The following is a 72,089-nucleotide window of genomic DNA, read 5'->3' as shown; positions in this document are numbered from 1 at the left end:
GGGTGGTGGTCCACCATGGAGAAGAGCTGTGTGCTGCATCAGAGCGTGACCATGCAGAGAAATCAGGGGACTCTGCCGATCCAGGGACTTCGAGAAGAAGCTAAAGGCTTCTGTTGTCTTCTGTGGTCTGTTCTATGGATAAGTGCAGCCCCCTGCCAAGGAATAAAAAGACACTGAAGAAATCTGTCCCTAAAACGAAAGCTTCTCTTGCGGATAGTTCCAAGGAGCTACTTGGTGGTATAAAATCCAGCGAGCTAATGGACTGTGATACAACCATTCTTTTGCTAAAGCTTAAGGAAACGATTGAGGGTATCTTGACACCTGTGATGGCAAAACTATCAGTGATAGAAAAAGCAGTTGCTCGGCTAGGTGATTTTAGAAGCCAAGGGAGCCGTTTTATGGGGGGGTTTAAGGCCCTGTGTTGTGTGTCTCATTCTAGCGTGGATGAAAATAAACAGGAGGAAAATGCTGGGCCCCTGGGAAGTTTGCCTCAACATCCAGTTAACTTGTTGAGTGCTGGGGGTCAAGGTGCATGCATTCAGTCTGTGTTGGCCCCAACTACCGCCCCACCAATGGGCAGCAGGGCCTTGAATGGTCTTAGCCTCGGAAGTCAGTCTGACCGTAGTTCTGCGGTGGTTGGGGGGGCCTGTCCACAGCTGGTTGGGAAGCCCAATCAGAATCCGTTGAGTAAAAAGTCGTCATTGGCCCATCTGGATCTCCCCCCGGCATGTGCCCCATATGTGGTAGTACTGACAAATGTTCCTGCTCTGGTCCGTGGGGTAACAGAATCTATGGCCCAATTAAAAAATAAAACTGGCCATTGGCTGAGCAAAAACTGCTATTTTTTGTGTAAGGATCTTGAGGATGTCTTGTTTGTTCAAAGAATTGACTGGATTGTGCCAAGGGAAAAAGAAGGGGGTGATGATTGTGTAATTATAAATGTCAGATACCCGGGCCTGGCCCAACGGCTTCTCTCCTCATATAATCAGGCCTATCTAAGGGCAGATTCAATTGGTATGGCCCTTCTGGGATAATTATACAATCATATGCGACTGGGCGCTGATCTCTCTCCTGACCCTGGTGGTATCACCGCTTTAGGCCAGAATGCCCCGTGGAAAATTTGTAGGAGAACAGATTACAATACAACCTCGGACTTGGCAGGGGTGGATTGACAATGCACTAAGACTGTGATTGCGTTGGAGGGGGTGGGTTCGAAGTGCAACCTTATTTCTTGGAATATTGCGGGGTATGATGCCAAGATATTTGACCAGGACTGGGTTAGGCGTGTGGATGACTATGATATCATTATGTTGCAGGAAACATGGTCTGAGGGGCTGGCTGCTTGGGATGGGTATGATAGATTCACCATCCCAGCAGCTCTGTCCCTCAGAAGTTGTTCGAAAGGGGGCCTGGTTACCTTAATACGTTTTGCCAAGATAGTGGCTGCCTTCCAAATTAATTGTAACCACCAGGGTATACTGCTTGTTTGGGTAATTGTTTCTAATAATTTTAATATTTTGTTGGTTAATATTTATAAAGCTGTATGGGACAGGGGTGTCAAATTGGGATTCTTTTCTCCATTCTCCAGGTGCTGAAATATAGATTGGAGGAGGTGGGGCTGGAATTCTGTGCCATTGTATCGGGAGATTTTAATGCTAAGTTGGGCCGTCTCAGTACAATGGTAAATCCCTTCGATTACGACTGTGGGGATTACTTGGTGGATGACACTCAGGATATGAGAGGTAGGGTTCTGACCAAGGAACTTAGGAAGTTGGGCCTTTTGAACTTCCGGGATGGTGAAGCAGTGGATTTTCACCAGCTCCCAACATTTGTGGGTAGAGGGTCTGGGAAGACAATTGATTACATCTTCGTGTCTCCGTCATTGAAAAATCTGATTACTAGTGGAGAGGTGCTTGGTGAATGTATGAGTGATCATAACACCCTCACAGTGTGTTTCAAACTTCCAGGGGCTCTAAGTAAACTAGGACAGGATGGTCCTGTAACAGTAAAGATAAGAGACCAGGGTAGGCGGCTTGGCTGGAAACAGGTAGATGCCCAACAAGTTATTGAGAGGGTGGTGGGGGGGAACTTACCCCTGTTTATGGACATACTTTTGAGAGAGACTCCGAGCCCCAAGGAAGTGATGGATGCAATAGCTGAAGTAAATATAGTAGCTAGAGACTGTCTATTTTTGATAGACAGCCGTCCTAACAAGCCCAGAGGTGACTGGTTCGATAAGGTTTGTTACGATGCCAGGGCAAACATGAAAACGGCCCTTAAAAGAAATCCCAGAGTTAGGCCCGCGGTGAAAGCAGCAAGAATTGAGTACAAAAGGGCCCTGAGGGAAAGTAAGGATAGATTTAAAGCAAAGGCCTGAGAAGAATTGGAGCGCCCCTCAGTCCTGAAGGATCATGGCTTGTTCTGGAAGGTGGTAAACAGAGGTTCCTTTGCCACAGAGACATCCGAGGGCTTGGGTTGCAATATTGCCCCGGAGGTTTGGGTAGATTATTTCTGTAGAATTTTTGAGGGAACCCCTATAAGAAATAATTGGGAAAAAGAGTCTATGGTGGTTCCCAATTTAGCGATTAGATTTTCGCTCCAGGAAGTTATGGATGCACTCCAGGGCAGTGCTAGTAATAAAGCCCCGGGGCCCGGATTCCATACCTATTGATTTGTACAAATCTTGCCCTCAGTTATGGGCACCTGTTCTTTTAAATGTTCTTAGCGCTGCAGTTATGTGGGAATCCCTGCCTCTTGGAGGAGGGCCTGTATCATTCCAGTTTTTAAAAAGGGGGATCGGAATGACCCGAAGTCCAATCGCCCTATTTCAATACTTGAATCCTCTGGGAAGATTTTGGGGCGGATCATCTTAAGGCGTATTGAGGCTTGGATTGTAGAAAAGGATATTTTGAGCCGGGATCAGTATGGATTTAGGGAAGGTCTTGGCACACGTGAGCAGTGCCTCAATCTTCTGATGATGATTGGGAAATATACGCAAGCTAGGAAGGGCACCCTCTATCTTGCCTTTATGGTCCTCAGCTGTGCCTTCGATAAGGTAAATCGGTCCTTATTGTGGGAAAGGTTAAGTCAGTTAGGGATGGATCCTGATATTGTGGAGCTGCTTCAGTACCTCCACTCAGGATCGGTTGCCAACGTGAGGGTGGGGGCTAATGGGGAATGATCAGAGACTTTTGGGCTCACCAAGGGTGTTCGCCAGGGGTGTGTGTTGGCCCCTACTTTTTTTCTCTTATATACTAATGGACTGTCTGATTTCTTGATGGAGCACTGTAGGGATGTCCCAAAGGTGAATGGCACTAGTGTCCCGGTACTGACATATGCGGATGATGTAGTCCTTATGGCCCGCACTATGAACAGTCTTCGAAAAGATGTTAGAGCCTATGCATCTTATATGTCAGGCTTGGGCCTAGAGACAAATTATAAGAAATCACATTTTATGGTATGTGGTAAATCTCTGAGCAGGATTGGGGAGCTAAAGGTTGATGATCAAACTATCAGCAGGGTCAATTAATTCCCATATTTAGGGGTAATCTTTGATGATAAAGGCTCATGGAAACCTTCTATTGCTAGAAGGAGTATGCTCTTCCATGCCTCAATTGGTGCTACTTTTGATTTTGGTGTAAGAGTAGGAAGAAAACCCATTAAGCCCCTGCTTGAAATCTATAGGCAAAAATGTCTCCCTTTTCTGCTGTATGGTGCAGCACTCTGGGGGTATATGGACACCCGAGTGCCCATTTGAAGAAAATCGTTTTTGCAGAAGACTACTGGGCGTTGGTCAAAATACCTCTGGTTTCTGCCTACATCTAGAACTAGATCTTGAGTGTGTGCAAGATACTATTCAGTTGGCTCCCCTTTTGTTATGGATTTCGATTTGGAGAAATGATTTTGCTATTTTTAATAGAGAGATTTTAAGGGATTGTTTGGCCTGTGATAATGTAAAAATGCATTCCCTGGCTGATGTACATAAGAAAAGTAACACAGGAGTTGGGGCGGCTGGATTTGTTTTACTCTCCTGAGGGTCTAACCAGCCAGGATAAGAATTGGGTGAAGGAGAATTGTTTAAGAATGCGGAGGGCTGAAAGAGAGGGAAAGGAACTAGGGAAACAATCGGTCAGGGATTTTATTATGTTAAAGATGGGGGTGGATCCTGAGCCCTATCTCCTAGCAATAAATGACCTGAGGGAAAGGACTCTTATTACTCAATTCCATTTGGGGGTCATTAGGAATAATCTCCGCTTCCCGTTAGGTCAGTATGGTGTAAAGTCTATCAGACCATGTCCCTGTGACGGGGTGTCCCTGCAGACCTTGTCCCATTTTACATTATTCTGTGTTTTTTTTGCACCTTTTAGAAGACGTTTTTTATTACCCCTGCTGAGGCCAAAGGGATTTGTGCAATTTCGCCCTGCTTTTATGTGGCTGCAAATGGCCTCAGATGCATTGGTATGGAGGGGTTTGGGATTGTTTTGAGGGGAGTCATTACCTGGCGTAATAACCTAGAGTTTTTTTAAGGGATGTTTTAGATTATTATTCTTGAAAATGACGTCTGATCCGCTTGTAAATTATGATTATGCAGATTTTTCTGTTTTATTGATATTACGGTTATTTACTGCTGTCTATGTAATTTAAGGGTTGAATTATTTCATACCGAATAAAGTTCTTCTAATGCCATGCCAGACATTGCAGCGTGATCCAGCTCAAGGGTAATGGTTGAAAGGGAAAACAAGGTAACCTAGCTAGATTGCATTCTATGTTAGACAGGACTTAGTGGGTCCCTGGAGGGGTGCAGTTGGCAGTGGTTGGCCCTCATCTTGCTGTGGCATATAGCGAATTGTTTGTCAGTGCAATGCATAGTGCTCAATCCTGATCCCTGAGTGTGACGTATGCCTTCTGTGGTGTTGGTGCAGTATTTGACCTAGTGCTCCCTTTCTCTCTCTCCCCCATTTTTCTTCTGTCATCCTGTCCTTGTGTGCATTGGCATCATCTGGCGGAGAAGCAGGGGCACAGGCGACAGAGGGAGCTGCATCCCACAGGACCCAGGAGGCAGAGTCCACTGACACCGAGGGAACCAGTGGGACGGAGGGCGAGGGGAGTACCACGGCGGAGACAGGAAGTGACAACACAGACTCAGGTACCTCCTCCGATGGAAGCTCCCTGGTGATGGTGGACACCATTGTCACCACCCCAGCTGCAGGTACAGCCGCTACATCTGTACCAGCACTGCCCTCCCAGTAGCCATTTAGTGAGTTGCCCGGGACCGCTCACCCATGAGGGTGGGCATCTCTTTTGCCCCAGGCACCTCAGGCCCTGCCCCAGTGAGCCCTTGTGTCCTGAGTGAGGAGGTGATTGCCCTCCTGAGATCCATCTCTGGAGGGCAGTCAACCATTGTGAATGCCATTCCAGGGGCCGGCATCCCTTATGCATCAATGCAATGCATTCCTGGAGGGCATCCACAGTGGATTAACGGCCCAAAAGAAATTGATTCAGGCTCTGGCCTCCTCTCTAATGGGAGCCATTGTACTTGTTCCTACCTTCCCCCCTCCAACTAGCACTTCCCAGTCCCAGTCTCCTCAACCCCAACCCATCCCAAGTAAGTAGAGATGAGCATGTACACAAGACCTCACACAAGAGTGGCACAGTCAAACACAGGCAGCACACTTCAGCCCACAAGCACTCATGCAAACACCAGACAGATGTACACACAACCACATCCACTGCCTCCACTGTCTCCCTGTCTCACCCTCCTCCTCCACCTCCCTCATAGTCACGTCCTCACTCACACCTGCATGCACTGCAGCAACATCCAGTACCAGCATCACCACTTCAAGCAGAACACACACCCCACTAGCAGACACCTACACAACATCCGTGCATGCGTCACCTGTTTCCTCTCCCACCCTGTCTGTCTGTCCCCTCCTAAAGGACACAAACACAAGCACTCAGACACCCAGCAGACATCCACCTCATACACCCACAATGCCCATGCACCTGCACCCAAGTCCAGCAGACATGCACCTCCAACAACCACTCCCTCAACCTCCACTCCCATCCCTCCTCCCTCTTCCTGCCCCACCGTCCCTAAGAAGCTTTTCCTTGCCCAACTTGACCTCTTCCCTCCCCCTACCCCCTGCCCATAAGAGCAGGGTCCCAATGACCCAGCCCAGCACCTCAGCCAAACAGTCCACACGGACAGTGGAGGCACCTCCTGGTCGTGGAGGCAAGACAGTGAAGGATCCCACTCCACCAGCCAGGAAGGGTAAGGATCCCACACCCCCTGCCATGAAGGTGAAGAAGCCCTCAACTCCTGCCATGAAGGGGAAGGAGCCCTTCACTCCTGCCATGAAGGGGAAGAAGCCCTCAACTTCTGCCATGAAGGGGATGAAGCCCTCAACTCCTGCCATGAAGGGGAAGGAGCCCTTGACTCCTGCCATGAAGGGAAAGAATTCCTTGACTCCTGTCATGAAGGGGAAGGAGCCCTCGACTCCTGCAATGAAGGGGAAGAAGCCCTCAAATCCTGCCATGAAAGGGAAGGAGCCCATGACTCCAGCAGAGGCTAGCAGGGTGATACCACCACCACCACCACAGTGGTCATGGAGCCCTCACCTCCAGCTGAGGCAGTGCAGCCCACTCCTCCGGCAGAGGCTGCCGAGGAGGCACCATCACCTGCTGACACAATATAGCACTCACCTCCAGCAGAGGCTGGCAGAGTGACACCACCACCACACTACCAGTGATCAAGGAACCCTTACCTCCAGCTGAGGAAGTGCAGCCCACTCCTCCTGCAGTGGCTACACCTTCACCTACTGGGACAGTGCAGCCCTCACCTCCAGCAGAGGCTGCCCAGGAAGAACCTTCACCTGCTGACATAGTGCAGCCCTCACCTACAGATGAGTCAGTGCAGCCCTTACCTCCAGCAGAGGGCATACAAGCCAGCCTCCTGGGACTGATGTACAAGGAGCCCCCTCCAGAACCAGTGGGCATGTCACCCACGTGACAGACTGTGACCTTGCACTCCCCAGAATAGAGAAATGGACATGGAGCCCCCTCCAGAACCAGTGGGAAAGTCACCCACCTGAGAGACTGTGACATTGCACTACCCAGAAAAGGATAATGGGCATGGAGCCCCCTCCAGAACCAGTGGGCAAGTCACCCACCTGAGAGACTGTGACCTTCTACTCCACAGCACAGCACAGAGACTTGGGCATGGAGCCCCCTCCAGAACCAGTGTGCAAGTCACCAACCTGATAGACTGTGACATTGCACTCCACAGCACAGAGAAATGGGCATGGAACCCCCTCCAGAACCAGTGGGCATGTTCCAGACTTCGGCTTAGGTGCCCCTGCCCCCTCATCCTCCTGAGGTGCCTGCCCACTTGCAAACGGATGCCCCACAGAGTTCTGTGCGGATGGTGTCAGGAAACAAGTTGGGCCTTGGACTGTGCCCTTTGGCCATGTGGGCCCTTAGTACTTTGGACTGGGCATTGGCCTTTTGTGGACATTTGTACATATCTCTTTTTTATCCAATTGGTTCATTTGGCAGCTGTTTCCCTTTCAACACATTCTCATTACTGCCTTCTTGTTCTTGCATTATTATGATGTGTGTCGTGTGCCATTGTTTTTCATCTGCAGCTGGTTGTGTGTATGGTGTGTGCGTGCATGGTGTGGGATGCATGTGTGTGTTTCACTCTCCTTTTCCTCCCTCCCTTGTGTGCTAGGCAGCTGTACTCACCATCGTCGTCTTCGACCGCTGGCAAACTTGGTGCTAATGCCCCGGTGGATGGTGTGATACATTGGCTGTCTATGGGAATTCTCCCTCCCATGGTCATAATTTGGTGGTAATTACCGCCGGCCTCTTGGAGGTATTTCCATCACTTTATCACTCACCACCAATGTCACAATGACAACCTATGTCACTCCATACATCACAAAATCAGAGAAAACAGAGATGAAGGAAACCTGAGAGAAGATTTCTGCAGAACAATTTCTATCCAAGAAATTGTACAATTTCAGCTTGAAAATACTTTCACATAGGAAGATAAGTTCATTTGAGTGTTGTGGCAGGTTGAATTCAGTTAGCTTGAACTCTAGGGGGATTGTTTGGGTTAGTCTAGGCCTTGCCAACACCTGAAACAGAGTCTTGAGGTTTTTCCCAGAAATTCAATACCTAGCAGAGTTTGTCCAGATAATACAGATATTGTAAAAACAAATGTGTTGGATACCTACTATCCAAGAAGAAGTCCATATCTCGAACATGTGTGTCTTTATGAAATTCTGCAACACTATAGGTACAGAAGCAATGTGACAGAAAACATTGATGAAGGCAAATGTGCTGTAGTTGGTTGAGATGGTTATTCTGGCCGGCATGCTAAAGGTAACTTAACAAACCATAAAAAAACATACTTGTCAAACTGCTCAGAAAATAGATTTGTTTCTATTGAGCACTTCTCCAGCTATTCAAACCTTGGTGTTCTGAAACAGATTTACTTGGGCAATATGACTGCAACAAAGACTCTTTTAATGCTGTAAAAGATAGCAATTAATGTCCATATTTCCCAACTACCTACAAAGTTTAAATGAAAAAAATTGAATGAGAGCAAACAATTGTTACTGAGATAGCAAAGGGTATTTCACAAAGCAGCCAGAGTTCCTGACCTCTCAGTCAAGATCTTCTCAGACAGCCAATAATTGAAAATGAAGTAGCCATAGCGATGAATGATGTGGAGACAGCAATGCAACAGGCAAGAGAAGAAAATGTGGACTTGGGACAGGTAGTGGAACAACTGAATGATGAGCAGAAAGAAATATATATGGAATTCAAACCAAAAATAGAGCATGGATTCCTCCAGAAAAACAATCAATGTAATTGTTCAAATTGTAAGCCAATTCTTTTGTATGTCAGTGGACAAGCTAGCACTGGGAAAATAAAAGCAGATATTGAAGACAGAGTGTGATGTACTTCTGAGAGGAAAGCATGTCATTGTTTTTGGTGATTTATTGTAACTTACCCAGGTGAAAGTGTTTGAGGCACTTTTACATGGAGAAACTCAAATATCTTCAGGAAGGATTGGAAATGTAAACTTTTGGTTAAATTTCGAATACAAAACTAATTAGAAACATGCGTCAAACATCTGATATGCATCATGGAAATATTCTGAAGCATATTAGAGTAGGAATACTATCAAAGGAAGGACAATCTTACTTACAATCTCAACTCTTAAAGAACCTATTTCCTTCCAAACAAACTGCAGCACAGCTCATGTTTGAATTTATTCAACACAAAAAATACATTGTGGGGGCCATTACGAGTTTGGCACTTTCAAGGGAAGACTGCGGCAGTTGTGGCAGCCAAAAGACCGTCATGTTGTCGGTCATCGGACTGCCGTATTAAGAGGAACACTTGGAAATCTGCCAAATATCTGAAACCACCAGGACACTGGAAGACTGAAAATAGGTAGTTACACCACCAGTACCGACAGCCTGAAACAAATCCTCCATCACATTACAATCCTCAAATCACAACAGCGGTTCTTCCATGGCGGAAAACCTTTAGCGGTGCGAACAGTGGTCGTATCAACTCACATCATACTGAACACAACACCACATTCAATGATTTGAATACCCCACACATGACACACAATCACACACTTGACACACCTACACACTCCACTATATAGCACACCCCTACACAACCCACAATCCTTTGCAACCAGAATGCCACCTACAGCCACAGAGGAGAAATAGCCATCACATATTTACTGTTGCTACCCACACACATTTCTATCACTTACCTGCACAGCATACACAACACACAATTTACTATCACACACAACACATAACAAATGTCACCCACACATATCACAGCACCTGCACCTCATCACTTATCTCTGGTACAATTTTCCACTTTTTTAATACTACCTCACCGTCTTTCCCACCACTATCATGTGCCCACAAAACACCCATGTTTCATTGATAATGAGTTGAAGGTCATGGTGGATGGAATTGTCAGGGTAGAGCCGCACCTGTTCGAAGCACAGGTCCAACAAACATCAACAGTCAGGAAAATGGAGTTGTGGCAAAGAACAGTGGATAGGGTCAATGTTTTAGGGACCTATCTCCACACAAGGGAAGACATCAGGAAGAGGTGGAATGACCTAAGAGGGAAGGTCTTTTCCATGACATTCAGGCACCAGCTGGTGGTGCTGAAGACTGGTGGTGGGCCCACACCTCCTTCCCTACAGTTCACATCTTGGGAGGAGAAGGTCTTGAACATTCTGCATCCTGAGGGCCTGGCAGGAATACCTGGGGGAGTGGAGTCTGGTAAGTCCCTGCAAAATAAATTCATGTCACCCAATTGTTTTATCTTGTTTTATCTTATATTAACAAACCACCCCTCTGTCCAAATGTCCTAATACCCCTCTCTGGCATGCTACATGTCCACAAAAATCATCTGGTACCACAGCCCTTGGAAATGGCATGTGAAGCTCTGGGAACTGATAGCACCACAACTCCCAGTAGGCAAAATCCCATCATTAAGAAAACCTGAACAGTGCACAAAAAACTGAGATGTCATGCATGTGAAACTAACTACCTATATAACCCATCATGAATGTCCAACTCTGAATCAGTTTATTGCAATGACACTAATGCAAAGGCCTACTCCCACTATCATTACAAGCCAAACACAGCTAGAGCTGAGTGCCTAATCAAACTGTCCTCAGAAAAAAAGATTCCTAATATTGAAATTTACTCACCTGAGGTAGAAATCTATATGCTAAGGTGGATGCACATGCAGTACATACAGATAGAGGTCACTCTCAATTGCTTGTTCCCATACTGTCTCCCTACTCTGACACTGTTGTGTATTGTCCAGATTATGTTGTGTCATGTATCATGCCACTCACTTCAATAGGCAACAAAGGTGAATACCATGTCAATAGTCAGAAAACAAACAATGGTATCAGTAGTCTAAAATACTACCAACATAGTTTAGCATCTTTAAGCATGGTGTATGGTATTGAAATTACAGATTCACAGGTTGTAATAAGTAAGATTTTGCAGCAGCTGACATTGTCATTTACGGAGATCATGTTAAGGCAATGTGTGCATCTCACACAACATCACTAATACTCTAAATGAAACATCACTTGTTGTATCAGTTTCAGCAACTTTATGTTCCACTTCTCTCACAGGTAACCCTGCAATTGGCACCATGGAGAGGATACCAGTGACTGCCACTACCCCTCTGGATGATGGCCCCAGTCAGGACAACACCCCTAGATGTCTGGACACTGAGGATGAAGCTGGCCCATCAGGGACACCTGGTCAGTCAACAACTGTCAGCCTCACTCTGCCCACAGCGACTCCTCCCAGCCCTGTTGAATCAACATCACAGGCAACCATTCACCCCCAAACCTGTGTCCCTAGGACTGTTCCTTCCATTGTGTGACTCCCTGACAATGATGGTCCTGCCACCAGCAGGAGTGGGTATACTGTGCTGGGGCACAGGCACACAGGGTAGTATGCGTGGGAAGGAATGGCATGTGCCAGAGGATAGGGCCTCCAAGGGACAATACTGACCAGGAAACCATCTCTCAAGTCTTGGGAGCCTACCAAAATTCCCAAGGCATGATGGACCAGGTAGTCAACATGATGGGGGAAATCCAACAGCTACATAGGGACAACCACCAGGAAGTCAATTAGCAGTGGCAGCCACTAAATGCCATCCAGGGAAGACCTGGCCTCGCAGTTTGGGCTGGACTGTTCCCATGGGGAACAGGGTCAAGACTGATTTGCATATGGCTGGGTCCAAACTGGAATGGCATGGGCAGCAAAATAACGATGGATTTAGGCCCAGATCTCTGTTGTACTGGGGGTGAATGTTTGACATTGGTCAGCATTCCGTCCATCACTTGTTGTTTTTACAAAATGCCATCCTGGCTGACATTGCTGGGGTGCTAAGGGACATCAACACTACCCTAAGTAGGTCTGCCACACAACATCAGGCCTCTTCCACTAGTAATGACTCATCTGGCCCTTCTACATCTGCAGCTGCTAGTGGAATTGAGGCCCTGGCAGGAGAAGGACATGCCCCAGTCACCCTACCCTCTGTAGCAGAGGAAGCCCCCACAAATGTGGACATCCATCCAGACATCCAGGAAGAGCAGATGCCAAGACCATACCCACTGCCAGGAAGTGAACCTCTCCTGATTGTTGCCCCTGTGTGCCAAAGACACACCCTGTTGACTGTTCTGAAATTGAACTCCATTTTACTATGTTGCAAGGATGCTGGACTTGTGTTTCCAATTGGTGTAGCAGCTACCCTGAGGATTTCAGCAACCATGACTGAACCATTCACTGTTTGCGTTCTGTTAGTTTTGTCTAAATTCACAGATATTCTTTTGCACTACCCAAAAAATACAACTTAAACACAGGTTCTGTGCGTCATTTATCAACCATGTACTATTGTCATGTATGACAAAAACATTATCAATGCGTCTCTCTGTATTGTACAAACTTTACTATGGACATCACATGTGTACTGTATCACCAGGAGACGCATTACATTGGGATTGTAACATTTATATAAGCAAAAGCAGCTGAATTGGACATCTCAACACAAATATTTCTAGATTTGCTAACAACTGATAGAGTAGTACTGCTATTGACACAAGATTTCCAGCTTTGTTACCATACACTACCAACCCACAGGGTAGCGATCTTAGGGACATGTCAGTATTCCTACAGCTAGACAGATTGGTCCTTTGTATCACCAGGTAAAGCCATATCACATACCCATACCTCAGCTCACAAATAGTCATTCCCCATCATACAGACAGAGATCAGTACTGATGTCCCCTGTCCTTGGATCTTTCACTTACCATGGTCCAGTGCCTGTAGGCTTGCCACTCACCAATGTCACTCCACAGATACATGCACATTGGTCTGTAATGTAGGATCACGCTGACATCTATGTTTAAGGTGTGTCACATACAACAGAAACCATTATAGTGGCAGAGGCAATGGTGCAATATTTTCACATGTGTCAGACACATATGGACACACACATGACACCATTTGACCACCTCCAGTAACATGTCTCCTTGGTGGAAAAAAAACACTTCCACCCCAGCCTCCTGACAGTCTGACCATATCAATTACACTCCACAAATGAATGCCAATATGTACCTTTATTCATCCATGTTCACTTCTCATGTCTGCCTGCAATTCCCATCTGTCTCTAGCACTGTGTGTGACTTGCCAATGATGAAGAACCAAATCTGTGATTGACAGAGATAAAGGATAGGACATAGCAGTAAACATTCATCAATGCTGACACCTCATGTGGACAAGTGTGACTTTGCATGTACAGTAACATCTGAGGACAATGTATACCACAATGTACTGTACACAATACTAACTCACAATCTGCATACATACCTGGCTCATTGGCAATGGAGCCAACTAAGACCTCACAGATGATGGTAAATAGGAGGTGATATGCCAGCCATCAATTGTAGTTAAAATCATGAACTCTCGATATTAAGGAGACATCCCAAACCTATAGTCAGTTGAAGCGCTGATTGATTAGATCTGCCTTAAAGTCTCCTGCCTCATCTTCATCAGGCTCATAATCACGTGGCACATCTGCATTTCCACCCACAGGTTCTGCTGGCTCCCCCTCATCTGGTATGTATGGAATCTAACGTCTCAGGGCTAGTTTGTGGAACTTGCAGCAGGCAACAATCATCTGACATACCTTGTTGGGTGAGTAAAGGAGGGCTCCTCCGAATATGTCCAGGCAGTGAAATCTTGCCTTCAGGAGCCCAAAAGTCTGCTCCACGACATGCTGTGTCCTTCCATGGGCCTCATTGTAGCGGATTTCCGCTGGCGTGGTTGGGTACCTCCCTGGTGTCAACAACCAAGGTCAGTTTGGGTAGCCATAGTCCCATGTAAGGAATAGTTACAAAAACAAAAAAATATGTCTTGGACATGCACTTTTCTCATAGCACAAGAGAAACTTAGCAAACACACACAAAAGTTGACTCACTAACCAGCCAGGCCCTCTCTGTGTAGATAATGGCAATGGGATATTGATGAAGGATTCAGGGACTGATCCTGGACATTTTTACACACTTGTGAAATATACTGGTCTGCCAAACACACCACTTGGATGTTGATAGCGTAGCGGTTTTTCCTGTTCCTGTATACCTTTTCATTGGCACTGGGGGGAACCCAGGCTATATGGGTGTCATCTGTGGCTCCAACGACATGTGGAATGTGTAAAACTCTGCCTTCACATAGTCCAAATCCGCACGTTGGGGAAACCTGATGTAGCTGTCCAGGTGTTTCAACAATGCACATAGTACATCCTTCAAAACCAGACTGAACATGGGCTGAGCATCCCTGCAGTTACGGCCACTGTATTTTGAAAGGACCCAGTGGCCAGGAAGTGTAGCACTGACATGACTTGAATTATGGGAGGTATGCTATTGGGACTGAGAATGGCAGGCACCAGATCTTGCTCCAACTGATCACAGAGATCCATGACTGTAGGCCTATTCAGGCGCTAGATCTGTATTATGTGTCTTTCCTCCATGGTATCCAGGTCTACTAGTAGGCGGTACCCTAGAGGTTGTCTTCCTCTCCTCATGCCAGGGTACCTATGTGGAATAAAATTAGATTGTAGTTGACTTTGACAATGTACACATTATGGATATGTTCAAATATAAGTCACATATATGTACTTATAATGTCACATACAACATATTACATTACAAGTCTCTTGATCTGCATTTTATGACAGTCCCCTTGGTTCAGATACCATGTATTGTCTGATGTACTAGACATGCATATTTATCTTCGACTATCAGTGTTTAATAGTACAACCTAGTGTATATGTGACATATACTCCATTGACGTAGCACGTAGGATGGTGACAAAAGGCTTTCATTTTCATTACCAACTATTCTGCTGTTACCCAGCTATTACTACACACTTGCACAATTAACTACTAAACATGAAGGCAGCACTTAGTTTGCACAATATAGTGAATCATCAATGATGAAGATGCCATAAATTTTCCATACATAAAATTGCCTCAAAATGGCAGCGACCTGACCTACTGTACTGGACATGAGGAAGTGACCTAACTCCGCCGACGGATGTTGTCATGGGAGTAAGTGGTTACAAACGCTATGCACATTGACATTGGAACACATTGGTGCCTTTGGCAGACCCGGGCCAATGGCGATGTCCGCCAGCTGTGATGGTGATGTACGTGGCGCACATGACTGCCATTTTCTGCTGCAACGGTCACTTGACTCCTGATACTGCTGCCATGAAGACCTCCCCCACCCGAGCTGCTGTGTACTGTTTCTGGAAGCTATCTTGCCACGTTCTGCAGGTGATAGGGCCCCAGATTTCACTCCAAAAGAACTGTAGAAGCTCATGGAGGAGTTCCTAACCCTGTATGAACAGTTATATAGTGTACCAGAGGAGCAGGTTAGTACAATGGTATACCAATGTGTGAGAGGTGGAGTGTATGATGGTGTACATGAAATGTGAGTTAGTGAGGGATTGGGCAGTAATGCCTGGGTGTATGTGAATATGTACATGTGCAGAAGCAGACATCCAGCACTGATACATGAAGGCTAGTGCTTAATCAAACTTACTGAACACACAACATAGATTGCACAATGTACAATTAAGATGTCAGAAATTTTCATAGAGACATACCATGTTATGGATGATAATGTGGCCTGGTCATATGTGTCTAGTCATTACCAGGTACTGCTCATGCATGTCGTATGGGAGAGTCCACTTCACATATGGGCTGGCTGCAGATGGTAAGTTTTGACTGAGAGGAAGGATATGTTTGACTACTTACTGTGACTGAAGAGTTCTGACTACTTATGTTTGGATGGTGCATGTGGATAAAACGTTTTCCTTTTGTCTGTGTGATCCATGCAGGTCAACACCCATCAAAAGAAGGGTCTCTGGCATGCCATCACCAAGCAAGTGCAGACCTTGGGGGTCCACAATTGGTGGAGCACCCACTACAGGAAGCAGTGGGAGAACCTGAGACTCTGGGCCCGGAAGACTGCAGAAGCTCAGCTGGGGATCTCCTCCCAACGAGGGAAGGATGCCCGTCAGACACTGACCCCCCCCAAATGAACTGCATTTTTCTGGTGGCCTACACTGAGTTGGAGGGCAGCTCAACAGCCACAGGGAGTTAAGTACTGACTACACACATGTACATCCCTCTGCCAGTTCAGTGTATGCTGTGTGAGTATTTAAGCAGTGACTGTGGTAAGTGTTAAAGGTAAATGGCCCCCTAGGTGAACTTAGGTGTAAAATTTGTAACATTGACATACAGGGGTGGGGATTCTAGTGTGTATAGCAACATCCAACTCACCAGAGTTGACCATATTGTATTGAAGAATATGATGAACCACGTGTGACAGTGTGATATGTGTATCACTATGCTGTTCTGTATATAACATGGTGGTTAATCCTTACCACCACCTACTCCAGGTATCCTGTTGGTAGGTTGTTCAGGTCGTTGGCCTCTGTCCATTCCTATTACATGGATCTAGATCAATGTGCAACATAGGGTCTGACAGGTGAGAAACTGACAAATTAATCATGAGTTATGTCCTAGATGTAAAGTTTATATGATGGTGTGATCTCAATCAGGAAAGTCAAATGCTACACTGGCTACACTTACTCCCATAGTTAAATGAGGACTGTACATAGAAAAACTGATGTATAATCAGGGTGGACATCTTACATGATGAATATCATGGCGGTATTTCTACATTCCCAGTGATAGACATGTCATAGAAATGTTAGATCAGACTTTTTGTCCCAGGTATATGGCAATGTGAAGGCAAGTGGTCAGCCTGCTAGTGCCTTAGCCAATATATTGTGGACATGCTACAAGAGGTAGGACACCTCCTAAATGGTACAATATACACTTTTTTAGCCAGCATCATGTGTTCATTAGTAATGCCTGCTTTTCTCCAGATTTCTGATCGAAGTATTGCATACTTATTGTAGCTATTCTGAATCTGTTCAGTTGGATGTTAGTATGGCTAAGCTCATTTTGCACGGACTTCATTGTGTTGCTGGTTTTGTTGTTAACATTCACATGTTGGTGGCCTAGTATATGTTATCTGTCAATTTGCTGCACTCTAGGTGTATGTCTCAATCATGGTTACAAACAAGCTTGTTTCTCTGAGTGCAACCTTACTCCATAGAGGGTAGGTTTGTCATGTCTGAAGTGCTGATAGTCATGTTGTGATTTGGATGATGTTGATGTGAGGTTGATGATCATCAGTACTTTTAGTATGGTTTGTGGCTTTCATGCACATGACAGGTGTCAATTGTTCTGATGGTGTTGGTATGGTTCCTCGTCTTGTCTGTGGTTAAATCCTGTATGATGGGTAGGCCGCTGTGGCTGTAACTGACTTAGTTTACTATGTCATAATAGCTAAGACAAGTAGGTCCACAAAGTGTGTATCAACCTTACTTAAAACACAATTGGTACATGTGTTGTTGAAATGCTATTGAAATCTTTATAATCCAACTTTGGAAATGCCACTGACACACCCAGGTAGACACTGATGCATGCACTAATACACCCATATACATGCTGATACATAGACTGAGACATCCAGGCACACACTGCTACATACACTGCCACACCCAGGCACACACTCGTGCATTCACTACCACATCCAGACACACACTACGTTGACACATCCAGGTACACACTGATGCATACACTGACACACTTTGGCAGACACTGATGCATACTCTGACACACCCAGACACACTGCTGCAAAAACTGACACACCCAGGTACACAGTCATGCATACACTAAGACAGCGAGGCACACACTCATGAAAACACTAACATAACCAGACACACATTCATGCATAAACTAACATGCCCTGGCACACATTGATTCTTACACTGACACGATCAGGCTACACTGATGCATACACCTACACACCCAGACATACACTGATGCATCCACTGACACATCCAGGCACACACTTATGCATAGACTGACACATGCAAGCACATACTGATGCATACACTGACACACCCAGGCACATAATGATGTATACACTGACTCACCCAGGCACACACTGATGCATCCACTGACACAGCCAGGCACACACTGATGTATACACTGACACACCCAGGCACACACTGATGCATATACTGACACACCGAAGCATACACTCATACATAGACTGACACATGCAAGCACACACTGATGCATACACTGACACACCCAGGCACACACTGATGCATCCACTGACAAAGCCAGGCAGACACTGATATATACACTGACACACCCAGGCACACAACAATACATACTCTAACATAGCCAGGCAGCCAGGGACACACCCTGGCACACACTGAAGCATAAACTGACACAGCCAGGCACACGCTGATGCATACAACTACACACCCAGAAACACACTGATGCATAGACTAACACACCCAAGCACACACTGATGCATACACTCACACATACATACATAGACTCAGACAGTCCAGGACACACTCATACATATACTGACACAGCCAAACAAATAAACTGATGCATTCACTGAGTCACTTAGACACTCACTCCAACGTATGCTAAAACACCCCAGGAGACACTCATACATATACTGGGACACTCAAGCACACACTGATGCAGTCACGATCTCACTCAGACACTTACTCATACATATACTCAGACACTCAGACACCCTGGCACACACTAATACATACTCCAACACACCAATGCACACACCAATCTATTGACAGATACACTTACTCATACACACACTGAGACACTCTGGGACTCACTGGTGTATACACTGACACACTATGGACACACTAATGCATTACCTGCAATACTTACACACTCAATCATATACACACTGAGTCACCCTGGGACTCACTGATACATATACTGACACAACCATGCACTCACTATTCCTTTCACTGACATACTCACACACTTACTCATACAAATACTGAGGCACTGTGCAACTCACTGATACATACCCTGACACACCCATAAACACACTGTTACATTCATAGTCACACTTACACATTCACTCATATATACACTGAGTCACCCTGAGACTCACTGATACATACACTAACACACCCATAGGCATAGTTATTCATACACCTATCAACATGCAGACAAAAATACACAAGAATATTGAAGAGTCAGACCCAGCCCTTTGTTTGATTAAATGGTAGTTCTGAAAATAACTTTTTAAAATTATGTTTTTGTATATATTTTTTCCTTCAAAAAGTTTGATACAAGCTTTAGTGAAAAATTAAATGCAGAAACTGCATTTCCAAGGCACAACAGTGCTATAGAACAGTTATGAAAATAAAATTAACAAAAAAAATCTAACAGTGGTGCTTTTTCACCTGTATGAAAACATCGGTGAGATCCTTCACTTTTGCTAACGCATGCTTGTGACAGGTGGCACAATAGGTAACCATGCCTCCCAATTCAGCGCAGGGAGCTTGTACTGTTATCTCTGCCGGAATGGCAGGGCATTTGATGATAATACAGCTGTGTCAACTGAGCTTCTTCCTTCTTGATTATCCACACATATGTCTGCTCATGAATTGTGTACTCATTTCCACACTCTTGATGTTCCATGACTATATTTTTTTGCATTGCCATGAGACAATTCCTTTCTGCAGAGCTTAAATTCAGGGAGTATGGTAAAAAACTGCCAGACTTCACTCTCCTCTCTCGATGTTGAAGGCAGTTCTTCATCTTCTTCTTGTTCTGGAATTAGCACAGGTTCTGCAGGTGAAGGTGCAGCACTCCCTTCAGCCATTGTCAAAACTACTGTGTCTGGAAGATATCCAAATAGATGTTTCTCCCACAACAGCTAGAAGAAGAATAGCTGTTTTAGGAAGTGGAGGAAAAAGCACTCTGCTTTTACGATTTACATAGACTCGTGAATCTTCAGTTCCTGATCCGTACTTCAGCTCATTGTGAAAAGTAGATTCTGCCATTTTATAAATTAATATTGAACCACACCTAAATTTGAGTATGCATGAGTGAGTGTGTCAGTGAATGTAGTGGCAGTCAACAGTAGGTAGTAACAGTTAGAACTTGCCTATATCTTTGCCACTGGCTGACAAATCTTCACAAAATTTTCCAAAAAGATACAACATTCAGGTCAGCTGGTATATATATATATATATGTAAATGCGTATGTGTGTGTAAATATATATATATATATTTCTGCCCTGGGGACCACCACCTCCTGAGGGAATTATCAAAATTCAAGGTGGGGGTGCGTGCCCCCCCCAAAATCCCCGGAGACTGCCACCTCCCAGGGTATTATCAACCTTCAATGCGGGGGCTCTCTTGCCCCCCCACGGCTCCAAAGAATGCCACCTCCTTGGGGCACTAGTAAATCAGAAGGCAGGGGGGGCATCCACTTCCTCCGCAGCCCTGGGGCCACCACCTGCCTGGGGCATTAGTAAATCAGAATGCATGGAGGCTGCCCAGCGCCACCCCCACAGCCATATAGACCATCATCTCCCCGGGGGATTATCAACATTCAATCCGAAGGGGCTGCCTGGCCCCCCACAACCTCGGGCCCACCATCTCCCCTGGGATTTATTAAAAGAAGGAAGAGGGTCTGTTTCAGACCCCTTGCCCTGAGGACCACGACCTCCCGAGGGCTATTTGCTTGTCGGAGGGGGGCCGTGTGACCCCCCCTCACAGAGCCACTGCTATGCCCCAGGGTGCCCTCCTCGGGGGCATTGCTGTTTGCTGTGAATGGGTGGAAGCTGACAGCTCCCACCCATTCAGAGCAAACACTCTGAGTTCTTCCTCACTGCAAATGTAGGTTTCCTCTGTTTTCTTGCCCGCAGATATGCAGGCCGGCACATAGAAGAAACATTGCTCCCACTGAGAGGGAGCTGCGCTAGCAGCTCCCTCTCTATGACAGCAATGCTGGCTCCCACAGGAAGTGTTGAAGTTGTCTCCAGATATTGCTTGCTGCTTTAAAATAAGTCTGCATGCATGCATGTGTGACACACATGGTACCTGAACACAAGCTGTGCTTGATGCTGCAAATCATGTAAGGTCTTGACAACTGGAAAAACATTCAAGGTTGGCTCAGGAATCAGGTGAGTCAATGGAAGTCTTTGCTTTCAAGAGTCTTGCAGGGCCCAGACAGAGGGCTCTTGAGATGCGCTTCTTCCACATCAGTGCTGCAGAGTCCAGAACAAATGGCTCTTGAGATGCACCTCTTCTGCATCGATGACTGACTGCAAAGCCAGTTTGGGTGCACAGGAATGGTTCAAATAGACTGCTATGCCCACAACTGGACCCTTGCCGCTGGGAGGTCATGGTCTCACCTGAGCTCGGCATTAAGCACACATACTACAAAACACTTGGGGCCATATTCTGGTGAGTGTAACATATTAAACAGTGCTCAGGGGCATTCATGGTTATTTAATTACAATGATTATACAATCATGTATGTACAGTAAATATGTGAAGCAGTATCACATTGGAATTAGCTTTCGGCATACTGGACAACCACACCTGGATACATGTATCTGACAGCCAACTCTGCATAAATATATAGTTAATGATACATACGTCATACACAGAGCCACCAAGAACACTATCAAACCCTCCCAAGATGAGTCTCATAGGCTAGAGAGACCCTATGAGACTCTCTAGCCAACTACTTCCACAGCAAGATCACCCCCATTTACAGTAAGTTCCATCCACAACCCAACAGCATGGAACACTTACTAGCTAACAGAAGACTCTCCCAGCCATTTGATCACTGGCTGGAAGGCCCTATCCACCCAGGAAACACAAGCCCCCATGAGCTCTACCCAATCCGGTACACCCAACTACTCATGCCCCCACTATATCTTCAGCCTGGGCCAATAGGAGCTCAGGCACGTCCTCATTCCTATTCTCAGGACCTCCATCAGGACCAACACCATTCCCAAACCTGGAAGCAAGCACAGGTCAAGCTGCTCCTCAAGAAACCAAAAGTGGACCCCAATGAACTTAAACAATTATCGCTCCATCTCTATGCTCCCTTTTCCAGCTAAAATCCTGGAAAAAGCCATCAACAAAAAGCTCTCCAAACACCTATAAAAACACAACCTACTGGACCCCTCCCAATGTGGCTTCTCCACCTATTACAGCACTGAGAGCACCCCCATTACTGTGACTGATGACATCAGGTCCCTCATTGACCATGGAGAGAAGGAGGCCTTGATCCTCCTCACCCTCTCCACCACATTCAACACCATCTTCCACTACACCCTCACCTCAAGACGCCAACATATTGAAATCCGAAATAACACCCTGAAATTGATTTACACCTTCATCATAGGATGCACCCAGAGAGTCTGGCTCCCTCCCTTTACTTCGGAACCAAAGAGCACCATATGCGGCATACCCCAGGGATCCTCACTCAGTCCAACCCTTTTTAACACTTGGGTGATACCCCTATCCAAGATTGTCAGCTCCTGCAGTCTCTTCACCATCTCATACACAGATGACACCCAACTTATTCTCTCCCTTTCCAAAAACCATGTCTCCCTGGAGGCAACATCAGCAATGCCATGACACACGCCACCAATTGGATGAAATCCAACTCCCTTAAACTGAACACAGACAAGACAGAGGTGATTACCTTCGGAAACAACAATCCCCCCGAGGCGACTCCTGGTGGCCCTCCACTCTCAGTCAAACCCACGACCCCAACTGACCAAGCCCACAATCTTGGCTTCAGCATCAACAGCAAGATCACCTTCAAACGACAGAAAAATGAAGTGGCTGCTGCCAGCTTCCACAACCTACACATGCTATGGAAGATTTTCAGGAGGATCCCCATCAGAGCCAGAAAAACTGAAACCCAAGCCATCATCACCAACAGGCTAGACTATGGAAATGCCCTGTATGTTGGACTCCCGAGCCAACACTTCCACCGTCTCTGGACCATTCAGAACGCAGCCACAAGACTCACCCTGAACCTTCTCAGGCCGACCCACATCACCCCACACCTCAGGAATCTCCACTGGCTGCCAGTGTACAAGAGATGCTAATTCAAGGTACTCACCATAGCATGCATAGCGCTTGGCAACATTGGACCCAGCCTCATCAACCACAGACTTTCCTTCAACCAGCCCACAAGGGAGCTCCGATCGACATCCATTGCCCAAGGCCTGAGAATCTGTTGCGGCAGAGGACGCGCCTTCTCCCATCTTGCCACCAAGATTTGGAATGAACTACTCCTCCATCTGCAGACCACGCACACCCTCATGGATTTCGGGAGAAAGCTCAAAACATGTCTCTTTGAGGAATAACTACAGCTGCAGCAATAACTCCCATCACCTGGATACCTCTCAGGGGACAAGCTGCGATTTACAAAAATAGTGATTGATTGATTGATTGATTGATACACACTGTCCAGTGGGCTACTGGGTATGGCATTTTGCACAGGACATGGTGCATTACACAATACATGCTTTGGCACATGGCATTTTGTGCAGGACATAGCCCAATGCACAGAACGCAGTGGTGGCATGGCACATGACATATATGTGTATGTCTGTAACTCTCGCCTCCGCCATGTACAGTCTTCTCATCAATGATTTCACTGTAAATGTTGCAGTGATATCATCAATGATGTCATAGATGATTTCATGAGTGGTGTAATATGTGGGGTAATTAGCAGTGTGTAGTGAGGGTGCATGTTATAATTACCTTCGGGCACACATTATCATTGCTTCAGATAACTGTAATTGCTGACTTTTATGACTTTGTATGTGCAAAATCTGAGCCTAACTATAGCATCCCTGTAAACTTTTTTCAGTGAATTTCTAAGTTTTATTTTTTTTAATTCTAATTCCTAACTATAACAACTCTGTAACCTTTGTTTTTTTCTGTGAAATTCTAAGTGTTCTATTTCCTAAAAAAAATGCCCCTATAACCTGTGTTTTTTCTCAAATTCACACTCAGTCTACCAAATACAGTAAGGATCCTAATTAAGGTCTCCTTTTTTATCATGTGGAATCCGACATTGGGCCAGGAAGTTACCTCTGAGAAGAGTGATTGTACTTCACATTTCAGTCTTCCTCAGATAACAATAGCATTTGAATAAGATGGTTCTCCAGGCATCTTTGCATACATACAGTGGCCTGCATGGGAGACCCTGCCAAGGATTATGATCTTCAGGTTCTTTCTGCAGCCTCTTCACTCCTGAAGTGCTCCTTCATGTGACAGCATGTATGAGAAAATTACAGTGTGTGTAATATTGAGTGTGAAAGTGCTCACAGCTGCGCAAGGATACGCTAAGACATGTCATACAGCAAAACACATTGTCAGAACTAAGAACAGACATCCAACACAACATATGACATTGATGGACTATTAGAGTGTCCAACAGTGTGCTAAAAAAAAAGCTACACTAAAACCCAAACGTCTTAGGGCCTGATTTAAGAGGCCCTAGAGCCACCATAGCGCCGTCATAGTGTCATTTTGTGATACTAGGGTGGTGCTAAAGTGGCTTTTAACACATGCCATATTTACAAAGAGATGCAATGCATGCTTTGCACCACTTAGTAAGTCCTTGCGCCACATTGTGTCTGCCATTTGCGGGGCCAAAAAAGTGGAGCAAGGAAATGTAAGAGATTTCCTTGAAACATTTTTTCATGCACTTTTAAACCCTGCTCAGAGTAGGCATTAAAAAGGGCATGCCATTGAATACAATGGTCCCCTAGCTACTACTCGGGAGTAGCACCAACATTTTGGCACTACTTATGCAGAGTACATCAATAGCGTCAGGAATTCTGATGCTTTTGCCCCCTACCATGAACCATGGTGCATTGTATTTTAAATACGGCATTCACATGGTAGTGGTAGGGGGTGCTAAGAGGTGCAAGGAAAGTGGCGCTGCACTGGGTGCAGCTCCACGTTTCTTAAATCTGCCCTTTAGTTTTGCAAAGCATCGATTCAAGATTTTCCTCCCACCCCTCTCAGAGCTCGAAGTCTGCAACTGCAGACATTTCTAGTGAGTGAAGCAGTCAGGCGAACACATGCAGAAGCATTTGGTGCCAGAGCAAAGTGGGGTGATCAAAATGCTGACGTAAGAAGAGCTGCAAGCTGTTTTTGCACCCCCGGTTTGCATGTATCTGTGACTGCTTAGCCTTAATTCGCGATTTTGCACTCTTGCACCCTGACTGGATCTGAATGCCATGCTCATGGGAATTATCCTGTTTTAATCTGGATTCATTCATATGTTCTGGTGACTCCTGCAGTTGAGAGGGGACATTTCATTATGTCATTATGTCATTGACATGTAGGGCTGGCCTGGTAAGCAATGCCCTGCTCTCTGGCCATCATTACTGTTCCCTGGATACCTCACCGCCCCTACACACCATCCTCGAAGTAAACACTTGCTTTGTTACTTTTTATCCTGTTTTGTACATGTTGATATTGGGTCTCTGGTTGGCAATCAGTTTGCACTCTGTTCAAGCAGGGACCCTCACCCAAGTCAGGGTAAAGGAGAGAAATACTTGGAGCACCCCTGCTCACCCCCTTGGTAGCTTGGGCCAAGTAGTTAGGCTTATCCCAAAGGCAACGTGTAAAGTATTTGTACCAATACACACAGTAATATAGTTAAAACACTACAAAATGGACACCACACAGGTTTAGAAAAATATTAAATATTTATCTAAATATAACAAGACCAAAACAACAAAAATCCAACATGCACAAGCAACAGTATGAATTGTTTAAGATTCAACTTCAATATAGCGCTTAGAAACACACATGCTTTGAATTGGTGATACCACAGCATTTTGATGGAGTCGTTCTCACAGTCCAATGCTAATGACACCAGTCACGGAGTCGCATGGACCCCTATGTACAGTACCTTGTGAAAATGAGGAAACCAGCCAGTGCATGGATTCGGGGATCAAGGCATCTCTGGATCTGGAGCAGTGTTTGTTCTGGTGCTGCGGAGTTAAGGAGCAGAGGCATCAAGGCAAGAGGTAAGGTCCTTGCTGCAGAGCTGTGGAGGTGAGGCGGCGTCAGTGGGAAGCATTGGATCCACACACTTTTAGTGGGGTCGATATCTGGCGGTCACAGCATGGTGTGGCCAAGTCAGGGGCCACGGACGTCAGTGACACAGCACTTCAGAACTCACAGTCGTGGATTTCAGCAAGGCTGCGGTGGCGTCGGGTCTGTGGGGTCATCACACTCAAACAAGGACCACAGCAGCAGTTGCAGCAGTGCAGAATCTGGAAGAGATATCAGTCCATAGTTGTCCGAAGTCAGTGCATTTGTTTCTTCTTGGTTTTTCACCTGCTTCTTCTTTCAAGGGCACAGGGGATGGATTAGGCACCACTTGGCAGAGTCCAGGTGCTGGTAGCATACTCCAGAACAGGGGACAAACTCAGTCCAGGCCACCGGAGACACTTCACAAGCAGGAATATACACAAAGGGGCAGATGTATCAAGAATGCATTTTGCGAGTCGGAAATAGTGATTTCTTAAAAATCACAAATGCCATTATAGAATCGCAAATTGCGATCCAGCCCCCATTCCCATCTATGGGCCTGTAGGCTCATATTTGCGAATATTTTGCATGTCCCAAATGGAGAATTCCTAACTGGAATTCGCAATTTCTGGAAATGCAAAGTCCAGGGTGCTTGCACCCCAAAATATTTTTTACAACTTGGAAGGTGCACACATGACAAAAGGGCATGTGTGTTTTACATGTAACTTTTAAAAATGCATTTCAAATGCATTTTAAAATTTGCACATGGTTACCACCAAGTTCAACTTGGTGGTAAATAGCGATTCCTTAATGCCCAAATCGCATTAAGGAATTGCTTCTTACATGTGCTTTAGAAATCGCAAATAAGGATTCCTTATTTGCGATTTTTTATTTAGAGAGTCGCATTTTGCGACTCTCTAAACAGGGTCGCAATTTTAAGGAATTGCTATTTTAGAGATTTCTTAAAATTGCATTCAGAATGCCTTTGATACATTCTGAAATGGGTTTTTGTATTCGCAAACGGGTATTTGCACCGTTTGCGAATGCAAAAAGCTTTGATACATCTGTCCCAAAGTTCAGTCTTTGTCCTCTTCAAGGCAGAAGCAACAACTGCAGGCCAACCAAGCAAAGCACACACATCAAAGTTACAGTGCTTCTCCTCCTGCTCTTTAGCTCTTCTCCTTGGCAGAGAACCTTTGGTTCCAGAAAAAGTTCTGAAAATCTGGGGTTTGGGTCCACTACTTATACCCCTTTCTGCCATTGAAGTAGGCAAACTTCAACAGAAAAGACTCTGTTGTCACAAGATTCTGCCTTGCCCAGAACTGGCTCCAGACTCGCACCAGGGGTCGGAGACTGCATTGTGTGAGGGCAGCTTCAGCCCATTCAGGTATAAGCATCAGCTCCTCCCTCCACTCTAACCCAGATGACCCATCAGGCTATGCAGGCTACACCCCAGCTCCCTTTGTGTCACTGTCTGGTGGAGATTCACAAACAGCCCCACTATCAGTCTGACCCAGACAGGAAATATATAAGCAGTCAGAGCCACAGAATGGTTTAAGGAAGAACGTGCCACTTTCTAAAAGTGGCATTTTCAAACTGATAATTTGAAAAGCAACTTTACCAATAGATGTATTTTTAAATTGTGAGTTCAGATACCCCAAACTCCATATCTCCATCTGATCCAAATGGAAACTGCACTTAAAAGATATTTAAAGACAGTCCCCTTGTTAACCTATGAGAGAGCTATGCATTGCAACAGTGAAAACAGACTTTGGCAGTATGGATCAGGGGCACCTGACGGCCATTGTACTCCTTGATCTTAGTACGGCCTTCGATACAGTAGATCACCATTTGCTGTGTCAGAGGATGAAAGAGATGGGAATCGAGCGAGGAGCACTTAGCTGGCTTTCTTCGTTCTTGAAGGGAAGAACATTCCAGGTTCTTGATCGTTCATATCTTTCCAGTAGGTTTAAATGCAACTGTGGGGTACCAGAGGGCTCCTCCCTTAGTCCTACATTATTCAAAATATATATGGCTCCCTTGGCCAAGATATTGGAGCCATTTGGAATCTCCTAAGTTTCTTTTGCAGATGACACCCAGTTAGTGGTTTTGTTTTCCTCTAGTTCAGTTCCTGATGAATGCCTATTGCCTCGTTGTCTACAGGCAGTGTCAAGATGAATGAATGAAAGTATGCTCCAATGAAATGGAGACAAAACTGAAGTAGTGTTACTAGGTCAGAGTCCCCGTCCGGGCATGAACCCTAGGTTGACGATTTTTTTGGGGGAACTGCCTACTCCTAAGAATAGTGTTAAAAGTCTAGGAGTTTGGCTTGACCCCCAACTCACTTTGGAATACCAAGCTAAAAAAATCTCTGACACCTGCATTGTTATAATGAGGCTTCTGAGGAAGATTTTGCCATACTTCAGTTTTTGGCAAAAAGACTCATCATCGAGGCTCTCATCAATTCTCAACTAGATTATAGAAATTGACTATTTCTTGGTTCTCCGAGATATGTCAAAAGGATATTACATGTAGTTCAAAACGCCGCAGCCTGGCTTCTTTTCGAAATACTGAGGCATGTCTCGGTTAAAACTGCCCTTGCCGCACTCCATTGGCTCCCAGTGGAACAGCTCACAGTGTTTAAAACCCTGTGCTGCATTCATGGATCACTATACATTAGAGGCCCTATTAATTTAAAGACCCTTGCATCCTTTTATACTCCAACCAGAGAACTCAGGTCTGCTTCAGCAGCGTTTGTCACTGTACCTAGATTTAAAAATCCAGATGGGGAGGCACTATGATGGCTTATCTTGGAGCCAAACTGTGGAATTCCCTCCCCCGAAGCCTTCGGTTACTTAGTCATGAATGTAATTTTTGGAAAGGATTAAAAACCTGGCTGTTCTAATATGTTTTGTTATGTATCCAGAATTACGGAGATTGGTCCTTTAGCGCTGGGAGGCCTTCGGGTAGCCATGCGCTATACAAGTATTGTAATATAACATAACATATTTCACTGTTAGGACACATCAGTACATGTCCCACCTTTAATATACACTGCACCCTGCCCATGGGGCTACCTAGGACCTACTTTGGGGTGTCTTACATGTATAAAAGGGAAGGTTGGGCCTGGCAAGTGTGTACACTTGCCAAGTCGAATTGACAGTTTGAAACTGCGCACACAGATACTCCTGGGCAGTTTTGAGCCATGTTTATAGGGCTACTCATGTGGGTGGCACAAGCAGTGCTGCAGACCCACTAGTAACAGCCAGGCTGCATCGTTCCGGGTCAGCAGTGTGGTGATTCTTTTACCACTAGGCAGGCTGTGCTTCGATTTTGGCAGGCTGTGCATCAATTTTTGCTGCACAAGGATTTCCTTTGTAGAGGTGAAATATTTTTATCCCTGAGACTTTAGGAAACAGTAGGCAAACTCAATTCAAGCCCTTGGAGAGCACTTCACAGCAGAGCCGGATGCCAGCAAGGCAGCAGGGCAACAGCAAGACAGCAGTCCTTCACAGCAAAGCAGTCCAGGTGAGTCCTTTGGGCAGCCAGGCAGCTCCTCTTGGCAGGTTGCAGGGTCTGGTTCAGAGTATCTGTTCCAGGAGGTGTCTAAGTTGGTAGGGTCAGGGACCGAGTCTATATACCCAAAAGTGCCTTTGGAGTTGGGGAGACTTCAAAGAGTGGTTTTGAAGTGCACAAGGTCCCCTTTCAGTACAACCATGTATGCCAGGGTCCCAGGATGGGGTTTGGCAGTCCATTGTGTGAGGGCAGGCCACTGCTCTTTGAAATGTAAGTGTCAGGTCCTCCACCCTTCCAGCCCAGGAAGACCCATTCAGCATGCAGATGTGTGCGGGTGTGACTGAGCATCCTGTGTTTATGATTGTCTATGTGAAATGCACAAGGGAGCTGTCAACCAGCTAAGCACAGATGTGGATTAGAGACACAGAAGGATTTTAAGTACAGAGAAATACTCAATTTCTAAAATTGGCATTTCTAAAATAATAATATACAATCCAACCTCACCAGTTAGCAGGATTTTGTGTTACTATACTGGCCATACTAAATATGACCTGTCTATCCCTTCCTGATCAGAGCCTACCACTCAAATAGTATATGAGGGTAGCCCTAATGTTAGCCTATGAAAGGAACAGGCCTCCCGAAATTTTGTAGTTTTCCACTATCAGGACATATAAAACACAAAGGTGTATGTCCTGCCTTTTACCTACATAGCACCCTGCCCTGTGGGTTATCCAGGGCCTACCTTAGCGGTGACATATGTGTAGAAAAAGTGGAGTTTCAGGCTTGGCAAGTACCATTGAATGCCAATTCAAAGTGGCAGTGAAACTGCACAGTCAGGCCTTGCAATGGCAGGCCTGAGACATAGTTAAGGGGCTACTTATGTGAATGGCTCAATCAGTGCTGCAGGCCCACTAGTAGCATTTAATTTACATGCCCTGGGCACATGCAGTGCACTTTAATAGGGACTTACAAGTAAATGAAATATGCCAATTATGTATGAGCCAGTGTCACCATGTTTTAAGGGAGAGGGCATATGCACTTTAGCACTCGTTGATGGTGGTAAAGTGCGCAGAGCCCTAAAACCAACAAAAACAGTGTCAAAATGTTGATCGAGACAGGCAAAAAGTTGGGGGTGTCCACTCTAAAGCTGTCAGGTCTAACATGAGGTGACTATTTTAATGGAGTTTGAGGCACCCCCAAGTACCGTTGAGCCCCACAGAGTGTTGCGAGGAAAGTCCTGAGCAATAATTGTGTGACTGGCTGTCTGTGGAGGTTTGGCAATGGCTGATCAGTCCCTGCTCCACTGCCCTCAGTGCCTGGGAGATGTAGGTGATGCTTCTTTGAAATAAGTTTGCCATTCCCTCTTACGGTCATGCTTTTTTTCTAGATGGGGATCATGGCAGGAATCATCCTTCTGGCTTATTATTTTGAATAACGACAAATTCACTGCCTTCGTCCAGGGCTGCTTCTGATATAACAGCTCGTACATCAAGCCCTACCTGAGTCTGGACGACAACAGCAATGGTCTTCCTCCACTCCTTGGTGGCAGGAGGCCCGTGCCCGTGGTAACACCCCTTCACTCTCTCTATTTGCTTCCCACACCCTATCTGCTTTTTGAGTGACTTCCTTCAGCCGCAATAATGTGTTAATGAAATACCCGGGTGATTTGTACCTGTCCTCTCTTTCCTCCACTTGTTTTCTTCTGCAATTTTCAAGCAAATGTTCGGATACCAGCAATTTAGTGGCAAAATTTAATAATATATTTTTTGCTCCTGGTGGGGTCCCTAGGGGACCGCACCAGCAGACCTAGGGGTTCAGGGTATTCCTAACCTGCCTGTTATTTTTTTCACCTTTTTTCTTGGGACTCAGATGAGTCTGAGTCCCAAGAAGTCTGCCAACACTTCCTGGTTGAAGTATTGGCAGCCAATTAGATCTCACCATGAGATCTGTTGGATCTGCGTCACTAGATATCAATATTTTTTTTTAATTTAATAATTCCCAAAATACTGAAGGGATTTACACCAAGTCCCAAAAAAGGGGTCTTTCTGGAACAAGAGCTAGCTTTTTGCCAAATGTGGTGTAATTCCATTTAGCAATTCGGGCTTTCATTGTGTCCAGAATCCCTAAGGCATGTTGCAGGGGAAATTTCATTTTTTTAACCCACCTCTCACCCCCCTTTTCTTGGCCTCTGCTTGTCTGATCACCCTAAAACTTTTCAGGGGGAACTAGACAAAGCAGTACACTTCTTTTGGAATTTTTTTTGAAGATTCATGAAACAGCGCTAAGTTACTCACAAAAAATGCATTTCTTATGAAAACTGGGACCTAAGTAGAACTGCTTATGGCGACTGACAATACTGCCAGTAGGTGTTTTATACATATATATATATATATATATATATATATATACATATATATATTTAGATAGATAGATAGATATGCAAACAGTCATCCCTCCACAACTTCCTCCCAGCAATTCAGGGGATTGCAAAGAGAACCAGCAGCACCACCAAGTCTGAAGTTAATATATTTATTTCAAATAAACCATGAAGTGCAGGGTGCAAGTAAAAATGGCATGCGTTTCTGCCAGAGCCTTTGACTTGCCATAGATTTTCACAATTCCAGAGTGTCTATAAACAGTGGAGTTCTTCCCACCACCAAATAAAAAACAGCTAACACCGGACCACTAAAATTTCACTAATTACGTTTCCAAATGGTTTTAAAAGGAATCCCATTACATAGGGGTACACTAAGGGCCAGATGTAGCAAAAATGTGCGAGTCGCAAATGGCCCGAATCGCAATTTGCGACCCCGCAAAATCGGAAATGGGATGCAAAAATCCCATTTCAGTATTGCAAATTGCGATGCGAGCCATTACCGACTCACAAAAATTGTGACATGATTTTGCGACCCGCAAATAGGAAGACGCAATTTGCGAGTCGCAAACCATATGAAAAAGCCACTCGCAAATTGCGACCAGTCACAAAAAGCCCATTTTGCACACCCAAATTACCACTAAGTCAGAGCAGGTGGTAACCAGAACCAAAGTATAAAAGGAGACCCAGAAGGCATCGGGGTTACTCAAAATGGCTAAAATATATGGGATAGCAAGGAGGAGGAGAGTCCACGCCGCACAGCAGAGGAGGAGGAGGAGCCAGAGACAGGAGAGAATATACAGAACCAGGCAGACACTTTTCCAACAAACTGAGGAGGAGATTTATGACAAATACAGACTCAGCAGTGCAGCAATGTTAGAAATAATTGATCTACAGCTTCAACGACAGACTGTGCGCGGCAGCGCCATCCCCAGACAAGTGCAAGTGCTATGCTCACTGCACCTCTTGGCCTCGGGTAGCTATCAGGGGGTCATTGCTGTGGCAGGTGTGGTATCCCAAAGTGCACTCTCACGTTTCTTCAGATGTTTCCTTGATGCCATACTCACACACATGTCCAGATACATATACCTACCCAGGAATGAGGCAGAAATTAACAGCACCAAGCATTGCAAATCAAGGCAGACAGAGACGGGACCACATTGCAAACCAATACTTTGGAAGGTATGTGGCAACAGACACAACAGTCATCAATGTCACACACAAAGAGCCCAGTTGTGAAGTGGATCAAGTAAAACATTTTAATAAGTGAACCTAATAACTAAAGAACAGAACTGTGGGTAAGGGGCTGCACATGTCCACCCTTAATGAGGACACATTAACTGCATGTGCCTCATGAGTCCTGCAGTGTTTGTGCCTAACACCTCCTCCTGGTTCGCCCAGCATGGCTCATGCCAGGTGGGTCAGCAGACCCCTGACATGCACTGCCACTCCGCATTACACGTGTGTCTGTGGCAGATGCACTGCTGATAGTGGACCCCTCCTCACTGTCCTGAGGGCTCTAATGTGGCCCAGTCCCCGCGCCACATCCCCTGCAAAGTGGCCCAGTTCCACCTGCAGGCTCACGGTCCGTCGTGACAGGCCTGTGGTGTTCAATGCAAGATGGACAATTAAACCTGCCATGCGGTCAAATCTCTTCACTAGTTGGAGCTCACAACGCATTGCACTTTGTCTCTCTGCCACCAGTTCCGTCACCAGTTGGCGTATTGATTGTGTTAGGTCACTGACATTGTCATTCAGTCTTGTGAACTATGTGTTCACTTCTGCCAGGCCATGAGTGAAATTGTGTTCCATCCTCTGCATTGCCCCTGAAATAATCCTCAATTGCCTTGTTTGCAGGCGCTGACCAGATAGGAGGGATGCCTCAACTGGAGACATGGATGCCTCCCCTGTTTCCTCCTGGGACACTGCCTGGATCTGGACTCTGTGTCTGCGACGCCGTGGTGCTTCTGGCTCTTGCTGTCTCAGAGTGTGGCTGGGACCAGGTGTTGTGTCTCTTTACTCCATGTCCACTTCTTGATCTGGAGGGGACTGTGGTGGTGTTGTGCTGGGCCCTGTATTGGCTGCTGCAGCCTCCTGCCTTGCCTGTGGCCTTCTGTCTTCACCCTGGATGGTGTGGCTGGTGGGGGTGTCTTGTGGGAGACCTGTGGGACATAGGGAACACACTGTCAGTCTCTAACATCTGTTGTATGCCTCATAATAAACAATTGCCTATATGCTGCCTACTGTACTACATTGCCCATAACGCACCATTCTGGTGGTTTCTAGTCTGGAATGGACCTAGTCTGGTTGTGCATGGTGCTGTGTACTGGGTGAGTGTGGGTATGGCATTTATAGATGTGCATGCATGTTTCATGGTACTCACTTTTGGATATCCCTTGCACTGACATGTCCAGTTCTCCCATTCCTGACACAGCCTCGGGCTCCAGGGTCTGCTCCACTAATTCCTCCATGGCTGTGGGTGGTGGGATGGTGGATGGGCCTCCTCCTGTGCCCCTCATCTCCCTGTGGCACTCGGTCACCCTCTCCTTTGTCCTGGAGCGCAGGTCATACCACCGTTTTTTTATTTCTTCAATGCTTCTGTGGCGCAACCCAATGGCATTGATCCTCTCCTGGATTCCCTGCCAGATCCTCCTTTTATCAGTGTCTGGGACACTCAGGGCTGCCTTTCCAAATAGCTGGTCATGGTGCTGGCAGCATTCCTCTGTCAGCACCTCAAGTTCCTTCTCTGAGAATTTTAATTTCCTCTTCCTTCCAGCACTGCCTGTGTCTTCCATCGTAGCAGCTGTTCCTCCAGGTAGTTGCTCAGCAGTTTGAAAAGGGTGTGGTCCTCCCTCCTCCCAGGTGTATTTGATGTCTTCCTGGCTCTGATGTCATCAGCAAGAGCCAGGAAGTGTTTTTCTAACTGTTTTGCTGCACCTGCATGCAATTTGCGGCCCAGTCGCAATTTGTGACACCCGACTCGCAAATTGCGAGTTCGTTTTTAGCGAGGTCGCAAAAAGCGACCTCGCTAACAGCGGACTCTCAATCTACGGTGCGACATCATTTGCGAGTCGCAAATTGATGTTGTTTTTTTTTTTTGGGATCCCATTTTGCGAGTTGGAAATTGCGAGTCGCAATGACTCGCAATTACCGACTCGCAAATATTTTCCTTCCTACATCTGGCCCTTAGATACTGTGAACATATTGACATGCTGTTTCTTGAAAGAGAACCAAACAAGAAAATAAAATCATGGTAAATTACCCCATGGACATATGTGATTATAAATACTGTTCATTTCCTATATTGATCTTTTTGCAATGGCATTACTCATAAAGGGGGACAGCAGACTAAACTAATTATTGGTAAAGCGCATATTTCATCATTACCATTTTCCCATCGAAGCTCAAAGCCTTAAATATAAGAGCATACCAACATGCTGATGATTTAAGGAAAACTGAATAGAAATTACAAACTAAATCATGATAAAGTAACCATCCACATGTGTGATTCTCAATGGTACTCATTCCTGGTGTCAATATTCTTTTCACAATGGCATTATTCTAAAAAAGAAACACCATAGTGGGCTGATTATTGGTAAAGTACCTATTTCATCATTACCATTTTCTCTATAATAACCCAATTTGTTTGCTGCAGCAACGCCAATACCTTGGACTGTCTCAAATAAAAAATGCATAATCATGTTATTATGTTTAGACATTGATGAGTGACAAGATAACTTCCTCATATATTGTCATATTTGTTGTCCTATTTCATCGTAATATAGTGTTTTCTCTTGATGGCCCACTGATTCATTGTGACAGAATTAATTTTCAATTATGATAAAATTTTCCTCCCTACATTATATATTTCTAATTATGCAAATACGTCATGGCTCAGCTTGTACACATTACACTTTATTGTTCATAACTAAGATAATCATTGTACTTATCTCAAGGGCCAAATGCACTATATCCCCACCATGAAGATATTGATGCCGTTAATTCTCTTCAGGAAATCAACACGCACTGAAATGAATCATAACTTGCACATATGACCATCACCTGGTTGCACTGGTCCCTGGCTAAAGGACTGAAGACTGCTCACATTTCCTGGTTCAAAGTTTACAAAAGGAAAAAGTATGATACCCTACAATAACGTAAGATATAATACACCCATCTAACTGACACCTATTTCGAAGTGTCTGGGTTACTGTTACGAGAGAGTTTTGCTGTTATTACATCTTGGTATCATCAGCCTCCATGATGCCTTTCTAAATGTACACGTAATTCTGCATCTGTATTAAGTCCCAATGGTACCTTGGTCCCTATCAACATGATCCACATGGATTCCGATCTGTGTAACAATAATTCTCAATTACCTCCTCTGGGGCCTGGGGTAATGTGTTGAATGTCATAATATCTTAATCCAGATCTGTCACCATTGTTCTGTTCCCAAATGTGCTTAGCCATTGAGTAGGTTGTGTCTTTATTGGTAATGGCTCTAAGATACTGTAGTATGCTTAATTTCAATTTGTTAACTGTGCTGCCTATGTACTTTTTTTCCAGAACCACACTCCAACACATAGATCTATTACGAGGTCTCAAAGTATCCATTACTTGAGCTTCATCACCTGTCCATTATGTAATTTAAACACTGTCATGTTTTTGCAAAATGAAAAAGCTTTACATTTAAAGCATCTCCAAAAGCCCAATTATTTTTGCTTTAACCAGTTTTAACCATTCTTTTTTTGTGATGCCATATAACTTTGTGTTAAATAATCACCCAATTAAGTTGCTTCTTAATAGGTGATCTGTGGGTGGTCGGGCAATATTTATCTCAATGTCTCATCCATTAATAGTAGGTTCCAGTTCTTTTTCAACAGTTCTTTCATTTTTCTGACTTGTAGCATCAAATTGTAATATATCTAATCTCATTGTCACATGCTGTATCATTGGCAAGCTATGATTACGGTATCAATAATTCATCTTGTTTACACCTCTTAGCTCTTGTCATGACATCCGCAGGAACTGATTTGGGATTTCCTCTACAGGTCAATCTTGTGCATATATCTGTGGCCTTTAGCCCAAAGTCCTCATGCTCTGAGCAGTTACATCTGGCTCTCAAAAGTCACCATATGACACACTCCACTTCATAGCCCAAGGGAGTCCACTGATAGCATGTAGCACTCTGTTAAAACGTTTGGTTTTCTGTGGATTTTGGTGCATATCTTACCAAAAAAACACTTTTCCTGTGGAAACTAGGACCTGACTATAACTTTCTAGTGATGACCATCACTAGGTTATATATGTGTGTGTGTGTGTGTGTGTGTGTGTGTGTATATATATATATATATATATATATATATATATATATATATATATGTGTATATATATTACCTACTGGCAGTCACCAGTAGGCAACTTATAGTTATGACCTAATTTTGATAGGAAAGTCAATTTTGTTTTGCTAATAACTTTGGTGCCGTTTGGTGCATCTTCACAAACTTTTCAAAGCTATTGTGCCAGTCACTTCAGTTGTTGTTTGGAAAGTTTCAAAATGGGGGCCGATAAAAAGGGGGGGTCCAAAAACGTGTTTTCCACAGCCCAAACCACTGAACAGAATTAAATCACATTTTGCAGAAAGCTAGCTAGATATTGGTCCAGAAATATCTCTTTTTGTAATTTGTTGTAAATATGTTAAGTGGTTTTGGAGTTATTAAAGAAAAAATGATATATGTATATCTAGAGAATTTCTATGGTTCTATGTTTGTACATTTTGACCTAACTATAGGCTGAGTACCAAAATGGCTGCCAACACTTCCAAGTTGAGGTGTTGGTACCTAGTCAGATCTCCGCATGAGATCTCTAGGAACTGTGGAGGCTCCGTGTCCCTGGATATACAAATTTGGTTTTCCTTTAAATACTCTAAAACTACTGAATGGATTTACATCAAGTAACAAAAAGCACAATCCATGCACCAAGATATAGCTTTCTTCCACATTTGGTTTAATTCAGTCTAGTGGATTGGGCTGTAGTAGTGTCTAAAGGGCCTATGGGAAAATGCATGGGAAAAACGCATTTTGGGACCACCTCTTCTTCTCGGCCCCCACTTGACAAATCACCCTGAAACTTTCAACACAGTAGCTGAAGTGAGTGTCATACTAATTTTAAAAAAATTGTGAAGATTCGTCAAAAGGTTCCAAAGTTAGTGGCAAAAGCAAAAACATTGTTCCTATGGAAACCATCTCCTAACTATAACTACCTAGTGGTGCCTACCAGTGATAATATATACCCACAAATATATATATATATATATATATATATTTATATATGTGTATGTATAAATATATATATATATATATGTATATATCACCCACCAAATGGCCACATATAAATAGCGCACTCTTGCTGCCGGTGCTGTTGAAGGAATTAGCGGCCACAACTCCTGTAAAATTCTTCACCAAAGTAAATCATTGCACTCCAGGAAATTTTTATGCCAGCCTTTTATTGTTTCATAAACAGTGCTTCACCACCCAATGCGTTTCAACCTTAAACAGGTCTTGATCATAGGTAACCAACGTATCCTTTCACCACACTTAACCAGCGTATATAAGTGTGGTGGAAGTAGACGTTGGTTACCTGTGATGAAGACCTGTTTAAGGTTGAAACAAGTTGGGTGATGAAAGCACTGTTTATGAAACAATAAAAGGCTGGAATAAGAATTTCCTGGAGAGCGATGATTTACTTTGGTGAAGAATATATATATATATATATGTACATTATTTGTCAGATCACATCAACAAAGTAAGGGATGGAGAATCACTAGAAACAGTTCACTATAGTTGTATCAAAAGGATGAACTAGCCATAAAAATCCAAATATAAGATCACAATAGATATATGTACCCACTACTGACACCAGGTGGTCATCTGTATAGATTGCTACCTCCTGACTTCTTCTTTAGGTGGGATAGATAGAAGAAGAATATTTCTTGATTCTTCGTGCATTAGTCTTTCAGGGTACTCATTTCTATGTAAACTTTTAACAGTGCACTACTCTTATGACTTTTAGAAGTCTGGTCGTGCTCAAAAATGATTTCCTATTTCTCCTTACCTTAGACTTCTCTGCAATAGAAGTTATGTTTTTAGACCTAATGTATCACGTTGTATCCTGGTTCAAGGATACATGTTTCTGCTCACTGTGCAAAGTACTGTGAAATGTTGTGCTGTAACATATTGTCCCCCATGAGCAAGGATTCCTGATACTTCTGTTTGGCCCAGGGTTAAGCAATGTTAGCAGAAATAGATGTTATTTTAACTTCTGCAGCACAGACCTTTAACCTTTAGACAACACTATGGGCCTCATTACAACCTTGGCAGACGGGATTACTCCATCCCAAATGTGACGGAAATCCCTTCCGCCATATTACAAGTGCCTTTGGAACTTGTGAAACGGCAGACGGCATATACATCACTTTTGGGATGCCGTAATCCCCTCCACCAAGGTTGTAATCAGGCCCTATGTGTTGCAAAGATACAGTACCTTTTAAATATTCAGGGCCTCATTACAACTTTGGTGGTCTTTTCCAAAGATCACCAATGCTGCGGCAGCCAACAGACCACGAGTGAATGGCAGTCTGCTGACCGCCATATTAGGAGTTGTGCTTGGACTTCCCCCCAATTATGGTGGAAGTCCGACTCCGTCGGCCTGCCCGATGGAGTTAAAGAGGGAGTTGCATCACCATCACCGCCACGCCAGCAAGACTCCGCATGCCGTATTACGAGCTGTAATACAGCTTAGTGGAGTCTTGCTGGCGCAGTGGTGCTGGTGGTGCAAAACAACTAGGACCCATCCTCTCCTGCATGACCAGCATGCCGGAAAGTTGATATTCAGAAAGTGGGGGTTGGGAGTGTTGGGTGCATGTGTGTGGTGTGTGCGTGTATGTGTGCGAATCGGAGTGTCTGAGTGCATGTTTAAGTGTGAATGGGGGTGTCTAAGTTTGTGTATGTGTGCGAATGGGGTTGTCTGAGTGCATGTATGTGTGACAATGGGGGTGTCTGAGTGCATGTTTGTGAGTGAGCTAGTGGGGGTGTCTGGATGTATGCGTACGGTTGGGGGGTGTCTGCATGTATACCGAGAGGCGAGGTTTGTCGGGGTGCGAGTGAGTATGTGTATGTATTGGGATGCATGTGAGTGGTGGTGCATGTGTGCAAGTCAGTGAGTGAATGTGTGTGTCTGTGAATGTATGCGTATGCAGAAGGGTGTGTGTGTCAATGTATGTGTATGCGGAGGGATGTGTGAGTGTATGTGTATGCGGTGGGGTGTGCGTCTGAATGTATGCGTATGCGGAGAGGTGTGTATGTGAATGCATGCATTTGTTAAGGGGTGGGGGTGTGGATGATTGCAGAGAGGGGTGGGGGGTGAATGTTTGCAGAGGGGGTATATATGTGTGAGTGAGGGTGTCTGTATCTCATTGTGAGGGGGTGTTATGATGGATGTGTACGGTGGGGGGTATTTGTAAACGTGTGGACAGGTGGGGGTGTTTTTAAGTGTGTGGACAAGTGGGGAGTGTTTGCATTTTGTGGACGTATGGGGGTGCGTGTGATGGCAACAAGAATAGGGATTCCTGTCACCAGGTGCATTATCGCCAGGGTTTTTGAGGCAGTCTGATGCCTTATAATCCGGCCATCAGCCAGAGGCCTGCCACCAGGCTGAAGGAGCTCACAGCAGGCCACATCGGTGCAACTGCAATGGCGATCCATGCACATTATGGCGGTTTGGCTTCTGCTAAACACCATAAATTGTGGTGTGGTGGTCTTTACCACCGGGTCAGCAGCGGTAAGACCACCACAGCGAGGCTGGTGTTCTGATGACCACCAGCCTCGTAATGAGGACCTCAGTTTCATGTGCAGTGCACTGATCTGTTTGGTGTGGTCTTCTATCTCTCTGGCATCACTGGCATTGCAACTGTTTTCAAGAACATATACTCCCTACTCTCTTCAAAAACCCTTTCTATTTTTGGGTTTGATGTTTTTGCACTTGTTTGGTGGATTTACAATGGGTTTTGTTTTTCAAAGTATGTAATCTTTATCATTCTTTTTAGATTACAATTTCATTGTATCCAGCTGAGCATCTCTGTTGACATGCAATGGTGTTCTGCTTGGAAGAAGAGGTGCTTTAAGGTTCGGAGGAGCATTTGATGCTGGGATTTCATAAGCTTGTTCCAGTGCTGCAGGACTTCTCTTCTGATTCTTCATTTGCTATCACACAACTGTCCTAAAAATCTTATTATAACATCCAGTTGTATTTTCTTCTGGATCATCTGAGATAATCATTCACTCTGTGAGGACCTGCAGCTGCCCAGCATAACTAATGCTTCCTATGGTGCATCTTTACTTCTCTCTCATGTGTCAACAGTGTATGGTATGTCTCTGTCATTTCGGTCCTATTAAATGGTTTCCAGTTCTCCAACTCCTTTTAATTCTGTAGCTCCAGTGATTATTCCTGCACCAACTCTGATGCCTTACTCAGCTGCTGACTCTTATATTGCAAGTTCTTCAGGATCTCTAGTTTCTTCAATGATCTTGATTACTTGTCTTTCACCATCGCTTCCAGTCATCGAGTCAATGTATGATGGATTTGGATGTTCCAGGCCTTTCTTTGACACTACTCAGTTTATAAAGAGAAGGGCATTCATTGGTTGTTACTTTCCATGGTAGAGCTGTCTTTTGTTCTTTCAGCTTTTGTGTCTTATTTTTTCTGACTTTTTTTGGGTAGGTGAATAATACATAATGCAATTGCCTTGCTTGACTCTTTATCAATTCACCTTGTGATATATGATTCATATATTTCTTTGGAGTGCTTATCTTCGTTCTAGGTGTCATAAGTTTTGCTTTATGTGTCTTTTGAGAGCTTTCCTATATCATGGTTTTGCTCACTTACCTAGGCTATGTAGGCTATTATTCATTTACAATAGCTGAATGGTTATTTTGTCCATACCTGGGCTTTCCTAAGCACATTAGAGATCTACTGAGTTGTGTTTCCCTAGTATATTTCAAAATGCAACAAAGAGGCAGCTAATTAGAGCAGCATTAAAGCAGTGACCTTGCCACCATTTCCTCACTTCCATCAACAGAATTTATGAGCAGATAATATTTTGATGAATATTACAGCTCACATGTCAGCACTCTAGGCTCCTTCTCTGATCACCAGGATCATCACATCATTGATGTAGGACTAAGGGACCCCTCAAGGACTACCGACACTCTATCTTTGTGCCATTTAAGAACACAGCACTCTATAGGTAGGAATCTGGATTGTGCATGTGTTAGGGTGTAGTTCAGCTGTATTTCCTCACACAGGCACAGTCCATATTATTTTTTAGACATAGTGGGCATGCCTTAAGTGACAAAGCATGTTTGCTGAAAGGGTGCTTCATGCTTATTAAAATCTACCAACCACAGTAAACTCTGTTCTAACTTCTAATAGGGCTGGGAAGGATTTCCCTATCTGGCTTCCCATCTGCAGCAACAGAATCCTAGCCTGCTTTCTATTTCCAGCACTAGATGCCTGCCTGCTGCTTCCATAAATAGATAGAGAGTCACCAGGCTGAAACAGCCACCAGCAGAGGAAACATTATAAGTAAAATCTTTAGAGTGTTGCTATGTGAGTGTTTGAGAGCCTTTTTGAAGGAGTGTAAGTATTATACCTGGTTGAAATTTAACTTACACCAGCATAATTTGTACAACTTTAGGAATTTCAGGAATTTTGTGTTACACCTCTAACGTGACATTCATGAAATTACGCCATTATGCCACTTTGCATAATAATGTTCCATTTGCTGGAAAAGTTTATTGCGATGGTGCAATTTGCATTTCATTTAATAACACATAATTTCACATCATTTTTTTGTAGTTTTGTGTAATTAGGCACAAGCAAATTACATGAACATCACACATGTCTTTGGAGTATGGGCATGCATCTTGCTTGTGAGTATGTTGCCTGCACTAGCATATGGGAGGTCATTTTTAGCTTATGTGGAGGGCACCTATGGCATATGCAAGTGTCACCCATGGCAAAATGCAGGACCTAGCATGCTGGGGATAGTTCTTAGGATATGTAGGCACCCAAGGCAAACTACTATTAGGGGCATATTGGAGGTAATTCTTATCAATAAGGGACAATAATGGCAAAATGCAGGTAATGGCTTCTTGGATGTATTTTTGGAAATATGAGGGACACTCACAGTCTGAAAACAATGAGGTCATATCCTTAGGCATTCAGATACACTTGCCACACCATAAAAATGCAGAAATCTTTCATGAGTACCCTTTCTGAGCTTATGGTTTACTAACAAATTTATACTAAATTTGGGCAAGAAAATGTCTATATGGCCTCATTTGGTAAACTTTTTCCTAGAGGTAGAACTCTCCTCTCAGAAGAAAACAGACTTGCTCACTTCACTTGCTTGCTGAAATTTGAGACATTTAACACACACATCCACCTTCAAAGATCTCCAGCTGCCACGGGCACCCTATTGCATCCAATAATATCATTAATGAAACTTATATGCATAATAGGATTAGAATGGACCAGCAAGGTGAGGCTAAATTGGTGTTCTGCTCTGACTACCTGCCTAATTCCTTATGGGAAATTGAAGGTGTTGATAAACTAGACAGAGGTTACTTACTTAAAGAATGGTCCCCTGATATCTCATTACATGCTAATGACACACTTTCTAGAAAAATCTTGCTAGGGCTATAGATGTAATTTCCCATCCATTTTCAGCATATTCAGAAGTCTGAATGTTTCCAAGATAAATGTGTGTGGGGTGGGTTGTTGATGTGAGTTATGATGACATTGTTGGCATTCCAGCAAAACCCCCTACATGATTTATTACTGTGATGTAGGAATTTTAGACAAATACTCCCCAATGAGTATCAATCAGTATTATTATGCACCAGAATAAGATGAGTGATTGGGATTGTTCATTCTAGAAGCGATCTCTCTAGTTTCTGCCCACAAAGACCATTGCCCCCATTGGTAGATTGGTAGATTGGGTTTTCACGCTTACTCTCCCTCTCAAAGGCTGGCTGATGATTTTCAGCACAAATCCGAGACACTGGGCTTGTTCCATGCTATGTATTTCCCTATTCACTCTTACAACCATTATCTTAATGCAGATAGGGCAAAAGCATAAGAACTTCAGTGTCCACCCCATTCTTTGGTCACATCATAAGGAAGCACTATTCAACTTCTTATTCAACTTCTCTCTACCTGCCCATTAACTTGTAGTAATTGATTGGCATATGCATGACCACGCTTGTCTGACAATACCTGAAAAGGATTTAGAGATTGTGGGCCTGATTTAGATGTTGGTGGTCTGTCCACCATATTTAGATGTTGGCAGTCCCATAGTCGAAAGCCTCATTAGTCCAGCTGCTCTCTGCCAAGAAACTCCACCAATGTCAACGGTACCAAAGGAAATAGTGGCTGGCAGCGGGACTCCAGCCACCTTTACAGCAGTGCAGATTTTGATGTGCCTTACACACAAGCCAACTGTGGCAGTCCGACCTCCACACCTGAGTTGGCAGATTGGGGGGAGGGGGAGGGAATGAGGGAAAAACATACCTTTTTTCCTGATTCCAATTTTGTTTTCCACTGGACACGCCTGGACAAGACCTGGACCACGTAGAAAATGTGACACCCCGTCACCGGACTCAAAGGTAGGGAACCCACATTGGCTGTGTACATTGTTTGGGCACCACATATGAGCTCAGGACAACTGCAGTCATATGCATTTTAAAGTAATTTTTTTAAATTACTGTGACATCCATATGCCAGGAACACCACGGGGTCAGACATGGATGGGGACACACTGCTACAAGACACATGTCGCACACATACACACCTGTCATTTTGGTGTCAGTATTCACTTCCAAATGAATGCTGGCACCACAATGATGGTACAATCACACTTGTCAACTCTGTCTGTGTCCACATTGCAAGGGGACCTGTACCTCTGATGATGTCCTTCTTGTAGTGTTTTTGAGTCTGTACATGTATGTATGTGTGTGTGCGATGCAATTGGGTGGTTGAGGTGGATGGAGCTGGAGTAGGTGATGTCTTTATGTCAGTATGTGTGCTACTTGCATATGGGTCTGATGTTGCTGTGTATGTGTGGCTGTAAGTTGTGTTGGTGTGTGCAACATTCAGGTGAACTTTTTTTGGGGGGGGTCATTGTCCTGATGTGCGTAGTTGTGCATCTGTGTGTGTTTGTGTAGGTAAGTGTGTAGTTCTGTTGATTGTTGTGGTTGTGTCATGTGTGGGTGCAGTGTCCATGGTGTGTATTGTGTCATGGATGTAAGGCAATGTGTGTTTCCAGCTTGTACATGTTGTGTGGTGTTAGAATGGCAATGAATAATTGTGTCTGTATAATGTGTGATGTGTTGCGTGTTGTGCAGGTTGACCCATATGGCTAGTGTACATTGTGTGTTTGAAACTTACCTCTATTCCATAGTCACTGCCCTTGTCTGCTGTCCAGTGAGCCCAGGAACAGCATCCCTCTGTCAGCAATCCATCGGCAGTGCATATATTGTCAGCTGGAGCCTGTCACACCGGCGACTCGGAAGAGCACTCCATCGTGGCTGTCTGCGGCTCAGGCTCGCAATGACTTGGCTGTGTTTTTGGATCTGCAACCATGGTTGATTGGCGGTAACACCACCAAAATCCAAATCTGGCCCTGAGTTTCCCTCTGATGTTTACTCTAAAGTCAGAAAAGTAGTCAAGAGTTTGGACCATCTGCAGAAAGTAAGAAAGCGGGCTTGCCTACCCTCAGTATACGCATTAGGGCTACAAGATCATGTAAATCAAATTCAGCACTAGTCAATATGTGGCCTGATAGGGAAAAATGAAAGACAAATATAATACTTAAAAAACTCAATATCAGACTAACATGGATCCATCATTGAGGCTGAAACTAAGGCCCATATTTATACTTTTTGCCGCACAACTGCCCCAACGCAGTTGTGCGTCAAAAATTTTACCGCCGGCTAACGCCATTCCAACGCGCCATGGGGGCACCTTATTTATGGAATGACGTTAGCCGGCACTGCGGACTGGTGTGCGTCAAAAAAAATTACTCACACCAGGCAGCGCCGGCGTATGGGGAAATGGGGGTTGTGCATCAAAAAATGGTGCACGTTAGGTATGAGGCTAAATTCAGGCCTCAAACCGGATTTGCGCCATTTCTTTTTATGCCCAGCCTCCATTGACATGACTCCTGTCTTAGCAAAGACAGGAGTCATGCCCCCTTGCCCAATGGCCATGCCCAGGGGACTTATGTCCCCTGGGCATGGTCATTGGGCATAGTGGCATGTAGAGGGGCCCAAATCAGGCCCCCCTATGCCACAAAAAAATTCAGTAAAAAATACTTACCCGAACTTACCTTTCCATCCCTGGGATGGGTCCCTTCATCCTTGGGTGTCCTCCTGGGGAGGGCAAGGGTGGCAGGTGGTGTCCCGGGGGCAGGGGAGGGCACGTCTGGGCTCCTTCCAAGCCCACACGTCCCTTAACGCCTGCCCTGACCCAGGTGTTAAAAAACAGCGCCCATCAGGCTGTGCGTCGTTTTTTAATGCCCACCCCCTCCTGTGCGTCAAAATGACGTCAGAGTATAAATATGGGGCACAGGCCTTAAAGTCATTTTTTGGAAGGGAACACCTACCTTGCATATAATTAACCCTTCCAAAAAATGACGCACATTGTGGAAATTTGACGCCCGCGGGGTCGGACGTCAAAGTATAAATATGGGGCAGGATTTGCGCCGATTGTGGGTCAAAATTTTTGACGCACATTCAGCGCAAACAGAGTATAAATATGCCCCTAAGTTCTTGGGTCAAACATTAAGGAAAACACAAGTAAAGTCCTGTTGTTCTGTAGCATGAACAATTTGACATTCCGTGAAGATCAAGGAAAGGGAACTCCCTCATCACTTTGGTTTGCAAAAACGAATCAATTCCTTTATATAAAAAACTGCAACTTCAAAGACGGCACTCAACACAAATGTAAACCAAAAATGCATCTCTAATAAGTTAGAGATCGCCAGGGATACTTTGAGACAAAATTATAACAGGGAACCAAAGAAAGGTGAGGGATAACATAACATCGTGGTATATTTTAGGTAGACAGACGTATTTTTCTACCAAACATGTGTAAGTTCATCACTAATTCTTTTCATTCAGTTCCTATACTGGCATAACATGCTGACTCATGTGCCTAGCATGCGAACATTAATAAGGCACCTCTAAAACAGTAAGTAGCACATTCTCTCCTGTTAAAAAATGCAACTTTGGACGACAGAAACCTGTTAAATATTGACCAATTGCCCCCGATTCCCTGAAGAATTTTGAAGAATGTGTTCGAAAAGTAATCCAATATCATCTACAATCCAAAACATTATTCTCCCGCTCAAACCTTCCTGATAAAATTCAGGGACGCCAAGCTCACGCCACTGCACTGAGGCCTGGGAACCAGAGTACTCCCCAGTCCTGTGCATAAACACATACAGTCATGACTTTCTACGGACAAATGTGTGAAATGTGGGTTTCCTTTGCGAAATTACATGAAAATGTTTTACCAGCTCTTCAAGAGTATATACCTCATGCAAAATTGTCATGCAGAATACCATGGGTATACTCTAAGCATAAAATATATCATTTGTGGAAGAAAAATATCTCTTGGTGAAACATATTGTACTCGACCCAGTTTATCAAAAACAAATCATGCGAAATCGTATATAATGTGAAATGGTGAACACATTTCACATTTCACGTAATGCAAAATGTTGGAATTAGGTGAAAATATGCCAGTGTAAGAAATATTTTATGTAGCCCTAATCTCAACCTTGTATTTTCGAATGTTATTGAAGGCTAAACCATATTTTCTGCTGCGTGCTTCTCTTTAAACACACAAAACAAAACCTTGACTATCTCGTACTGGGTCAAATCCTACTACTCTTAATATCTCTTCTTCCATCGAAAAAGAAATGTCAATTCAATAGAAATTCTACAAAAAGTTTATATTAATGGTTTTCTTGACCTGCACCATTCACACCTTGTTTATTTAACCAGGATTTGTATTTTAATCTGTGGGATTTGTTCAGGACCTGTCTTTACCTTCAGCCTCAGGCATCAAGGAAATATTGTAATCTGTAATCTTGCTTTGTCAGAAGATGTTGCTTAAACCTTCCAATTAATTCCAGAGTTTAATTAACTTTGCATTTAATTGCCTATTAAACAAAGACTGAATTTGATCACAAAAATGGCAGGTCATGGTGCGTTCACATTTTAATTCAGATTTGATGTAATAGCGATACAATTCACCATACTTTCCCCAGAAGGATAAATCAAGGGTTTACTCTCATCTCTCATATACATATGTCACTTGTAAATGAATCAGTGCAGTGACCTAAGGGTAAATGGTCTGCTGGTTGGAAAAATGTGATTACCCAAATTGCTTGCATGTATAAATGTATTCCACCCCTTCAAGTCTTAGATGTTAAAGCTTTAATTATATTTCATTAGTACACATATTTGCTACCGGTGATTAAATATCTTCAGGCGCTGTACATGGTTTTAATTGAATCCATTACAAAAGTGTAATTTGACATCTAAAAATGAGTATGCCAAATGGCTAATTTCTTTAATAAAAGCTAATGTTCTGGTAAGTAACTTGCATTGGGCAAAGTACCAGTGACTTATCTTGAGCAAAAGTAGAGTATCTGTCGCATTCATGGTATTCAAATCTTGAGGCTACTTCAGAACCCCCAAACACTGCTCTTTCTTAAGTCATAAACTGGTATTTTCTTTGCATTTCTGTACTCGAAACTTTAGTTTATTTGTAACTCTATAACACCTACAAAAATGTATCCTTTTAGGTGGAAGGTAAATTGGTTGAAGTTGCTAGATAAACTTTGGTTTAACTTTATTGTTCATGAGGCCTGCACGTTTTATTTAAATCTTTTTATTGTCTTGTCAAAAATGTACAGATCAAAAAGAACATAAAACAAACAACAACCAGTGATGGTATCAAGATGTCATCATACGATTCCCTCCCTCCGAGAATAAACATACATAGCACCATGTAGGCTTGTGGGACCAGGTAGTGTAGGTTTGTAGAGTATGGGATATGCGTAAGATATTGTTGTGGGTTGTGGCCTTGCTGAAGCAGATGTCTTAATTAGAAATGTACTAATGAGTGCTTATGTATTTTGAATAATGAATTTTGTAGAAAATGAATAACATAGAAAAATAATGCACACGTTTGAAATTGTGACCTCGAACAATGGCCACCAATGTTCACGAATTGTACTAATCAATGATTAATGTTTATGAAATATTGAAAATGTATTAGATTAATGTAGTAATATGTCATATTGACGGCTATGAAGTATGCTTTTGTTTATTAATTGTGAGCCTTAACTTAGCGAGTGTCTTGGCTTAGTTTGCCAAGCCTCATGCAGAAGCTGTATTTCTTAGCGTTTGAAAGAATATGCTGACAGAGTAAACTAACCGTGAAATGTTCATTGTTTTCATAAAATGCTTAGCAGAAGCTTTTCATAAGAACCAACTAACAGGAGACAGTGTCCTTAAAAGTGTAACAACTGTGTGTTATGTGTGTGAAAAGTACTTTCCCAGGACGCGAACAATGAAGACACTGATTGAAAAAGAAGATGCAATAAAACTTGTTGAGCCGGATGATGAGAACATCTTACAGTAGACCAATCAAAGTCATGTGAAGGGAGAACTGTTAGAATTCATAGAATTGGTAGTTAAATATTATTGGGTAGATTAATCACATATGATTAATTGACTAATTGGGAGTTAGGGGATAGTTTAGGTGACTTTGATATAACAATGCAACAGAGGGAAAAGACTTCAAACTAGAGAGAGATTTTTAAGCAGACCACTATCAAGAAGAAGAGACTTAGAAAAGATCTGAGATTCTGGTTAGTTGAGGTTATCTATATTACTGATGAATTGCAGGGACAAATGTTTGAAGAGCTATCTTGCTGAATCCTATGTATTCTATAACACTATCGCAGCTGACTTTGCCATTGATCTGTACCGTTGCCTTAGAATGTGTTGTGATTCAAGCTTTGATTAGATTGCGTTTCTTTCGTCACTTTGGTCAACCAGTATTGATCCTATATGTGTTCCATTTGATCTTGACATTAAGCTACATGACTTTAGCATTGTTAATATAAGGGAAATAAAATTACTAAACTTTACCAAAGGTGTGGATATACATGGCTGAACGGTCATGGCACGTGAAAAGTACTGACTCCATTGATTGTTGATTATAGATTTGACTAATGATTATTGATTTTTGTGCATTGATTATTGATTATGTTCTGGAACTATGGTAAGAACATCTTAAATGAGTCAAAATGTTCATCATCCTATACAAGTGCTCTTGTGAGTTTACTTATTAAGGACTGTCTCCAGAGGGGTAAAGCAGCGCTACAGGTTGGAAGGTAAAAATATTTTTAGGGACACCGCATTCCACGAGCATGTGGGGCAGTATCTATATGTTGACTACCACAGATGTCAACCTCAAGATATTCAGGGAGGAAGACATTAAAATACTAGGCTATTTCAATTCCAAAGTCTCTTGTCTAGGTAGAGAGATATGTAACAACGTTTATGTTGCTGTGAAAGTCAGAAACATTATGGAGTGGTAGGACTTGGCCAAGATGGGTTTATATCTAGTCTCAGGTTATGACAACCCTGTAATGGTCTGCAACCTTCTGGTATCATTTGTGATGTGCAAGAATTTGTTTACAACATATTAGCTGATTATAAACCACTGTTCTGCGAACAGGTGGGGAAAGTCCAAAGGATTTGAATATCAAATTAAGTTGGTAGCTAATGCACAACCAGTAGCCCACAATGTACCCCCAGTGCAACAGAGCATGAGGGATGAGCTAAAGAAAACACTAGAGAATTTGTCTGCTCAAGGTATTATACAAGTCATGGATTCTTCTCAGTGGTTGGCACCCATTGTTGTAAAATCTGGCAAGATCAGAATATGTGCCAGCTTGCATGTCCTCAACAAAAACATCTCAATGGATTGTCACCCATTTCACAGGATCCACGATCTGTTAGCCAGCCTATATAGGGTAAAGTGGTTCTACTTAATTAATTTAAGGTCCACGTCTCATCCGGTCACCCTGACACCTGAGTCACAAAATATAACCACCTTTGTGATGACTCATGGTGCCTACAAATATCTCAGATTGCCTTTTGGACTGACATCTTCTGCCGGCATGTTTCAGGAACTTATGGACAATCTGTTTGGAGACATTGCTGGCCTGCAGGTTGTACCAGGATGTCATTTTGGTTTTTGCTAAAGATTTGGGAGAACAGAACATAACAGGATTCTGAGAAACGTTTTGGCTATTTTGATGCAAAGAGAAATGACAATCAAAATAGAAACATGCACTTTTACTACTAATGAACTTGAATACCTAGGTCATACTGTATCATGCAGTGGTATAAAACCTAAAATGTCTCTCATCAAGGCAATCAAGGATGCTAATGCAACAGGGGACTAATGAATTTGAATACCTAGGTCATACTGTATCATGCAGTGGTATAAAACCTAAAATGTTTCTGATCAAGTCGATCTAGGATGCTAATGCATCAGGGGGCAAGAATGTCTTGTGGTCATTTCTAGGACTGGCTGGGTACTACACTCACTTTGTCCCAGGTAATGCACAGGCTGTCAAACCTATGAGAGTGTTACTGAGGAAAGGGCAAAAGTTTAGTTGGCCAGGAGAACGGACAAAAGCTTTTCAGAGCGCCATAGATTCATAGTTACTGCTCCAGCACGAAGTGCTTTTTGTGAAAACCAATCTTCTGTCATCACTGTTAATGCTAGCACTAGTTGTCTGGGAACTGTGTTGAGTCAAAAGGTTGCAGGTAGTGAACAAAAATGCATTTGCTTCCACGACCCTTAAACCTTACAAGTTTTGTTACAGCACAATAGAATGGGAGGTACTAGCCTACATGTGGGCTACATATAAATTTAGGACATTCATATCAGCTACCAGGTTTGAGGTCATTACAGGCCACAAACTATAAAGCACATGTATAAAATGCATTCATCAAAGCCACTTGACTCTGCAAAATGAAGCATTTTTTTCAGAAGTAGATAGTTTCCTGGTGACCCAGCCCTCACTTCTGCCATTGTCATCCAATGCTTAGGTTGGAAGGAATGTAGTTTTTCCTTTTCCATCATACTAAAGTCATGTTTGCATGCTACAAATGATTTTGCAGACCTCCATTGAACATAGTATATATCATATCTCTCCTTCTCCTTCCCCATTGAATGTGAAGCCATCCAATGCTGGAGTGAATTTAAGATCACATTAATGGTAAGAAGGGTGCAGCAGGGTATTCAATCAGTAATACCGAGCAGGAAGATTTTGGATCAGGCTTATCGAGTCTTAAGCACCACAGAATACACAACAGAGCTTGGCTCGCCCTTGTCTGTTCCATAAATATGTAAAACATTTAAAAATCCAGGGACATTCAGGCCTAGATTTACTAAAATTTTGCATCTGGGTTATGTTGCTTTTTTGGTGGAGCTCTGACATAAAATGTATTTTATGATTTACAAAGCCATGCAAAGCTCAATGTGGGTGACTTGGTATTGCTTTGTAAAATAGAAAGTAAAACATAGTGCTGCCTTGTGCTACATTGAGCCCGGTAGACCTTACATGGGTGGAGAATGGGCCATGCTGTGCATCCACCAATGTATTTTGATACAAAAACATATTTAGATAGACTTGTGAACATTGTTTAGAGTCTGGCATAACAAGGTGAAATATCTTTACATTTCCTCATTTTTTCCACTTTGCATTAGTGCTGCATTCTGCATCACAGATATATAGGAGTAATCTTGAAGGGGTATTTTTTGCAGATGAAAGTATGCTTTCTTGCACAAAAGCTATCCTGACAACATCCTATCTCTTTCACCATGGCACAAGAGTGCCTGTCTTGGCACTAAGCAGTCACTAATATGCCATAACTAGGAGAGAGCAGAACTATGCCATATCTTTGCAAATATGGTGCATTTCTGTTCTCTCCCTTCCACACAATGCAGCACAGCAACTTCCCCTGCTGAGCTGTGTTGCATGAAATGTTAGTAAATATGACCATCAATCTTTACATTCTGTGAGTTATGCAATTAAATGATTTCTTCTACATCAATGTAACGTAGCCCTTCCTTCCCTCTGGCATATCAATCAGCTTTCCAGATAAAAATGAGGGTGATATTTAAGTGCACTGTAGATACTATGGGCCTTATTTACAAAAAACTGACGCATCAATCCGATGCATCATATTGCTTGTGCTGCCCAATGATTCTCTAACAACATCATGAATGCGCTATATTTACTATACAGAGCTCCATGACTCACATTTTCACAAATGAGTGAGAAATTTTGACAATCTGTGGCGCATTGTTGGAATAGCGTGAAAAAAAATGACACTACTCCAGCAATGCGAGAAAGGTTCCCATAGACAAAAGCCAAGCATCATTTTAACACCTGCTCTAAACAGGCTTTAACATTTTATTTTGATGCAGAATGATGCAGTAAAATGTTGTAAATTTCACTGTGTCAGTTCTGCAGGTCTTTTTGCTCTGAAATGCCTACCTTGCATACATTATACCTGGCACAGGTTTAATCTGACACAGGGCTCTATAAACTGAATCATTGGGCCCAATGCGTCAGTTTGTAAATCTGGATCAGTGAGGAGAACCGATTGCACTGCTGCTGCATAAAAAAAATGATGCAGGGGTGGCACAATGGATTTGTTAATGAGGCTCGGTGCATATATATATATATATATATGTATATATATATATATATATGTTCTCCACCAAATGACACAAAGTCATACACAGCACTCACAAGAATCCTTGACCGTGATCAAGACCTTGTTGGTTGAAACGCGTTGGTGGTGTTTCTGTTGAAAGAAGAAAAATCAAACACAAGGATTCTTCTGAGTGCTGTGTATGTCTTTGTGTCACTTGGTGGAGTATTTTTTACAGGGCTGGCCCATCCCTGACACAAGCACCGTCTTAATGGAGCGCGCCCAGACAGGGGCCATTTGGAGAAAGATATATATATATATATATATATATATATATATATATATATATATAGCAAACCTAGCTGGAAAGCAACAGAGCATTGTACATTACTTGGGGGAATGGGAGACAATCTACAGGATTGTATACATCAAGTAAGGATTACACAAATACAGCTCATGCATTGTATTTCACATTTTAGACACAGGGAGATTAAGGGCCTGATTTTCACTTCTGCAGACAGCTTAAGAACCATTGACATGATGGCGTACTTAATTTCCCCCATGGCGAGAGTAATCTGTCTGCCAAATTTAGAGATGCCGCTAGTACACTAGCCATCTCTTTCATTGACAGGAACTGCCATCATGCAAGTTCCTGTAAATACATTGACATTTTAATGGACTACTCCCTCAACATAATGGAGCAGTGTTTCAAACTTTTTTTATTTTGAAAAATTAAATACAAAAGCAGGATTTTGATTTTTAAAAATTAAGAAAAAATAATGATCTCTTTGTAGTTTTCTCCTAAATCATGGAGGTCAGTTAGTAGTTTCCATTACCTTCTTACCACCAGTTTTACCTGGGTTGTCAGAGTTGTATGTAGGCAGCGGATACAGAGCGGTCTCCACCATCGACATACTGAAGTGCCAACAAACTCTAAATGAGGTGGACAGAACTTCACTTTGCTCGAGAGGGTACTATGTTGCTGTTGCGAAAAAATACACTTTGCAAAGTCAAAATCAGCCCTTAAGCGGTTTGGCCCAGAGTCATATGATGTGGAGTCAGGTGCAGAGACTGGGATTTAAATCTGTGTCTCCAGGCTGCAAGGTCCACAGCTCTAGCTGTTAGGCTGCATCTCTTGCTCCTCATGGGGCAGCACCGGCAGGCATCCCATGAAAAATTCACCTGTGAGAAAACAGGGCTGATTGCAGAGGCCCCCTAACGTTTTGCCCCCATTTTTTATTTTTTGCTGGTGTTTTCGAGACTCTAATGGGGCCCTGTGTACTGCTAACCAGTCCCAGGGCCTGTGCTCTGTTTAACATGAGTATGCAAATTAGGCTAATTATAATTGGCTATGTCAACCTACCGATAAGTCCCAAGTATGTGGTAGGGCATGTAGATTGAGGGACCCCAGCATAGGTAGTGCACCCGTAAGTGCATTGTTGAGGTGCCCAGTGTCATTTGAAAGGCAGATTTGCCTTGCTGGCTTCTTTTAAATTAAAGTTATATGCTAATTCGACTTTGGAATTAAAAGTACTTCCAAAGTCTTAAACAACCTTATTTTTACATATATGTCACCCCTAAGGTGTGCCCTATGTGCCCCTAGGGTTGGATGCCATGTAACTATAAGTAGAGATCTTATAAAAATAGTTTTATAACCCTGGTGAGGTAAAACAGCCAAATTTGTTTTTCCCTCATGGTATGGTAGTGAATGGCCTCCATAGGCGAAATGGGAAGACTTTATTTTAATTTATATAGTCCCCTTAACTGTCAGATCTTTCAAGTTTGGTATCAAATGAATTGTTATAATATATCCCACAACTTACACTTGTTGGATTTAATGTAACTTGTTCAGGTAAAGAGTTTTAAACTCTGTAGTGTCCTCCTGTGATTGGCCAGCCTCTGGCAGCTTGGCCAAGCTGCCTTGATGAGGTGTGAAGTGGCCTAGGCAGAACACAAAGAGGTGTGCCTGGGGAAGGAGACCTACCTTAGCAGATGGGAAGCAGGAAGGGAGAGAGGGCTACCAAACTGAACTTCAAAGGCATGGAAGGACATTTGGAGCAGCCAGGCACCTCCCTCACATCCTGCAACCCCAGACAATTAGGTGCCCTCTTGATTAGATTAGGAGAGGGCAGGAGAAGGGTGTATTTAAGATTTTTAGCCACACCAGTGTGTGGGCTCAGCCAGTTGTAACCTCCAAACATCAGTTTCAGCCATGATGGATTTTTGAAGAATGTTGCTTCCTGGGATTGATTTTTGCCACACTTCCCAGGAAATGATCATCACAGTGGGAAGGACCCTACATCTGACTGGAGAACCAGGACCCCCCTTTATTTCACCCAGGAGCAAGGATAAATATGGCAGAGCTGTACCCACTGCTCAGTTCCCTACCAGATCTCTACCAGATCTCTACAAGGAAGAACTACAGGAGAAAAAGTACTGCCCTGTTGGACTCCTGACCTGCACCTGGGCTCTGCACTCTGGAGAACTGCACCACCTGCACACTTGGGCTTCACCACAAGAAGGACTTTGCCTGGGTTCAAATGGTTCAAGGAGGGACTGCCTGTTTGCTACAGGTGAAAAATTGCTAACCAGTATCCCCTGCACCAACTCCTAAAGAAACTGACCAGCTGATCGCTGTTCTGGTAGTTGTAGTCTGCCCCCTCAAGGAGCATCTCAGAGCTTCTGGAACCCTGGGGTGAGCTGTGGACCTTAACAAGACCTTAAAAGAACCTATGGAAGAAGATCCAGAAGTTTGGAAATGTTTGGAGCAACTCCATAAGTTGAAGAGTTCCATTGTGGGAGTTGTAGTTCCTGACCCCAAGAGGCAAACAGAGCTTCTAAACCCTTGGCTAGTTCTGTGGACCACTTTCCTGAATCAAGAAACACTTCTGAAAGTACATGTGACAATGTTACCTTGTGGGTGGCCTGAACTCTGGACTTTGACCCTTTACAATGTGACCTTTTGAGCGCTAGTTGCTTCTATGCCCCAGAAAACATTAATTCTTTAAAAATGTATATCTCCAGTGCCCTTTATCTGATTTTATTCATTTTGGTGTAATTTTCAGGATAAAAAATATACTCTATTTTTATAAATTGGTGTTGGATTTTTATTGTTTTTTGTGTTTTACCTATTTACTGTTTTGTGATTTTTAAATGCTTTGCGCTTTGTCTCCTAATTTAAGCCTTGCCACTCGTTGCCAAGCTACCAAGGGTAGAGCTAGGTTTAATTTATTGAGACCTAACTGGACCTAAGTGGAGGTTAGGGGCCTATTGCTCAGTGAAGGTACTTACCTGCCCTTACCAATAACCCATTTCCAACATCACTAAAGTGCAGGCAAAAGATGGACTAAAAAAAGGAGTGAACCTGTCTTTTCTTCCTTCAAGCATGTTCTAGTAAATTACATGTTTTTAGTATGCAGGGTTGTTTTTCCTGGGGGTGTTAATGTTAGCAGTAAGGTGCTTGAATTTCCATTTGTACAGCTGTCTCTAACCCCTGCCCACCCACTGGGCTGCACTACCCTTAGACAAAGCTGTAATGCATGGCACAGAGCTATCTATCAGCTATATTTTAAATTTTACAAAGTCCTGAGCCCTTTCTAAAACTGATTGTTTCTCACTTAAAATAAAAAGTTAACTCTGCTCAATTATTTTCTGAGGGGCTCCTCGTTCATTCACATCATGCATTCAAACAAGCATTGAGAGTGTCATGCCTTTTGTGTAGTAATAAGATTTAATATGAGTTTAAATTTCAAACCTAGCTTCACAACACACCAGAGCTAGATGATGGGCATAAGCATTAACAGCAGCAGGGCAATCTCTCCTTATACACAGAATACGTAAAGGACAGATAGCAGGAGGAACATCACACTATTCACTCACACTCTAGAGTAGGTACATCACTGGTGGTTAGCACAGTAAAGAGGAGTGAGATGAAGAAAAGGATTGTTGTATGCCATCTGAAAATAGTCATAAACATAAAAGAAGTACAACAATTCTGGAAGAAAAAGAAATGGAATTACCATACATTCATATACTCACAAAGAATGAGGTGCCCACAGATTCTTAGTGTGGTGGAAATCATCATTTGCTCCACATTTAGAACTGGGAGGATCCAAAAGTACGAATGTTCACTGGCTGTACATTCTCCATGATACAAGTTCTCTAGTTTGGATGTGGTTTTGTTTTCTATGCCAATATTCATATTTTCACTTTCCTAACCTTCTAGATCTATATTAAAATTGTGTGTGAGTGAGCTACAAATGTTTTGCTAGTGTCACTCTACCACAGTATTAGAGAGTCAAGCAATGGACCACTTCTCTTTTTCATCAGCATGTTTTGGCATTAGATAACTGCCTCTATTGGGTAAGGCGCCTTCCTTAAAAAATAGGTCTCATTATGGCACATCAAATATTATAAAAGTCTCTGGTCCATAGGACGTTAAGCAACAGCATTCATTATATCCTTTGTTATGTCATAAGATGGGTCAACAGGAGTAGAAACACCCCTTGTTCATTAAATAAGTACATTTTGGCCAGACATAGTGTAAACATCCTTCCTTTAGAGGACAGATACAGCTAGATCATCAGCAGTGCAAGCTTTTGCATTCTCAGGACACATATGAATTCAGCAGCAGCAGAGCAAGATTTGCTTCTTCATAGAATAGGTATAGAGAGGCAGTAGCAAAAGAAGATTTAGGCCCTCATGACAACCCTGGCGATAAATGCCGCCTACCCGCATGCTGGCGGCCACCAACATACCATGACGCAGCGGTATTCCCTGGCGGGTATTATGACCCACACAGAGAAATCGGCTACTATATAGAGACCCGCACAAGTCAGCCAGACCAAAGGTCAGTGATAAATTGGCTGTACCAAAACCCACACCGTTTGGTCAACAGAAATACGCCCATGAATCACCTTAGGCGGTCTTTCGACTGTGGTAAACCACTGGCGGTACACACCGCCACGCTCAAAATACACACACTAACAAAACTACACCACATTGGACAATTCAAACTATACACACCTGACACACATACAGACACCACACCCATACACCCACACCACTATAAAACACACACCCACATTACACACAACCCTTTCAACAAAAAAAAGGATTTCCAACAGGGAGAGACACAAGCCAGGAGCACCCACTCAATCAGAGCCACAGAACACCATCATCCATACACCATCCATGCACCTCACACCACCCACCCCAACACATCACCCCACACACCCTCACACATACCACTCACACCACATCCATGGCACCCCAAAGACACCCCAGGTTTTCAGAGGAGGAGCTAAGGGTCATGGTGGAGGAAATCATCCGGGTAGAGCCACAGCTATTCGGATAACAGGTGCAGCAGACGTCCATTGCAAGGAAGGTGGAGCTATGGCGGAGAATGGTGGACAGGGTCAATGCCGTGGGACAGCACCCCAGAACAAGGGATGACATCAGGAGGACGTGGAACGACCTATGGGGGAAGGTATGTTCTGTGGTTTCAAGACACCAGGTAACTGTACAGAGGACTGGCGGTGGACCCCCACCTCCTCCCCCACAACTAACAACATGGGAGGACCAAGTCTTGGCGATCATGCATCCTGAGGGCCTCACAGGAGTAGCAGGAGGACTGGACTCTGGTAAGTCAAATTTTCAATACTTTATCCCCCACCCTACCTGCATGCCATCACAAAATCCCACCCCTACCCACACTCCCATCACCCCACCACCTCACACATACCCCACTATCACAACCCACCCATCCCAATACCAAGTTCTGCATGCCACAACAATCCATGGACCCCCATCACCGACCTGCATGGACACCCTTCACAACAGCATGCCCATTAGAGAGAATCACCTAATGCACAAAATCACCACGCACACAAGGCAAAGCTGACAGGGCAATCACAACCATAAAGGGAAACACACCCATGCACAGGATGGTACATGCAGATGCAATAACACTGCATTTGCATCCCCGATGACCAACCTGGCCCATCAGAGACCTCTGGACAGTCAGATACCCTGCCACAATCCAAACCCACCACAGAGCCTCCATCCTCAGGAAACACCACCACAGCACCCACCCAGCGGGCCCATGCCACTGTCCCCAGGACACGTCAATCAGCACTGTGTCCACCACTACAGGGACCCGAGGCAACCCCACAAACCCAGGACAATCAGGGACCTGGGGTCAGTGGCAGTGGGAACACGTTTCAGGGGACAGAGGCACAGGACAATAGGGAAACTGGGAGGACTGCTGTGTGACAGGGGAAGGACAGGCCCAGGGAGCCCACTCCCCAGTAGGCACTCACCAACATCCTGGGAGCATACCACCATTCCCAGGATAAGATGGGCCAGCTACTGCCCAAGTTGCAGGAGACCCAGCGGTTGCAGGAGGAACAGTACCTGAGGATCAAGGAGGACCTCAAACACATCTACACCATCCTGGTCACCATTGCAGGGGTGCTGGCTGACATGGCCAACATCATGAGGGGTGCAGTGGCACACCAACAGGCCCCTGACACTAGTCACACTGAAGAACAGCCCTCCACCTCTGCCGGCGCTAGTGGACAACAGGCCACCAGCACCCCACCCCCTACAGAAGGAGAACCACCTCGCAAACGGTCCTTGCAATCCAGGCAGAAGCCAGAGAACATTGCAAAGACCCCGCCAGGAAATAAGACCTCCTGATTGTCACCCTTGTGTCCCACTCTGTCACCCTGTCCACCTTGAACTGCCATTACTCCCCTTCCTATACCTCCTTGGACAATGCATCTGTGATACCAAGAGACTGGACTCTAACTGGACATTCTTCCACCATCACCCCAGCCCATTGCACATCCCCCTCTATGTATGAGCACTTAAATAAACACCCTTGGAACAAATACAAATCAGGAGTCTGTCAAATGATTCAAAATGTATTAGTACAACAACATAAAAGCATTGCAAGTCATATGTACAGTTATATTTACATTGGAATGACCATTAGTGGGCAGCAGTAAACATACCAGAAGCCAGAGTGGGCCACAGAGATCTGGAAATAGAGATGCCAGAGGGTACAATAGGTGGCCATAGCAATAGGGAAATCAGGCTGCCATGTACAATGTCCAACAGAAAACTGAACAGTTGAGTGAAGTTACAGTGTCTTACCTGTGTGTCACTGGAAGTACTGCTGTATAATATTTCTTCTGTTGTCCACATCTTTTTCCTCAGCCTCCTCTTCCTCAAAGTCCACAGGCCCCACCGCTGCACAAGACCATATCCAGGCTCATCCTCCTGCAGAAAAGACACCTGGCGTCTCAAGGCCACGTTGTGCAACATGCAAATATGATCTGGCACACCTTCTTGGGTAAGTAGTACAGGGATCCACCTGTCAGATGGAGGCACCGGAACCTGGCCTTCAGGAGGCTAAAGGTTCTTTCAATGATCCTCCTTGTTCACCCATGTGCCTCATTGTAACGTTCCTCTGCCCTTGTCCTGGCATTCCTCACTGGGGTCAGTAGGCATGAGAGGTTGGGGTAACCAGACTCACCTGAAAACATCGAGGGACAACTGTTAGACCCACACTAACCCTTAGGGATAACCCCATACCCAGACACTAACTTATACTGGGTTGGGAGCTTGGGCTCACCTATTAGCCACACCCGGTGACTCTGGAGTTGAGCCATCACGTATGGGATGTTGCTATTCCTCAAGGTAAATGCATCATGCACAGAGCCAGGATACTTGGCATTCACATGGAAGATGTACTGGTCCGTCAAACACACCATCTGCACATTCCTAGAGTGATAGCTTTTTCTATTCCTGAACACTTGTTCATTTCTCCGGGGGAGGGGCAAATGCTACATGTGTAGCATCAATGGCATCAATGATGTTGGGGATATGTCCCAGGGCATAAAAATCAGCTTTCACTGTGGCCAAATCCTCCACCTGTGGGAATACATTGTAGCTGTGCATGTGTTTCAGCAGGGCTGACAACATGCTTGTCAACACGTTTGAAAACATTGGCTGAGACATCCCTGATGCCATGGCCACTGTAGTTTGGAAGGAACCACTTGCCAGGAAATGGAGCACTGACAGGACCTGGACTAGAGGGGGGATACCTGTAGGCCAGCAGACAGCTGACATCAGGTCCGGCTCCAATTGGGCACACAGTTCTTGGATTGTGGCCCGATCAAGTCTGTACGTTAGGATGATGTGTCTGTCCTCCATTGTCGCAAGGTCCACCAAGGGTCTGTACACTGGAGGATGTCACCATCTCATATTCATCATCACCGGTTGAAGCCTATGGAGGAAAACGGTGAGCAGAGGGTCATATTCACACATCTATTGAAATAATGATGCATCTTTTCCTTTACAGAACCAGTATGTGAATCTGAGACTCAGTTGCTTTGCCAATGTCTGGTGTGACACAGTTAGGTGCCATGCCCTTTGCCCCCCCTAAAATGGCAACTGCCTGACCTCTGAGGAGGGACAAGTGGAAATGAGGTAATTCTGCAACGACCGCTGCACAACTTCGCATTGGTTATCATTGGGCCCCGTGGGTTCCAGGAGCCAATGGTGATGTACGACTGCAGTGACGGTATGCACCGCCGCAGACGTGACCGCCATTTTCTATCTATTCACTTATTTGCTACCTGACCTTCAACAGGAGAGGACCTACACTCCAAGTGCTACTGTGACCTGTGTCTGGAAGCGACAATGGCTCATGTGTCTGGGGAAAGGGCACCTGCCTTCATTGCGGAGGAGTTGGAGAAACTAGTGCGGAGTCCTACCCAGTACACGTTACTCTACAGTCCTCCAGACAAACAGGTGAGTCCACTGTGAGCATGATGCGTGGGCCATGAATGTATGGACTGCTGTGTGTGTGTAAGCCACGTGTAGTGGGGGGGGGCTGAGGAGTCCTGGCCAGAGTGCTGCATGTATGGTGGTCACTGTATGTGCGTGAGGGGATGGGAGGGATCTGGTCGGCCATGAGCATGATGGTCCAGACGGTTAACTAATTCCCATTTCAGCTGTCTTTCCCATGCAGGTCAGCGCCCATCAGAAAAAGGGTATTTGGCATGCCATCGCCAAGGAGTTGCAGACCCTGGGGGTCTTTGACAGGCGGAGCACCCACTACTGCAGACGGTGGAAGGACCTGTGCTGCTGGGCAAAAAAGATGGCAGAGGCCCAGCTGGGGCTGGCCTCCCAACGAGGAAGGGGTACCCATCGTACCCTGACCCCCCTGATGTTCCGCATCCTGGCGGTGACCTATCCAGAGTTGGATGGGCACTTGAGGGCATCACAGCAGCCACAAGGGGGTGAGTATAAATCCAGATTCATTATTTTGCACGCATTAAGGGTTGACATGGGTGGGGATGTGGGCTGTGGGTGCCCCTAGTCCAGGGCGAACATGGCAGTGTAGGTCCCTTGTTGGGCAGGCTCTGAAGCACTCCAACCCAAATAGTGTTAGTGGCCATCTACTACTGGGCAGGGCCCTGTTTGTTTCAGGTGAGCAGCTGATGCTGTTAGGCACTGTACCCCATGGGCTGGTATCTAGCATTGTTACTGGTAGTACATGGCCTAGTGCATGGGGTTGTTCCCTGTGAGTTGTGTACGCCAACAGTAGTGTTTTTGTTGTCATTGACCAAGTGTAACCTCTGCCTCCCCCTTTTTGTTTTGTCACCCTGTCCTTGTGTGCATTAGCATCATCTGGCAGAGGAGCAGAGGCACCGGCGATGGAGGGAGCTGCATCCCACATGGGCCTGGAGGCCGAATCCACCGACGGTGAGGGCACCAGTAGGACGGAGGGTGAGGGGAGCACTACGACGGGGATAGGAGGGGACACTACAGACACCGACTCCTCCTCCGATGGAAGCTCCCTGGTGTTGGTGGACACCTCTGTGCCCACCCCAACAACAGGTACAGCTACCACCCCCCTACCAGCACCGCCCTCCAAGCAGCCCCTCAGCATGTTTCCCGTGCCGGCTCACCCAGGAGGGTGGGCCTCTCCTTCACCCCAGGCACCTCAGGCCCTGTCCCAGTCAGCCCTGCTGCCCTCAGAGAGGAGGCTATTGACCTCCAGAGATCCCTCACTGTTGGGCAGTCAAACATTCTGAATGCCATCCAGGATGTCTAGAGGCATTTGCAACAAACAAACGCATACTTGGAGAGCATTCACTATGACGTGGCAGCCCAACAGAGAACATTTCAGGCTCTGGCCTCCGCACTGATGGCAGCCAGCAATCACCCAAATCAACACACAGAAGTGGCTCAGGCAAACACAAGCACCACACTTCATCTCACAGGCACTCACACAAGCACCATCCCCATGCAGACACACCAACATCCACTGCCTCCACTGTGTCCCCTTCCTCGTCCACCTCCCTCTCAGTAGCGTTTCCTCTCACACCTGCATGCACTATATCCTCATTCACTACCTCCATCACCAGCACGCCTATCACCACACGCCCCTCACTGGCATTCACCACCCCCACATCCATGCACATGTCCCCTGTGTCCTCTCCCACTGTGTCTGTGACCCCTCCTCCCAAAGTACACAAACGCAAGCACCCACCCACCCAACAGCCATCCACCTCACAACAGCATCCAGCCCATGCACCTGCACCCAAACTCAGCAGACAGGCACCTCCTACAGCCACTCCCTCTTCCTCCACTCCCAAACCTTCTCCCTCTTCCCACCCCAGTGTCCCTAAGAAGCTTTTCCTGGCAAACATTCATCTGTTCCATACCCATCCCCCGTCCTTCCCCTCTGGCCAGAGTGGCTAAAACCCAGCCCACCACCTCAGCCACCAAGTCCAGGTCTGCCGTGGTTCCTGCAGCTGTTAGAGGCTCAAAGCGGGCGCCCGTCAGCCAGCCAGTGTGCCACCAACCCCTGCCAAGGCCAAAACCATTCCGCCACCTGGCTAGGTAAAGAAGCAGCCAGAATCCAGCAAGGGGAAGGAACCACAACCACCCAGCAAGGCCACCTCAAATATTCCAGCTGCCAGACCCAAGGTGACACCACCATCTGCCAAGGTGAGGAAGGGGCACAAAACACCAGGCAAGGCACGTCAGCCATTCCAGGCTCCAGGTGAAGGCCTGGTGGCTACAAGCACAACCGCCAGCACCACCACGTGCCCCACGGCCAAGTGGGTGGGTGGTTTGCCCACTGCTTGGTCCTGGGGGGTGCAAAGCAACAGTCTCTCTAGTGGATGCCTTCTTCCACTAGTTCTGGAGGGGGCTTTGTGCCCAGGCTGCTTCATCCTGCCAAGGATGAGGTGAGTGGATGCATATCTCCGCTCGTTCAGGAGGGTGTTTTGTGACCAGTCTGCTTTATCCTGCCAAGGATAGGGTGAGTGGATGCATATCTCCACTGGTTCTGGAGGGGGCTTTGTGCCCAGTCTGCTTCATCCTGCCAAGCATAGGGTGAGTGGATGCATGTCTCCACTGGTTCTGGAGGGGGCTTTGTGCCCAGTCTGCTTCATCCTGCCAAGGATAGCGTGAGTCAATGCATTTCTCCACTGGTTCTGGAGGGGGCTTTGTGCCCAATGATGCAACACTTGGGGTGTGGCAGTTCACAGTCCCTCACCTGGGTGTCTGAGGCAGAAGATTTGCATGGACCAGGATGCATGATAGTCCACGGAGGCAGGGCTACAGTCCATCTGGCGGCAGCTACGGCTGCTAACTGGTGGTAGTGCCGGTGCTGGTAGGGGTGTTGCCAGTGGTGGAGGCAGGCTCCAGCCCCTCTCCTGCAGCCTCGGACGGCTGCCCACTGGGGCTGCTGCTGCTGACAGTAGTGGTGCTAGCGGCAGTGCAGATGGCGGTGCAGGTGGCAGTGCTTGCGGTGGTGCTAGCGGCGGGGCTGCTGGCAGTGCTAGTGGCGGCACCCACTGGAGAGACTTGAGAGACTTTGGGCTTGCACTCCCCAGGACATCGCTGTTGGCATGGAGCCCCCTCCAGGAGCAGTCGCGTTATCCCATTTTCCTGCTGAGGTGCCCCCCCCATTCCCTTTCCCCTGAGGTGACTGTGTGTTTTTGACCTGATGTCCCTGCAGTGTTCTCTCCGTATTGAGGCAGGAGTCAATTGTGGGCTTGGCTTATGAGTTTTGGCCCAGTGGCAGACGGACATTTTGAGTGGACAATGTACCGCCTTATGTACATTTTCAAGTTATTACGTATATCTGACTATTTCTAATATATCACTAATTTGACTCAATTCCTTTTGTCCTTGCATTCTTCTAGAGGGTTACTGGGTGTAAATGTAATGTTGATGCAAGTGTTTGTGTGTATGGTGTTTTGGGTGAGGGTGGGGGTGTTGTGTGTTGCATGTGTGTCACTCTCTTTTTCCTCCCTCCATCCCCTGTGTGTTAGGTGCAGTACTCACCGTGGTCTTCTCCACCACCGTAAGTACTCCTGGTAGATGAGAAGATAGACCAGCATGGGCAGGACGTGCATCTCTGGCTCCATGGTGTCCTGGTTCTTCTTTGAGTGTCGAGAGATGAGTGGTTTCCCTTCCAAGTACTGTTTCCGCCGTGCTTTTGATGGCTTTGGTACCGCCCCAAAAAGCTGGTGGATGGGCGGGTTGTAATGCGGTAGACGGTACATTGACTTCTGCCTGTCTGTTGGTGGTTACCGCTGCGGTGTTTGTTGCTACCGCCGTGGCGGTCGGAGTGTTAAAGTGGGTGTCTGTGTTGGCGGTTTCCGCCGTGGTCATGATTCCATTTTTTATTCCCCACAGAACAGATTTAGCAGGGCACAGTAGTACAAGTTTAATCATCCACAGAACACACAACGTTAAGTCCAGAGTGACATGCTTGTTACAGGCACATCTGTGCAGCAGGTGCTTAACTCACTAGAAGGAATGTATATGTAGATAAGATAGGCAATAAGGAAGTTCTGATGCCATTCTCATCTATGTGATATTCCAGGAGATATGCCACATCAGCAGCCTGAAGGTCTTTCTGCTGTCACTCAGAGACTAGTTGTTTGTATAGTTTCTTTGGTTTGATTGCTGGTTGGAGGAGATCAGCCACCACCTAAGCAACTGTGCTCTAGACAGATACACTGGTGCGAACATCTTAGAATAGATTTTGAATGCTGAAACACTAGGCACTGTGTAGTTCCAGCTTCCATGTCGCATCCATTCAAAATGCTGAGGGCCCCCACTGCTGCATATTTTGTTTGAGTGAACAATATCTACACACTCAGCGGGTACAAAGATGGAAGATCACATGAGAAAAATAAATGCATTAAGACAAATTATTGAATTGGTTTGTAATTGTCTTTGGAATCTTGTTTTCAAAACGAATTTTAATAGTGCCAGTGTAAGAATCTCTGAAAGTAGAGTTTAGAGTTTTGCGTGATGTATATTTAAATCTTAAGTCTCTTTATATTTGGAAGAGTATTTTATCTGTGTATTGTTTCCTTCTAGGAATTATAACATTGGAAATAGCATTTCATTTTAGATCTTAGAGAAATGTTGGCAGTTTTCTTCCATTAGCATCTTTTACTCAAAACATAGCTTTTTAAAGTATCTCTTAAGATTGTGTGCAGTACTACCACACATTTGTTTTACTATTAAGGATTAAACATAATGCAACCTTTGTCTTAAAAGTTCCAGAACTGTCCAATAACTTTGCCACGCTGTAGTTTATTAAAAAGTATGCCATAATGAAATATATAAAACTAGATCCACAGATCTGTGCCATCATTTCAGTTTAAATTGATTATGCATTAATGGAACCAACACAATGTCTAACCCAGTCCTACCCTTCAGCATGTACCACACAGTCTTTAAGTCCAGTATGATGCGGGTCAGCAGTGTCTCCCCACTCATTATTTTGCTGTCCATTAGTAACCCAAACTTAGAAACCTCCAGCTGGATACTCTTTAATCTATCATGTCCTGGCCAGATTACTCTAGTCTCTAGTTCATATCTAGCTTTTTGAAGTTTGATGCCTGCTGAGAGCTAGAGGTGGACATAATTTCTTGAAAGTAATTTGCTTAAGTATGATTACTTGAAAGTACAGGAAAATTGCACAGAATTATGCAAGGAGTGTAACCCAGAATTCTGAGCTATTGTTTTAGGGAGAAATGCACTCCTGTATCCAAACTTTACAGAGGATGCAACTTGCTCTAAGAAAATAGAACTAAATGCAACAGAAGATGAATAGCAGCAGCCAGTAGTCACTTGTACTTGCTAAGTTTGTTGTTCCTGTGCACCTCCGGGAAGATTTTTGTGCCAAATTACTTATAATTATGCGAACAGGCTTAATCGCATACTTTCTGGTAATTTCACAACAAAAGAGAAATGCAAAATTACTAACATGCAATCTGAAACAATACTACGGGAGCAGTGGCGACGATCTACGACTGCTCGTGTTAAGAAATCTCACTGAGAGGTGGTCTGGAGTAAGATTTTCCTCGCTCGTACTGGCCAACTTAACGTTGCAACTGTGAGCGAGGGAAAAACTCTGTTCTGCAGAGTTTTTTGGAACTTCGCACTCTAAGCAGAGCGTGGAGCGGGAAAATATCCACGTACTTGCAAAAAAGCTGCACCTCAATATAGAGACCATATGAGTCTAGAACATGTCTCTGTTTTCTGTAGATGCAGCCTTCATTTCAGGCTGGACCACTCCTTCTATTACAAGACTATGACCAATATGTTTACAGGAGCTATGTCACAGGTAAATGCCATGCCCCTTAGTGTAACTATAAATGATTAAGATAAGTCAAGGATGCCAATTACCTTTTTCTTTTCACTTTATGGAATCAGACACTGACAGCTAGAGACAAGACTGGAATAATTTTGTTGAGTGCCTACTTAGAACTATTACAAAGCATGTATTACAATACTTCAAATAGTTATGCTCCTTTTCATTCAACATATAAAATAAAGAGTTATAATCACTTAAATTAGGATTTGCTGATGAGTGATTTACATAATTGTAATTTAACTAAACAAGCTATACATATGTCAGATAAAATAGTATCAGGGATTAACATTTTCAGACATTCAGGAGTTGCTGTACACTGGATGGAAACATGACTGCCTCAACAGCAGACAAAGTGTATCATCAATTGGAGCATGGTTTATACACACATATATCAACTGCTGATTTGAGAGTATCTATCATTGAAAACAAAACAATATGCTTTTAGTAATAGGTGTACATGTCAGAACTCGTTTCAGAGGCCCATGGGGCAAGCAGGTGCTACTGGGCCCAGCTGAGGGGTTTATGGCCTTTCACTCCTAATACGATAGCCTTGTCTTCACAGTGCCTGCTAGCACATTGGGTCACCAACCACAGAACTCAAATGGGAAATGGCATTGTCTTCACAGTGATCCCGTCCTGGCACATACGGTCAATTACTTAGATGGACACATGGGTGGCAGCCCATGCTTCACAGTGGGACCCTCCTGACACACTGGGTCCCTGACTACAGCTTGCTCAGAGGTGACAGCCTGCACATTATAGAGGCCTCCTCCTGGCAAACCAGGTAATCGACTACAGTGTACAGGTGACTGTCTGCACTTCATGATGGCCACCTCCTGGCACACGGGGTCACCAACTACAGCACTCACACAAGGATGATGGCCCTAGCTACTACAGGATCAGGGAGACAGACAGCACTCCTGCAACAGTCTAAAATAGATGGGACATCTCATACTTTGTTAAACTGGATCCATTTTGCAGGATTTCTGCTGGGACTTGCTCCATACAGGCACTCTCCTCCTCCTCACAGGGCTATGCGATCTTGGCAGGCAGGCAAGCTCTAGGTGCTGTCCTCCTCACAGTGTACTCTGATCTTAGCAGGACTTTGGGTGCTCCCTTCCTCACAGAAGGATCTGGTCTTGCCAGCCTGGTGGAAGGCTGGTGAGCTAGGCTTAGGACAAGTGGTCTTGACTTCCTGAGTAATGACCCCCACTGAGCATGATCCGTGTTCACCTATGACCTAAAATCAGTACAAGAGTTCCAGAAATCCATGCACCTGGATCACTCATGGCAAGGGTACACATCCTTCATCCTGCATGAAACCTTTCAATCCCAACAGTCCTTTATTAAAAAAACAGGGACACAGGCACAAGTATTTGGTCAGATTTTCGTTCTGACTGTCACAGAAACAGTGTTTTTCAGACTGCCGTTCAAATGATTGCTCTTCATGTCTAAAGTCCAGCCGCATTGCTAACACAAATCTCAGCCTGTGAAATGTATACAATTTTGTCAAGGGCATTACTAAGTGTTTCTGTACTTTCAGATTGACATAGCTCTCAGCAGTGTGTTTAGCAGGTGGTGACTTCTGTAACAGCCTCTTATGTTGGGAAAATGATGGCAACTGAAAAGTATACATATTTATAAATTTGAATACAAAATAATTTGAATTAATGGCCAGGCCTCTAGTACATTTAGCTTTCTTAGAGAAACTGTCAGGTAATTGTTTCATAGACATGAGGCATATTCAATTACATTATATTGATTATTACCTCAAATCTGTGCACTAACAAAAGCCAAAGGGGCAGCTCTTTCCCTTAAACAGAGTTTGACAAAAATTGCCATTGCTGTCAAAGATGGCTTAATTAGATCAAATACTTATAGACTGTGCTAGTATAAACATGTGGGTAAATAATAAGTGGGATGCCTAGAATTTTCTAACTGCCAGGGCCTGTTTTAGAGCAAAAGTTAAGACAGGAAAACATTGTGCCTGAGTAACTTTGATGATACTTCGGGCAGAGTGAACATTCAAAGCCTGAAAGATTAGTGAATGGAGCTTGGATAGCATCTGGCTTCCGATCAAGTGATACAGCTGTTTTGAAAAGTCAAGAATAGAGGATTTTATGCAGATCTTTCTGGTTGGTTAAGATGTCGTCAGTTTGTGGCGACGCAAGATAGCAATTCAAATTCACTGCCTAGATGATATCAGTGTTCTGCCAGTATGCGCTTTAACTTCTTAGTTACGTTTTTTCACTTTCATAGCTGGATGAATATAGATATTTACAACAATTTATAACTTATCTACTTTCAAACCGAAACAGCCTGAACGCCATGTCATGTTTTTTATTGTTAATCAGCCTTGTTTCCCATACGAGTAAAATTAGATTTGTACTAAATATGGGCAGCTTGAGACTGAATTCTGCTGTTTCTTTTTAGGGTCCAGCGGTTAGATTTCCTTTTAAGGTCAGTCAGATTGTTGCTGTGTGCACTACCCATTTTTTCTTTGAACAGGGATGTGATCGCATATTTTGCAGGTGGAAGTGCATGTAACTTTATGCCCAAAATGTGTCCACCAACTTTGATTTTGTCACAATTTTAAGGGAGGAACTTGATGTAGTAGATATCAGTGCGGCTTTAATGTTTGCGATCATTGCAGGTGAAAACCGGTTGGTGATGTTACCCGTGTTCAATACAACATGTGCCCCTCATGGCCCATGTTCTGGGTGCAGCAGCAGACACTAAGAGAGAGAACCCATGGATTTTCTCAAAGATGTCCTACTATTGAACAACTCAGAGTAAATGGCACGAGTCATTCGAAGTGAAACATTTGAAGCGGTCTCGTAGATTTCCGCTGTGTTATTGGCTAAAACCTAGTCTTAGTCCATTTTCTATCTTTCTTCGTAGTCCAATCTTTTGGAGCCTGCATTGTGTCTTGATTAGATTGATAGGAGGTAACAGAAAGATGTATGTGTCTACTTGTTGACTGTTGGAACTTCTAGCTTATCCTCCATACCTAATATCCTCTTGAAATGGAATGAATCAATTCCAATTCCAATTTGGAACTTCGAAGGAAGGGAATAGGCTCCAATCTATAACAGGGTTAGAAATGATCACTGCTCAAACCTGCCTCAGTGACACCTTATAGTTGTCTTGATCCTCCCCTTGGCCCTGCCCCCTCGTCTTACTCACTCACTCACCTTACTTCAAGTGCTCAAGTGGACTCCACTCCAAACTGACCAGGTTAAAAGCCTCACTGGAACCTGCTTTCTCTCTGCACACAGGCCTACATCCACTGCTTGAGCATCCTTTAGACTCTGGCACCATGGTAGAAAGAGGAAGATGTACTGCATCTAAAGTTATCCCCACCACTCGAAGATGGCACAAGTGCATTCTGCCTATGTCATGATCTCCTTCATTGTATTACAGCGCAACAATGTGAACTCCTAATGAGGAGGAGCAAGAGGGAAAAAGATGAGTTACAAAGAGCACAGGCCATCACACTCCCACAATGTTA

The sequence above is a fragment of the Pleurodeles waltl genome, chromosome 12 (assembly GCF_031143425.1).
Source record: "Pleurodeles waltl isolate 20211129_DDA chromosome 12, aPleWal1.hap1.20221129, whole genome shotgun sequence".
Taxonomy (NCBI): Eukaryota; Metazoa; Chordata; class Amphibia; order Caudata; family Salamandridae; genus Pleurodeles; species Pleurodeles waltl.
The sequence above is the reverse complement of the archived record's forward strand: the minus strand, read 5'-3'. Positions refer to the sequence as shown.